Source organism: Prionailurus bengalensis, chromosome B1 (genome assembly GCF_016509475.1).
Source record: "Prionailurus bengalensis isolate Pbe53 chromosome B1, Fcat_Pben_1.1_paternal_pri, whole genome shotgun sequence".
In the NCBI taxonomy this organism is placed as follows: domain Eukaryota; kingdom Metazoa; phylum Chordata; class Mammalia; order Carnivora; family Felidae; genus Prionailurus; species Prionailurus bengalensis.
Window position 1 is genome coordinate 198,419,391 of NC_057344.1, and position 71,691 is coordinate 198,491,081.

General features: G+C 47.7%; 1 protein-coding gene across 1 annotated transcript; it reads left to right on the top strand.

Annotated features, from left to right (window-relative positions):
- Nucleotides 1–28,361: 28,361 nt before the first annotated feature.
- HS3ST1 (heparan sulfate-glucosamine 3-sulfotransferase 1) lies at nt 28,362–58,297 on the top strand. Its single transcript, XM_043572963.1, has 2 exons — nt 28,362–28,811; nt 56,448–58,297. The coding sequence occupies exon 2, from the start codon at nt 56,545–56,547 to the stop codon at nt 57,496–57,498; it is 954 nt and encodes a 317-aa protein (XP_043428898.1). The 5' UTR covers nt 28,362–28,811; nt 56,448–56,544; the 3' UTR covers nt 57,499–58,297.
- Nucleotides 58,298–71,691: the final 13,394 nt, after the last annotated feature.

The window sequence follows — 71,691 nt, forward strand, 5'->3', positions numbered from 1 at the left end:
CAAGCCACCAGGAGAAACGCTCCACATGGCCACACTCCGCACGGGCAGGGGTGGACGGAGAAGCCTAGACAGTTGGCCCCAAGGAGCCAGTGACAGTGTCCAGAAGTTCCCCATTGACATGAGAAAGGGATGGAACATCTCCGAGAGCCCGGATGGTGCCGCAGGTGCTGGGGGTCATTCCCTGAAAGAGTCTGCAGTGTGAGAGGATGCTTGTCCCGCAGTGGAAAAGCCAGGGTCTGGAACTCCAATCGTGAGGTTCACATTGCTGACCCCCGGGCCGTCCTCAGATCCATCCAGTGCTTGGATCTATGAGCCCCTCCTCCTGTGCCCTGACACCATCTTGGTGAAAAATAGGGGTCTGGGGACAATAATCGGAAAGACTGTTTCACACTGAAAACATGACACTAAGGAAATGTATTCTTCCAAAAAGATCACTTCAACTATTGGATAGGACTTTGTTTTCCAGATTGGACTAAATTTAGACTCTCCTTCGCGACCCAGTGGACTAGAAAGACTAAATAAGAAATAGAAATAGCAAAGTAATTTTTTTTTGCATATTTTCGTGTACTATGAATACGTGTGACCCCACAGCAGATAAAAATAAGTAGTTGAGCTGATATCCAACTAGAAGCTTCCCAAATTTGAGTGGAGCACGAAAGCAAATTGTTTTTCTAAACAAAAGGAGAAAATCAAGTCAACATCAGATACAAAAAGAGACTATCCTTTTGCAAGAGGACCACCTTCTCGAAGTACCTTGGGGAGGTTTAATCTTGCCCTTTGCGCCCATCTATTCCTTTTCTTTGTCTTTGCGGCTGATGCCTCCGGTGGTAGGTTTACTTCTGAAGGGGTTTCAGTGTATATGGAAAATCAAATATATTACTTGCATTTTCTTTAATGTTCAAAGGTAATTACACTTATAAATATATTAAGTGAAATTTCTCTAAACATTTAAACTTACCCAACTAATAGGTCAAAATGTAAACTGTACTAATCCCCTTACACACTTATTTTTTAAATTTTTTATTAAAAAAAGTTTTTTAACATTTATTTCTGAGAGAGAGAGAGAGAGACAGAAAGACAGACAGACAGAGCATGAGCTGGGGAAGGGCCGAGAGAGAGGGAGAGAAAGAATCTGAAGCAGGCTCCAGGTTCTGAGCTGTCAGCACAGAGCCCGACGCAGGGCTTGAACCCACGAACCGCGAGATCATGACCTGAGCCGAAGTCTGACACAACCGACTGAGCCACCCAGGCGCCCCTGCTCTTACACATTTAAAAGTTAATTACAAACCTTAGTCAAATTCCTGTCTCAATAAAACTCTAAGCCTAATGTGTCACGCTCCCTTAAGTGCTTCAAATACCATAAAATAGGCATGATATTCACAAAAATTATCATAACCCCTGTAAAATGTATTCATATTTATATTCTTCCTTTGAGGAAATTAGTGATTCTATAGATTTGGCTAATTCCTTCCTTATTTATGTACTTTAATATATATTTAATGCATCTTTCCAAGCTAACAGTTGCCTACCACACGAAAAGATTACACCAGACCTGCTGAGACTGCTGAGTTATCCCCAAATTGATGATGGATCAGGGATACAGTTCAGACTTCCAAAGTGACTCCAACCCAAGCAGCTGTTTCTTTGCCTGGGTTCCTTCCAGAATGGTGATTGACTTCTTGTGTCAATAAGAATGTCTCCAGATGTGTCCTTTCCTCCAATCTGATGTGTCTGTACTCTTCCCTCATGACATCTGACATACGGGATGTGTTAGAGGCTGAATTGGATCCTTCTCCAAATTCATAAGTGCAAGTTCTAACCCCCAACTACCTCACCACATAACTGTATTCGGAGATAGGATCTTTAAAGAGACAATGAAGTTAAAGCGAGGTCATTAAGGTGGACCCTAATCCAAATGACTGGTGTTCTTATAAGAGGAGGAAACTGATCTCGATGGGGCTCAGGGCAGGCTGCCCCAAAATATCTCAGAGTGGCATGTTGACTATTTTGAATCAAAGTCACTTGAGAAATAACCAGTGCAAGAAGGACACTATCGCTCTCCACTCCGTCCTCATAAAAGCAAGAAATAAATCTGCCATGAAAAAGGTACCTTCCCTGCACCAGGAGGTAGAGAGACATCCTTATCACTGCAAACAGGGAATTCAGGACCCAGATGCTGTGTAAATAAACTCAGCTTAGTCTCTTCACTAATGAGTACTAATTAGTACCCAAGCCCAAGTGTCTTTGTCTTATCAGTTCTACAAATTTATTGTTTCTTTGCCTAAAAGTTATAAAAACTGCCTGCTTTGGTCACTTCCTTGAGTCTTCTATTTCTATGACCTCTGGTAAGTATGAATTAAATATGTTTTTAATCCTGTTAATCTGTCTCATCAATTCAATTATTACACCAGCCAAAAAAAGAACCAAAAAAGGTGAGGGAAAATTTTCCTCTCCCTGTTGGTCTCCGAGGAGTCTTGGTTCTCTTTAGCTCACGAACTACCTAGGACTGGGGCACCTGGGTGGCTCAGTCGGTTGAGCAATCAACTTCAGCTCAGGTCATGATCTCGCGGTTTAGGAGTTCGGGGCCCGCATCAGGCTCGCTGCTGGCAGCCTATCAGTGCGTAGCCCACTTCAGATCCTCTGTCCCCTTCTCTCTGCCCCTCCACTTCTCGTGCTCTCTCAAAAAGAAATAAACATTTAGGAAAAAAAAAAAAGAAGATGAAGAAGACGAGGAAGAAGGAGAAGAAGAACTACCTAGGACTGCAGAATGAGATGCAGCTTCTCAGTGTCCTTGCTAGTTCTGTCCACATGAGTTCCCGGGCACAGGAAGCCACCACTGCTGGACCACTCTGGGGACAGAAGGGAAATAAACGATTTCTAGTCTGGGTCGCAAAGTTCGCAATTATACCTCTAATTTAGCTTTAGGATTAATAAGATCATTTATTTCTAGTTCAATATGCCTAACTTAGGTTTTAACCCGCCACCCCAACTGAAATTGTCTCTCTTTTTATTTTTATTTTCTTGTTATGTTTCAGGGACCACCATTTGTAATCACTCCATTGACTTTAAAGAATTCAAAGCCCCTAGTGAATTTCCTCTATCCATCCTTTCTGAACTGTCAGTAGAGATACAAAGTAATTCAGCCTTTTATACAGATGTTATGAACACCATTGACACAGTATTCTGTATTGGGTCCCATAGAGTGGTATTTCACCCAAGTCTATGGCTTAATTTTTCTTTTTTTTTTTTATTTATTTTTTTATTTATTTTTTATTTTTAAAAAAAAAATTTTTTTTTCAACGTTTATTTATTTTTGGGACAGAGAGAGACAGAGCATGAACAGGGGAGGGGCAGAGAGAGAGGGAGACACAGAATCGGAAACAGGCTCCAGGCTCTGAGCCATCAGCCCAGAGCCCGACGCGGGGCTCGAACTCACGGACCGCGAGATCGTGACCTGGCTGAAGTCGGATGCTTAACCGACTGCGCCACCCAGGCGCCCCATTTTTCTTTTTTTTTATTAAAAAATGTTTAATGTTTATTCATTTTTGATGGGGGGAGGGGCAAAGAGAGAAGGAGACACAGAGCAGACTCCAGGCTCTGAGCGGTCAGCACAGAGCCCGACGTGGGGCTCAAACCCACAAGCCATGAGATCATGACCTGAGCCGAAGTCAGATGCTTAACCGACTGAGCCATCCAGGTGCCCCTGGCCTAATTTTCTAAGGATGCAATTTACAGGCTGAATGAACTTCATCCACTCTCTTCCCTCTCTGAACCTCACTTAACTCATCTATAATGTATTTTTTTAACGAGAAAAAAAAAAGAAAGAAAGAAAAGAGAAGAAAAGGCCAGATATCAAGTTCTGTGATTTGAGCATGAATTAAGTCTGGAATCAAATCTGCTTCATTAACGAAAGATCTTGACAGAGCGAACGTGGAGCTGAGACACCCCCAGTCCTCTAAAACCAAACACGAATGTCACTCAGCCATTCTTTCCCCATCTGAACCTGAAGATTAAAAGGCTTAAACCGTGTGAAGGCGCTTTATAAACTTAAACCATGTGTAAATTGTCTGCATTTTTATTACGAATTACCAATCATTGAGTTATTTCAGGCATTAAGGTGTTAAGGTGCTCACCTAAGTATCAGCAGCAGGGTCCTCACAAAGTCTGCGTATCCTGGATTTCCAATTCAGCGCTCTATCCGCCACCCGATTATGCGGCATTTCAAATAGGAAAATGAATTCCATGGATGAACAGCAATCATTCACCCATGGGCCAGGCTCTCATCTCTCCCTGCACACCTGTCAGCAAGACACCCAACCAGAAAGGCCCCACTCACCTGAGATAAAGGCCAGTCCACTAAGGACTGTGACGGCAGGTGCTCTGCCTTTAAGTCGTGCAGCACAGAGCTGCATTAAGGTTGGAAGGCACGCAGACTTTCCTGGCCTATTTTATTCATGCCAGTTCCCAGGGATGACACTCCAGACTCTGCATCAGAGGCACACCTTTGTTTCCATTCCAGTGTCGCCAAAGAAAGAAAGCTCGTGATACGGCGGTTTAATTAGGGCATGCAAATCACTATGCTCCTGTGTCCTCCGGTGCGTTCCAGGTCTTGCCTTATTTACAAGAGGAAAACACAGCTCAGCAAGGGGGGAGCATGAAAACAAACAAAGCAAGCAGCCTGCATTCCACGGCGGTGTGGTGGAGGGCGGTGAGGGACGAAGGGCCCCGGCCTTGCTGCGACAGGTGCCCTCACATGACATCATTCAACCTGTTTGGCTTGTGAGATGTCCCCTCGGCCTGGCTGAAAAGCAAAGAGCATGCACTGTGAACAATGCATGCCTTTAAATCTATTTTTAATGAGCACACGTTAAAGTATACTCTTCCACATAGAGTTTCATGAGCCCTGACATAGGCCAGTATAGACACCACCGCCATCAGGATACACAACAGCTCCGTTAACGCACAGCGTCCGCTTTGTATGCAAACCCTTTGTATCCCAATACTCCGCCTACCCTGTAACCCTGATGACCACCGTCAATTCTTTCTCCCTATAGCTTCACCTTTTACTCAATGTCATATAAATGGAAATCTGGCTTTGTCCATTTGCATACTATAATAATGTATTTTATATTCGACCCTGTTGTTAAGTGTACCGGAAAGTTGTTCTTGTTTGTGGCCCCGGGACATTCTATTGTATGGATAGAGCAGTGTGTGCATACACGGTCATCAGTTGAAGGACATTTGGGTCGTTTCCAGGCGTTGGTGATAACCAGTGAAACGTCTATAAACGTCTCCACGCTTGTTTCTGTGCGACCTAGGTTTTTACATCCTTGGGTGAATACTTGGGGGTAGAGTTGCTGCATCGCAGGATGAGTGTGTGTTTAACCTTGTAAGAAATTGCCCAACTGTTTTCCAAAGTGACTGTGCCATTTTGCATCCCCATCTGCAATGGAGCCGAGTGCTAGTCTACAACCTTACCAACGCTTCGTACTGTCAGGTCTGATTATCGTTGTTGTTGTTTGCTACAGCAATGCTGGTGAGTGCATAGGGGCATCTTTTACCAGTTTTAATCTGCAGTCTCCTTATGACTAATGATGTTGTGCATCTTTTCACGCGCTGACTTACCATCATATATTTCCTTCAGTGAAATGGATGTTCAAACCTTTTGCCCAATTGTAAATGAGTTGTTCCCTTATTCCCAAGTTCCATAGATAATTTCTAAGCTTACCTTTTTTATTGACTAATCTTTTTGTTAAGGAAAAGCTGAAGGGCCAGGAATATTATACCCAGAGTTGAAATCAGTGATGGCAAAAGAAAGCTAGATTTTAAGAAGCCCGCATATTTAGAGTGCTGGAACAACGCTTCTGAATGTGTAGTGTGCACGTGAATCACCTGGGGATCTTGTCAAACACGAAGATTCGGACTCAGTGGGTCAGGAGTGGAGCCTGAGAATCAGGTGACACTGAGGCCGCCGATCCTGGCATCACATTTTAACTAACAAGCCTCTAACTGATCTTGGTTCAAATCCCTTTTTATACCCCCCAAAGACCAACACTCATCACTTAATTAAATCTTCCTTTACTTTTGTGATGAGGGAGTAAAAGGCAGGCTGGGGGCCATGTACAAGCCTCCCAGGTGGGATGTGTGTGATATTCCTCAGGCTCTTCTGGATATTCAAGAACAAAGGAAAGGAAAGAAAAAAAAATTGACTGATAGAGATCACCTTAGTGCAGGATAAGAGTCTCCTTCCGTTTAAGGATATCTTAGTAAACTACAAGAAAAGGGCAATCTTATCAATAGCTTAAGCTCCAGAAACTTCTAGACTCCATTTCCTGGGGCCTTCATATCCTGCCCTCCTGTTCTGTAGGGAACAGAGGCAAGAAGGAAATGGCAGGTAAAATCAAGCTTCCTCATAACCTGCAGCCCTTTGACAAAGACTTGAGGCAAATACAGAGTGTATCGCTTCTCCAGGAACCCCCTACCATCCAAATGTCATGCCTTACTAGAGGGAAAACAACCTCAGTTTGACAATCGCAAGGTCCCTGGTGACTTCTGAGTCCACTCTATCATATGAAAGTCCTTCTGGAGGCCTCTCTTTTGCTTCCACCTCCCCCAACTCCATAGTAGATAACCAGTCGCTCTTGATAACCCCAATGCAGCTCTTTCTGCCCAGGAGTCCCGTCCCCAGTGCTTCAATAAAATCACCTTTTTTTGCACCAAAGATGTCTTTAAAAACCCTGTCTTGACCATTAGCTCCGAACCCCCACCACTCCAAAACCTCATCATTTGGAAGAAAAAGGAACATGCAATTAATAAACCCAGGAAGATAATTACATCTTTAGATGTACTGCTAGAACTTGAATAGGTAGGTCACAGACTTCCTATACCAAAACTCTGTCCAAAATCATGATATTGTGTTGGATGATTTTGCTATTAAATAATAGAGGGATTTTCTCATTGAAGTCACTCCAACAAAGAAATAGCGATATATGTTCCTTATTAGGATCAATTATTTTTTCACCCCCCAAATACTTTGATGTCGTCACTGGTTAAAGTCAAAAGTTCCTGTATTTTTCTCCCCGTGATGTGGAAGTGAGTGAGCTGTGTCCAACCTAAGACCTGATTTTATTGCCCAAGTCGGTATGAGGCCTGGAATTTGTCTCATTTTCTAATTTTGAAAGAATCGGAATCCTACTAGGCCAAAGAAGAAAATCAGTGAGAATTTGGGGAAATGCAAACACTTTTTGTGAGAGGGATTACCTCTACTTTAGTGGAGAACCAAGATGAGCCATTAAAATTCAGTAAGAAAATATTAAAACTTCTATTTCGCTGATTTTTAAATTAAAAACATAGGAAGATCACATTTCACTAATGTCGAGGGTATCGATTGACACATGGCTCTTCATCCTGTCTCTCTGACATAATGTGAAAGATAGGGAATTCCATTTTGGAAACGGGTTTTAAATATCTGCGGGATATTTTAATGGAGATGTTAACTAAAAGGAATGGCAGTCACAAAAGAAGGAGGGCTGGACCCATAAACCAGCAAGGTGCCATAACAGAGAGGGAGTGGATAGGACTGCTTCAGTAACAAAAGGTGGCCTTCGTGGGAGGGAATTTAATATTTAGAGTTTCATGGGGCGCCTGGGTGGCGCAGTCGGTTAAGCGTCCGACTTCAGCCAGGTCACGATCTCACGGTCCGTGAGTTCGAGCCCCGCGTCAGGCTCTGGGCTGATGGCTCAGAGCCTGGAGCCTGTTTCCGATTCTGTGTCTCCCTCTCTCTCTGACCCTCCCCCGTTCAAGCTCTGTCTCTCTCTGTCCCAAAAATAAATAAACGTTGAAAAAAAAAATATTTAGAGTTTCAGTAGAGGAGAAAGAACAATGGAGGGAAACTGAGGCAGAGGCAAAGGAGTCAAGAATGGCAAGGGAAAGCAATCACATTCCCTGGAGAAAATAGTATTTCAGAAAAGAGTAGGCAGAGGGTCAAGAAAGACTGATCAACCACTTGAGTTATTGCTGGAGGGCAGACAGACAGAACATGCCTGTTGGATTTGGTTATATGTTCTGATGCCATTGGTGACTTCAGCAAGACGGGATCTATCTCTAAAGATCCCACATGCAAAATGCAGGCACATTTATTACTGTTGTTAACAAAAGTTTGTTTTATTTGGGTGTAAGTTGATAGACACACGCTCCAAGTATAATGTTTGGGAATTAAAGAAAGACAAAAGGTGACAAAAATGTGTTTTAAATTGATTACCAATAACCCTATCATCTAAAGGTAATTTCTACCCTAATGTTGTGTGTCCAACTCCTATGTCTTCTTACTTGGCAGGGTTTTCTTTTTTAGTCTCTTCCATATAATTGTGATTATATTTTATGCACTGATTTTTCACTTGCTTTTTAATAAACACATTTTAAATGCTTTGTAAGCATAGCGTGCCAGAAAGCATACCATATAGATATTCATCCCATTTAGCTTGTTTCCAATTTGAAGGCTGTTATAAATAAGGCTGAATGAGCATTTTTCTGTAGAAACCTTCCCCCCAATTATTTCGGATTGTTTTCTCACAGAGGAATAGCCATCAGGTAATTTCTAAATTATATGTTATGAGTACCTTCAAATTCTGAGGAAGGACCTATCTTATTTTTATTTTTTATTTTTATTATTTTTTTTTTTTAGAGAAAGAGCACAAGTGGGAAAGGGGCAGAGGGAGAAGGAGAGAGAATCTTAAATATGCTCCACACACGGGGCTCAATCTCGCGACCTTGCGATCATGACCTGAGCCGAAATCAAGAGTCAAATGCTTAACCAGCTGAGCCACCCAGGCTGCCCAGAATGTCCTACTTTAAATGAACACTGGTGTGCTGTGGGTGAAGAGAAGGATCCCAAGTTGACCCCCAAACAAGATAAACTTTTGGCAGTTTTAATTCAGCAACTTCCATGAACAAAACTTCTAATTTCCTTGTTTATGATTTGGAATATTACTTTTCCATCTCTTCCTCCAAAGGTCTAGAACTTCCCTAACAGCTGAGCAATAGAACATCGCTTCCAGTGTAAGGAAAAGGGTGAGAGAGAAAGAGAAAAATGGGAAGGGAAAGGAGGAGAGAAGAGAGAAGAGAAGAGAAGAGAAGAGAAGAGAAGAGAAGAGAAGAGAAGAGAAGGCAAGACAAAAGGCAAGAGGAGAGAAGAGAAGGCCATTTGCTGCCATTAATTTCAAGAAAGTCTTTGAGTGTTGTGTCACTTAACTTTTTCTCCATATATTTGCATTGTCAAAAGCTGGACCATTGGCATAGTGGACACATTATCAATTATAGCTTCTCTGATAACCGACCACCCCTGCCTGCTCTCTGCAGGCTCCCATTTGGAAAACCTCTATGTGCTAGAGTCCTGGGGAGTAGCTCTGGCCCTTCACTAGAAAAGGAAAAGCAACCACAGCTTTTCTAGTCCTGGCTTGGGTCAACAGGAGGCCGGCAGGTGGACTGGGCTTAGCAAGTTGACATTTAATGCTAAGGTTTGGATCTTGAGAGAGCAATGCAATCGTATGGGAGCACAGATCATTGTCATTGCCGTGGTGGTCTGAGCAGGCCAGCCCATGCCTGTGTTTGATCTCTGCTGCAGTCCTCGAAGGTCAGCTCTTCCTGGTGATTACCCATCGCCCCGTCTTGTCCTCCCACCTGTCGTTGTTCAGTGATCCCTTGAAAACCCTTCAATAATCCCTCACCGATGTTGGTACGAGTCAGTCTTCATTGCTTGTAAGGAAGTCTCTGTTTGAGCCCAATATCGCCAGACCACATGTAGGATTTTGGACTCTGTCTTTACGACAATAGGAAATCACAAAGTGCCTGGGTGGCTCAGTCAGGTAAGTGTCAACTTCCGCTCAGGTCATGATCTCAAGCTTTGTGAGTTCGAGCCCTGTGTCAGGCTCTGTGCTGACGACTCAGAGCCTGGAACCTACTTCGGATTCTGTGTCTCCCTCTCTCTCTGCCCCTCACCCCCCCCCCATTCTCTGTCTCTCTCTCTCTCTCTCAAAAATAAATAAGCATGAAAACAAATTCTTTTAAAAAGAACAATAGGAAATCGCTAATCGGGAAGAATTCTTTCAGCACAGGACTAATTATCTGGGTACAGGGGAGGAGGATAGAGTCTTAGGGAATGAAAAGAGCATTAGGTAGGAAGCGGGGCCGTGGAATGAAAAGGCATCTCCAGGTGAATGCTCCAGGTCCATGAGGAGCAGAAAGCGGGTTGCTCTCCGAGAGCATGGACGCTCTCACTTCTGCATCATACAGAGGCCCTGGACCCCAGGGAAGGAACATCAGGGGACCACATGCATCTCGACGCAGTTACAAGGACGGATGAGGAGGCCAGGGAATCCATTCTCTGCAGCTCCTGTGTAGACTCACACAGCTGTGGCTTGTCCACTTCATGGGGCCAAAGGTAATGAGTAATTTGATAATAATGTGTCCTTCTGCAGCTCTCAAGTCCTCAATGCCCGTGTCTGACATGCTACATAGAAAGAAGCCACCCCAGCACAGAGCCACTCTCCCACCTTCCAGAAGACTTTCCGAAGCTTCGCTGATAAGATTCAGCTGCGGGATGTCCGGATGGCTCAGTCAGTTAAGCGTCCAACCTGGGCTCGGGTCATGATCTCATGGTTCGTGAGTTCAAGCCCCGTGTCGGGCTCTGACAGCTCGGAGTCTCGAGGCTGCTTCAGAGTCCGTGTCCCCCTCTCTCTTGGTTCCTCCACCCCTCACACTCTGTCTCTCTCTCTATTTCTCTCTCTCTCTCTCTCTGTCTCCCTCAAAAACAAATAAACATATATATTTTTTTAATTTTAAAAGATTCAGCTGCAACTCCAGTTAAAAAGTTAGCCCCGCATCAGGCTCTGCACTGACAGCGTAGATCCTGCTTGGGATTCTCTCTCTCTCCCTCTCTCTCTGCCCCTAATCTGCTCATGCACACGTGCACTCTCTCTCTCCATAAATAAACTTGAAAAGACAATTAACTTTCCAGGCTCATCTTTCAGAAGTTCTGATTGAGGGGGACAGGGCGGCGGCGGGAACCTGAGAATGATTTTTAACAAGTTCTGTCACGTGATCCTGTCATCACAGAAGTTTGAGAAACATCCCTGTGAATGAAGTCTTTTGCCTGATGTAGGTAGGGAATAGACATCTAGCAGGGATTTTCCTGGTCATCTGTAGTTTCATCCACCAAAGGGGTGGTTTGAAGGCCCAGAGTGGGTGTTATTGATTTTGCACCTGCCAGTGTCTCCTGGAGGATTTGTGAAGATGCACATTGCCGGTTCCACCCCCAGAGTTTCTTTTCCTTGTTTTTTTAATGTTTGTTTATCTTTGATAGAGAGAGAGTGAAACAGAGACAAAGACAGAGAGAGGGAGCAGGGGAGGGGCAGAGAGAGGAGGTCAGGGGATCCGAAGCAGGCTCCAGGCTCTGTGCCAACAGCAGAGAGCCCGATGGGGGGCTCGAACTCACCAACCGTGAGATCGTGACCTGAGTCGAAGTTGGACACTTAACCGACTGAGCCATCCAGATGCTCCCAGAGTTTCTTATTCAAAAGGTCTTGGCTGGGATCTGAGACTTTGTACTTCTGAAGAATTCTCAGGGGCTTCTGAGGCTGCTGGTCCTGGACCGCATTTTGAGAACCACTGACATAGAAGGAACACAATGTCCCCAGGTACTCCACATGTCACCAATTCCCCCAAAGCAAACCCCCCTTCCAATCAACGACCCCTCAGAACAGCATAGGGGTTCCTCTGTACGGAATTACAAACCCTGAGGCCCGAGACCACCTCCCCCACAACATATCAGAAAATCAAATCTGGAATTCTCAATGTGGTCCTCAAGGAGACCCAGAGATGCAGTCCCAGTCCTAACCCTTTTTGGAGTAAAAGCAAAGTGGGAGATGGAAAGGGAGGTGGTTACCTGTATAGAAGTGATGCTTCTAGAATTCATCTAGATGCTTCTAGAATCCCAGCCTTGGGACATCCATGGCACAGTTGCAGCAAGGAAACAGAGGCAAAACCCCCGGGCCTTGCGACACATCCCTGCATGTCAGGGAAAGGACGGCCGAGACACAGGGAAGGTCGTGCTGGACATGATTCCAGGGTCAGGGCTGCAGTGTGTAGACAGAGCCAGGCTGGAGCTTCTAGTGCCACTCTGCCACGTGTCATTCGCTGGTGGGACACAGAGCGTCATGCACCGAGTTAGGACCACAGGACCCAAAGGATGGACCTTCAGGAGGGCTTTGGGTAAATGCCGGCCAATGCGATGTTCTGAGTATTTTTCATGAAATAATTCTCTTAATACACTAACCCAACAAGGAGAAACAATGAACCTCACCTTCTACAGATTACAAAGCAGGGGCACAGAAAAGGCAAGTATCCTGGTGGAAGTCACAAGGTGAGCACTCAATGGGGTCGCATTTCAAATCTAGGTCGTTTGACTTCTGAGACCACAGGCTTAAACATACCTCTGTTTCTCCCGAACAGAATACTTATTTCTTCATCGTCAGCAAACTTCAAGTCATTATTTTAGCCACTGGGGTGTGGGGGGGAGGTGAAGAGGAAGGTGACATAAAATAAATAGATACTGAGGCGCTTGGGTGGCTCATAGATTGGGCGTCTGACTTTGGCTCAGGTCATGATCTCACAGTTTGTGAGTTCCAGCCCCACATCAGCCTCTGTGCTGACAGCTCGGAGCCTGGAGCCTGCTTCAGATTCTGTGTCTCCCTCTCTCTCTGCCCTTCCCCTGCTTATGCTTGGTCTCCCTCTCTCTCAAAAATAAATAAACAGAAAAAAAAAAAACTAAGTACATACTTCCCTTGCCTTGAGAAAGAGTCAAATCTGGTAGGATGGACAGACCCACGCACAGCTAAGTCTGAGACCAGACAGATTAAAAGTGTAGGCATCTACGTTCCACCGATATTCCATTATGCGCCATGGGGCCGCAGGGAGAGAGCTGTGAGGGTGGATGGTAAATCTAGAGACCCGGTGATCCTTTCATCTAGGTCCTAAGTGGATTGTAAGCAAAAAATAATAATAACAACAACAACAATAATAATAATATTAATAATAAAGTAAAAACCAATCCCTCCCATGTTGACGCCTGAAAGAGGGTATCTTGGAGGAAGAAACAGCTGATTCTGAGGTGCTGACCTCATTTTGCAGATTCTCCTTTGCTTTGCATCCCTCTCTGGTTCCCGCTGTCACCATCCTGCTGGCTTCAGAGGGCAGTAATCTTTTTCAAACACTCTGGCCCAGACCAAAAAAGACCTTTCTATTAACTCCCCACTGTACGGCCGAGGCCAGGCTGGAATTAATAATAATGAAAATCAATAAGCCCTTCACTAAATGCTCAGGCACAGAAACAAGAAAATAAACTGTCCTGTAATATCAAAACCCTGTCTAAGAGGGCTGCTCTGTCCACACAGAAACCCTGGGGGAAGGACATCATGCCTGTGACGCCTGCCCTTCTTAGACCCTGGTTTCCTTGGCTTCCCAAATGCTATTTTCATCCCTGTCTGTTGTCTGGACTCCTCAAAGTCTAGACAAGGAGGTGGAGAATGATCTTCCCTGGATCTGGTGCCCGCCCTCTTAGGTCCAGCCTTCTATGTTCTAACTCATCTTTTCTCCAAGTAATTGGAAGTAATTGACTCTCTCCTTTGGGCTTTTCTTTACGGCCTTTCAAAGAACACCATGGCTACCTTGTCTGAAATCAAGCTCGGATGCTGCCGTTAATTAACTGCATGACTCTGGCCCGGGTACCTAATCTTCCTGGGTGCCTATTTTTCTGTTAGTAAACCTAGGGGTGTGAATCAGTGGTTAGCTCAGTCCGATTTCTGATATCCGTGGGCCTGACACAGAGCCCGATGCAGGGCTCGTCATATATGTTTTGCCTCAGCAGTAATACATTAAGGAAAATGGCCTGAACCTGAAAAGTCAAGTCTATGAGGAGCGCCCATGTTCCTAAACTCAAAGATCCATTGCTTTCAAAAAACTCGACTGAGTTGAGTAGGACCCGGGCTCCTGGATTCTCTAGACCTGCATAGATAGTATGAAAGGTACATTAGGACTAAGGGAATCCAGGGGCCCTTTCAGCCTCTGGCAAGATCAGCCCCACGTAAAAATAGTGTGGCCAGTACAAAGAAAGGTTGAGTCATCAGCTTCTCCCTCAGGTCCCAGGGTCCAGTCTGTGAGCCATCAGAAATGACAAGCACGATTGGACAAGCGCTTTCCCAGGATCTACAAACCATTGCCCTGGGTCATTTGCCAAAGGGCCGTTAGCTCATGAAGGGAAGTGATAAAATTTGAATATAATGATGATGTTGATGATGATGATAAGGCTCAGGCTCAAAGAGGAAAAAGCCCCAGTGGAAAAACCAAACGGCTTGATGTGACCTTATCGACATCACCATCGTCATATCTATTCTGTACTGAGGGCCACACTCTTGGCTAGAGGCTTGTCACCAATAAGAGGCCTAGACCATGGCATGCTTCTACTTTGGCAGAAGGTCTGGGAGATCCAGATCTGGAAGATACAATGGAACCGAGATGGAAATGGCTCCCAAGATTCAAGTCAGGATCAAGACTGGAACCGCTGCTCCAATAGTGAGTTAAAGTTAGGAGATCAGGAAGGCAGGAAGCAAATAGTCAAACCTGGGTATAGGACCAAAGGACGCGAAAGGTAGAAGAGGGGAGCTGGGGCCATTGAATGAGATGGATGAGCCGAAGGTCATTCTGGGAAAATACTATTAAAAAACTAATCTCTATTTCTGAGTTTGGATGTTAGGTGGCTTTTTATATCCCAGTGGAATAGGACACGGGAATCATGAAAGTCTCTATAAGTCTATCCAACTCACCAAAAAGAGATAATGGGCATGTGTTTTCTGATGCATGGGCTCCCAACTGATTTTGGTTTCTACTACCTAATTGCATGATATACTAGTTACATGTTCCTGAGTTACAACTACAAAAAACTTAAACCACACACATTTATTATATCTCAGTTTCTGTGGATCGGGAATCCAGTCTCAGCTTTTCTTGGTTCTCTGCTTCAGAGTCTTATCTGAAAGCTGTAATCAGGGTATTGGCCAGGGTTGCAGCCTCACCCCAAGGCTCAACTGGAGACAAATCCTCTTCTAGGCCCACGCGATCGTTGGAGGCATACTGTTTCTTGCAGGCTATAAGAGAGAGAGGCTCAGTTTCTCACCATCAGTTAGAAGCTTCCTTGCCATGTCTTTCCCCACAGGACAGTTCACAATCAGCATGGCTTCTTCATAGCCAGCAAGGGTCTCCTAGCAAGACAACGTTATCTTCTCATGTAATGGAATTGTGTGGATGCAATCACATATATTCCATCAGTTTTGCCGTATTCTGCTGGCTTGAAGCAAGTTAGAGGACACATCACCCTCAGGCAGAAGGAATTATGCAAAGGCATGCGTACAAGGAAGTGGAGATTATGGGAGCCATCTTGGCATCTGTCTCGCATAAATAAGCTGCTGGTTTGTGCTGGATCTCAATGCTACTCTACTGTTCTCCTTGAAAAACTAAACAAAGACACCATAGTGTATGCTGTGGTAGTCAAGGACAGGCTCCTGAACCAGACAGCAGGGCTCACTAGGCATGCCAGAGGTGATGCCCCAACGTGGTTTCTCCTTCCTGTCGGCCAGTAGCTGAATTTCTATCCCTAGGAATAAAGCCTTCCATTCCCCAAACAGACAGGAACCATGGACCAAATGAAATGAGGCAGAGAACCGAACAAAGAAAGGTGTTAGGATATATACTGGGGTCCCCAAAACGTACTGCACAAGTTGAGGCCAAGTTTGGCAATAAAGACGTGTGAATAAATCTTCAGGGATTTGGTCGACTCAGTGTGAGTCAGCAGTGTGATGCGGCTGCCAAGAACAGCAAGGGCTGTGTTAGACTCAGTGTAATTAGTCCAGATGAAGGATTAGTCCAGAGGAGATGACCCTTCCTCACTTTGCGCTCCTGTAGCCACACACGGAGTCTGGTGCTAATTCCAGATCCCACATTTTAGGAGGGACCTGGGTAAACTAGTGTCCCTGCAAAGGAGAGTCCACAGAACGTTAAGGAGGTTGAAACCACCGAAGATAACAGGGCTGAGGACTGGGGACATTTCATCTGCAAAGGCCACCCCTGAAGGGGATAGGAGCGTTGTTTCAAAAGACATGACAAGGTATTAGGGGGTTTTCTATGAGCCCAAGGGATAGAACCAACGTCCATGGTGGGCATCCTGGAGGATCAGACGTCTGTTCGGAATTAGAAACATCACCCAATAGGGCACAGCTGATACAGCATTGGACGGATGCTTATCATTGGAGGTCTCCATTGGGTCATCCAGTTATTCCACAGTCACTTATTACTTCCTACTGACTGCCAAGGACCAAACTATGCAGATGCCCCACAAAGAAAATTCATTCCCTGTCTTCAAGGACTATACCTTGAAGACCAGTAAACAATAATTTCAGTGAAGTAATTTCAATGCAAGACTGAAAGTAACCAACAACCCCCGAGTCTCAGACATTTATTTCTTGGTCATGTCATACGTAGGAGACCACAGCTCACTTCCCGTGGCTCCATGTGCCTTCTCATTCGGGGACTTGGGACAGAAGAACAAAAGTGCTAGTGCAAACTTGCGATGGCCTTGGAAGCTCCCCCACTCAAGCGAGACTCATCGGGGCGCATTGCACCGGCGGCAGCATGTCATTGCTAAGTCTTGCCACAAGGGGCGCTGTGAGTCACAGCAACAGGCAGGTGTGTATCAGGTCCTAGAAGAAAAGGGGAGCGAATAATCAGTAAAAACAGCCTAGTCTCTTGCAGTGTCCCCTGAGTCACCCTGTGGGCGTTGCGAGGACAAGATGTTGTGGAAGACGCAACTCTTTAGAAGGGGGCTTCAAGGAGGAGGGGGATCACTGTTGGCCGCGTGGGACCAACCCCTCCGTCTTTCTAAAATCTCTCCTATGCTCATACTTCTATATGGCAAAATCCACCGTAGTGTGAATGTTCATAAATTACTCAGCTCTGGTCTGAGTGAGATGGCTTTCTTGCCCGGGGAGAGAAGTGAAAAAATAAACAAACTTTCCACTCGGGGAGCAACATCTACAGAAATTTAAATGAGCTAAATGAAATTTAACAGTTGAGAAATTACAACGATGGAGAACTAGGTTAATCCAGGGACGAAAGGGAGTGAATCGAGAAAAAAAAATATATAAGAAGCTGAATTTAATTAAGGGACCTAGAAGAGAGATATTAGTAGCCATTCTCCACGAGGAATAATAATAAATGAAAGATTGCATGTCTTTTGGGGTTGTAAAGGCCTAAATTATGGTCCTCCTCCCACTCGCCTCCTGAAAAGAAGAATTTATTTAATCTATCTGTGAAAATTTCACAGATGGAGGGAGCAAAGCGGGCCGGTTACCGCGTGTGTATTTGTTTGTGTGTAAGAAATCCCTGCCACCTTGGCCACTGGAAGCAAACAATTCCCAGTGGGGTGGAAGAGAAAAATTGTCCCTTTTTTCCGAAGTGTGGTTGGCGAACCGAGGGAAGGTGGATGAGGCGGGGTCTGGGCACTTGGCCTAAAATACTTCAGTGCTCACATTGCACATCCTTTAATTTTTAAGACATTGTATTTCTGTGTTCGGAGACGTTTTGGTTTTTTTTTTTTTTAAACCTCTGGTGCAAAATCATTCCATTAAAACTTTGGGAATTAACATGTCAAATACCAACTGCAACGTGCAGGGGCTGTGAGATGCTTCTTCGGTAATTTTCAGTTTGAGAACTACCTTGTTCTCCTCAGAGGAAACGTACAATTTTAATGTTTTGGGGTTTGTTTGTTTTTTTTTTTTTTTTTAAGTGTGGTGATGGTAATGTAATGACAGCAGAATCTCCCTCTAAAGCTACTCTTGGGGCCCTGGGTGGGCACAGCGAAGGGTGAAGGTGGTGAGTTCCAGTCTTTCGGGACACACGAGACAAAGACGATAAATAAAAGTGTCCACCTTGGAAAGAGGCAGATCTGAAACAAAACAAAAGCATTTAGCTGGGGTCTCAGAATTGCAATTTGGGGAGCAGGGATTTGGGTAGCAACCCAGTTTGTGTCCCGCCAGGGAACAAAAGTCAAGGGTTTTTAAAGGCAAAGAGGAACCCTCGTATACATGGTTGACAAAGAATTTTGATTGATGTTGGTGGCAGAAAACTAATCTTGGCTCCATGTAATTGGCCGTTAAGGCTCTCACTCACTAAGTAAAAGGCTATTATTGTGGCAACTCGCAGGGTTTTGTGAACAGTTCTTGGAATTGCATTTAGGCCCAGTTCAAAAGTTCATGGTTCTACCCAGTGAGAACATGTATAAGGTCCACACTCTGAATGACTTCCCGGCTCCATTTTAAGCCCCTGACATACATAGCTCTATTTTATTTCAACTTTCACAGAAGGAGGAAGGCCTCTTTGGAGTTCTGTGTTCACAACCTTCTAGTAGGGAGCTTGGCTAATAACAACAGTAAACATTGATTCACTTGTCGTGTGCCACTTATGGCTCTAAAAACTTTCATATGTCTTAACTCATATAATCCTTATAACGCTATCATGGGAGGTAGGTATGATTATCCTTCCCATTTTATAGATAAGAAAACTGAGGTCCAATAACTTGCCCCAAATATATAAAGCTCTTTTGTAAGTCGATAACATAAAGACAAACATCCCAACAGAAAAATGGGCAAAACGCATGAACGGGCGCTTCATAAAAGGGGATATCCAAGCAGTCATTAAACACAGGAAAATGTGATCGACCTCATTTACCCTCAGAAAAATCCAGATTAAAACCAGAATGACACATTGCTACATACTCGTTTGAGTGCCTAAAATTAAATAGACTGATGGTACAAGGTCCTGGAGAAGAAGCAGAAGGATGGAAACTCACTTACTCCTTCCTGGTGGAGAAGGAGCCCACTCAGCCTCTTTGGAAAACAGTTTGACCTTCACCACTCAAGTCGGACATTTGCAAGCCCTGTGATACAGCAATTCTTTGCCCAAGTGGAGCAAATGTAAATATTTGCCCCTGTGTGCCAAAACACACGCACCAGAGTGTTCACAGAAGCATGATCTGGGAAAGTCCTAAATTCAAAACAGTCCAAATACCATCAATAGTAGGGTGACTACGAACATTCAGTATACACATACAACATAATACTATTCAGCGGTAACAATGAACTTCAGCTCCATGAAATGGCATGGGTGAATCTCATAAACAACACTGACCAAAGGACTGAAGCACAGAGGAACGTTGGGTGATTGCATTTAAATAAAGTTCCAAAGACTGCAAAATTAATCTCTAGTTTTAAAAGTCAAGAGAGTGGTGGCCTTGGGGAAGGACAGAGGGAGAGATGATGAGGGAGAGGCACGGGGGTCTTTTGGAGTGACCTCAGTGTTCCTTGCCTTGACCTGAGTGGCAAAGGAAGACCCATCCATATGTTTTAAAGAACCACATCTTTACTTCTGGTTCAAGAATTGGCTTAAAGTGTCACTTGCCCGTCTTCATAATTCCATGCACAATCAGATGAGAAGGGTTTTTTTGTTTTGTTTTTTTTTTTCCTTTAACAGGTAAATACTAACGTATTACATTCTAATTGATTTTTTTAAAATCAAAGACCTTGCCCCTGCTTGCACCTGTTTCAAAGGAACTGGAAATCCCAATGTACGAGAAATGCTATGCTTAATGTAGTTAAGCATAGAAACTCTAAGTAGGACAAACAGGCCATTTCAACTTCATGTTTTATTTCTCATTATTTACTCAGTGTTAATGCAGGAATTGCCTTTGGGTGGCTGGTGGAATTCTTTCTTTCTTTTTGTTTTTTTTCCCTTCTTTTTAGTTTTCTGTGATTTTCCAAATTAGCTTTCATGAACAAGTACGACTTTTCATAAAATAAATACAAAAGTGTCCTTTAAAATGTAGCTTACGGGGCGCCTGGGTGGCGCAGTCGGTTGAGCGTCCGACTTCAGCCAGGTCACGATCTCGCGGTCCGTGAGTTCGAGCCCCGCGTCAGGCTCTGGGCTGATGGCTCAGAGCCTGGAGCCTGTTTCCGATTCTGTGTCTCCCTCTCTGTCTGCCCCTCCCCCGTTCATGCTCTGTCTCTCTCTGTCCCAAAAATAAATAAACGTTAAAAAAAAAATTTAAAAAAAAAAAAAATAAAAAAAATAAAATGTAGCTTACTTGGGGTACTTGGGTGGCTCAGTCGATTAAGCGTCTCACTCGTGACTTTGGCTCCTGTCGTGATATCATGATTGGTTCATGGGTTTGAGCCCTGTGTTGGGCACCACGCTGACAGTGCAGAACCTGCTTGGAATTCCCTGTCTCTCCCTCTCTCTCTCTCTGTCTCTCTCGCTTTCCTAAAATAAATAAACAAACAAACAAACTTAAAATCAATACAATATAGCTGACTTAACTCCTGGGTCCTGAGAGTTGGAGGTTTAAAGTGACACAGTCTTCTGTCATGTATCACTCTGTCCCTGCAGCTGCTTCTCTCGCCTCCCTTTTGCAGTAAATCCAGTAGAGAACGTTGCCATTTCAAACTCCTCTCTTGAAACCAACCTCATGATCCTGGAACTCCGGCCCAGATCCCACCTCTTTGTGGGGGTTTCCTTCCCTGATCAGCCAGTTGGAAGCAGACAGACCCTTAACGGTCGAGTTACAATGATTTTCTTCCTCTGAGTCCATCATACATTTTGATGGTTGGGATGCATTCCTAGGACCCAGCGGTGCCCGCCCCTTGACTGACGGATTGACTTACTAATCGATAAGTGCCTCGAAACTCAGTTCTGTATTTTGTACTTTCATGATTCTCTATTATAACATGTGATTCTAAAGGTCATGTGAAAGTTCTAGGGGGAAAAGAAATGTTATAAAAAACCACTTAAAGGTGATGTTCCCAAGACCTTAAGATGTAACACATTGCATTGCATTGACTTTAAGATTTTTTTTTCCTTTTACATTTTATATTTATGAAATTGGGATTATCTCGTGATTGATGGCATCTTCCTGTTATTGTTGGTTGTGCTGTGGTCATGACCTTGATGTCCCTGCCTGCTCGTTGATGGGCCGGCCTCCATGCTTCCAAACTGGCCTCCATGACCTCTGCCTCCTGGAGTCCATGCTTTCCCACGACCTTGACCCCTGGAGTGTGGGCTGGACCTACTGACCTGCATCGGCAAACAGAATGTGACACACGTGGCAGGATGTCGCTTCTGAGGTTAGGTGACAAGAAGATAATGCCCTCCGTTCCGAGGGCCTTCTGGTGCTCTCTCGCTTTTTCAGAATGAGGAGACCGACTGTCATGTTGCAAGCATCCTGATGGAGAGGTCACGTGGCCAGGAGCTGAGGGAGGTCTCTGGAATAGCCAGTGAGGGCTGGCCCTCAGTCCACCCCCGCCTACAAGGAACCGAGTCCCGCCGACAGCTGAGTAAGTGAGCAGTCCTCCCTCGGGGAGCCTCCACATGGACTCGAGCCCTGACAATACACCTCGACTAGAGCCTGAGCTACTCTGAGTGAGGGACAAGACCCTGCTGAGCCACGCCTGGATCCCTGATCCACAGACACCAAGAGATAATACGCGTGTGCTGTTTTAAGGCATTAACGTTGGGGGTAATTTGTAACGTAGCGATATATAATTAATACACCCACTACTTGTGTGACCTTCAGGAAGTTATTCACCATCCCTATATTCATGGGAAAAACAGGGATAGAAAGACTGCATTCAAATCGCTTAGCCCAAAGCTAATGAACAGACGCCATGAGTTTTATTTACCTCTACGTATCTCTTCCTCCATTACCCTGTTTGACTGATTTTCCTCCTTTCGTACCAGTTAGTCAATGCTACATTACTTTACAATACACCCTGTTACAAATATATTGAGATACACTCGCCACCAGACCTGGGCAGACTTACCCAGGGCAGAAGAGACAACCCCAGACCAGAGCAGGCCTCTCCCCCACAGGGAGGACCCCAGAACAGCAGCAGAGCCTCAGAGGTTGGGTGCTCCCTCCAAACAGCTTGCTCCCAAGACGAGGAAGGGCGGAGCCCATGAAGCATCTACCCTTATCCTTCCCAAGTTTGCCAGTAAATGGGTCCATCTGTCTCCCGAGGCAGGCAATGTTCCTGCCAAACAGAGCCGCTTCCAGAAAGAGGTGAATCCATAAAGGCAGGCCGAGTGTACCCAAGGCACCAGAGCTGGGAAGAGCATTCTTACATCTACCACGGGATAGCCCGACGCCTTTCTGATTTTCCACTGCACGAAGACCGTGTCCTGCTCCCTTCTCATGTCCTGTGCTGGCAGAGAGTCAGAGCTATAGAACTTGGTGGTGCTGGAATGATCGCCCGTGGACAGGAGAGCCGAGGTCTGAAGCACCACAAGGAATCGAGGGCCCCAAGGTGAGGAGCTGCAGCTCCACACCGGCTCTTATTTTTAAGGGCTGATCTTACGTGGGAGGAGAAAACCAATTACGCTGAGAACTGAGCTTAAAGCTTGGCGTTTTGTTTTGTCAATTAGTTTACTAAATGCAATTATAAGAATATCGTGAATATTGGATTTAAATACCTTATGGCTGGTTAAATTCCTAGAATGTAAGCACATTCGGAAGGCATGAAGAGGAACCCTGGTCTCTGCTCCTTCTTTGGGAGATAAAATATGAAATACACGGGAGTCCTGTTCCCAGTTTCATGAAGTGCACACATGCAGTGAAAAGAGGAAGGAGAGAATTATACCATGAGACGGAGAGAGAGCATAGAAGGACTTGACTGTGAACCAGTTCTAAATCTAGCATTGCTACTTGTGTGACCCTTGGGAAGTTATATAACATCCCTATATTCATACGAAAAGCAGGGATAGAAAGAATGCGCTCAAATCGCTTAGCCCAAAGCTAATGAACAAATGCCGTGAGTTTTATTCACCTCTACGTAGCTCTTCCTCAATTATCCTGTTTGATGGATTTTCCTCATTTCGTACAAGTTAGCCACTTTTACGTTAACGTGTTGTTACAAATATATGGAGATATGCTGCCTTGATCATTGAAAATGTGAAGGGCTGTTTTGTTTTGTTTACTTAAGAGTTATGTTGTCTGAGCTTCAAAGCACGCAGTGAAATACTTACCACTACCATCAAGGAGAAAAAAATATATTATATGTTATACATATGTGTGTGTATATATATATATATATACACATACATATATATGGCTAGGTCTTGTATTATATATTATACATATGTATATATATACATATATATGGCTAGGTCTTGTGAGTCCGTGGTCAACCTTTTCGTAAGAACAGTGTGCCAAAAATCTGGGGGAAGGGAACTCTAGATCTTTCAAGCAACGCTTATCTTTGCCTCTGTTTTAAATCTGGAATCGAAACAAGGCTTAGGGAAGAGAAGGCAACAGGGTCATTTTCAGGGACAATAGGGGCCACACTGGAGAGCGTCAGAGGGTGTTCCCAGAGGACAGAGCTGCTAGAAATACGAGCTGCTTCAAGCGGACTCCGTTAGGATGTGAGAGGATGATGGTCACAGTCCAAACTCTCCTTGGAGCTTTCCGGTGTTCAGAGCACCAGGAGCTCATGAGAATGATCCGACCGAATTGTTATTTTTCTGCTCACGCGTGTCTGTGCGCACCTTCAGGTAAGGGATTCGATTTTATTCTTCTCCACAAACATCCCTACCCCAGGGCTGCGATATGGGACGTACCCAGTACTCAGTAGTTGTTTCAACTCAACCGATGATCGGCTGGAGAGAAAGGGAAAGAGCTTTATTTATTTTTTTTTTTTCCAAGAGTTGAACTCTGCAGTATCCTCAAACAAGGCCTTTAAAAGGGAAAACCAGCAAAGACCCGCTCCTCAAAGCATTGGTCAGCTTTGGTCCCAGCAAACCTAAAATCCAAGGGAGCGCCACAATTTCCCGCTGCCCCGAAGGCATCCCAGCGCTCAGCAGGGTCTGATAATCTGAACAAGGGGACCCCTTCAGGCCTGCAATATTGTAATTTCTGCAGCACTGATGTGCGTGATTTGGGGCAAAGTTGGACACAGGATCAGAAATAAACGCAATCTGTTGTCTGGAGTTGTTTATCCAACGGGAGTCATAGGAGCCCCAGGTACCTTCAGGGCCTCTCAAAAATGTTGTGTTTTTAAAATTTATTTTTAATGTTTATTTATTTTTGAGCCAGAGGAGACACAGCGTGATCCGGGGAGGGGCAGAGAGAGAGAGGGAGACAAAGAATCCGAAGCAGGTTCCAGGCTCCGAGCCGTCAGCTTCGGTGTCGTCAGCTGCAGAATGAGACGGTCTTGATAGGTGATCTGTAAGCTGTCAATATCGTAAGATACAAGAGGCTTTGTTGAGCACCTAGTATGTGTGCAACACCATGCCAGGTGCTCAGCAAGAAGTAGATAGTCAAGACCCCACCTCTGTCCTAAGGGAGCAGAAAATCTTATCTCCAGGAGACACGGCACTGACCCCCGACTTCACCGAAACTCACTGGCATCAGTTAAGTTGTAAACTATGTTCTGCAGAAGCGAAGGAAGATAAATCACGTTCTGCAGAAGACAAAGGGAGGAAAATGGAGACAAAAGCAAACGCGCCACGGGTTCAACCAACAATCAGTAATAACACCGGCTGGGATTTTTTTTTCAAGGCTTTGGGGCCAGGTACCGTGCAACACGAATGACAGGACGTGCACATTTTGTCCTTGTACCAACCGTTTCAAAAACTGTGATTTCCTCCTATGGCAAAAGCAGAGGGACACGGATTTACAGCCATGACATGAGTGCGAGTCATTAGGGTCCCGGAGGTAGAGGTGATTTCTCTGAGGCAGCTACCCTTCCAGTAAGGACTAGACTCCTCGCCCAGTGCTCTCTGTAATTAAATGGTTTGGTTATGTTTGCTTTTGTGAATTCTGTTTGTTTTCATGTGTCATGGAAAAGGGCGGTTAGGAGAAGGGGAGAAGAGGAGAGAGAAAAAGAGAGAGCTTGCTTCTCCTGAGGACGTTCAGGATCCATAGTCCCTCCACCTGCCTGGGCTCAATGTGATTTTATCTAGAACTCCAGCCTGTGGGGCTACGTACCCTGTATAGTCTTTCCTCCCATAATGACAGCTTGAATCTTTCAGGTTAATAGCATGAATATTAAGGAGTCCAATGGGATTCTTTATAAGCAGAGGAAATTGGGATCAGGTTAAAAATCCAATTTTAATAAACTTTCCAAGTCCTGATTTAGATGGTGCACTAATGGCTCTTACTGCTGAATCACCCGAAAAATCAGATGTATTTTTAAAAGGTCCTTGTTGTATGGGAAGCTTGGTGGATACCGTCTAATCGTACCTTGTGCGTTCTTGCCTTTATAGAAAAGATCGTGTGTAAAACTGATGAGAACAGATAGGCAAATGCACCATCCAGAAAGCTGGGCAGAGGGGAGGGCACTGGGTGTGAAAGATGATTTTCGCTCATTTGACCGAAACAAAGAGAACATGATTACACTGTGTGAAAATGGTATCCTCAAATAACTCCGCTAATTTGATTGTGCTCAGGTCTAGGATTGTTTCCATTTCTTTTGATTTGCTAATTAGCTGGCGCAGTTGGCTCTAGAGAGAGAAAATGAGGGTCATATCCAGAAAACAATTCCTCCCAACTCACCCCACCCATCATGTACCTCCCCCAACCACAGTGTCCAACTCCCAACTTGACGTGCGTCCCTACAAACAATCGACGCGTCCATGATTAACGGATTATTTTATGCTTTTCTGAAAGCCAGACTTTTATCCCCTTATGACACCAAATTTATTCTTCGCATGTGTGGTTACAGGGTTGAATTACAACTTTGACCTTTGTGGGACCTAGACTTCTAAATTAATTAACGAACAATTAAAAGTTAAATTTCATGGGGCGCCTGGGTGGCTGAGTCGGTTAAGCATCCCACTCTTGATTTCGGCTCAGGTCATGATCTCTGGGTTGGGGAGATTGTGCTCAGACTCAGGATCCAGGTGGACAGCATGGAACCTGCTTGGGATTCTCTCTCTCTCCCTCTCTCTCTGCCACTCCCTGGCTCAGGCAAGGTTCTGGCGACCGAACACAGAGTTCCCTGTGGTTCCCATAATAGTTCCCACAACTCAAAGCATTTCTAGTCTAGTGGGGAAGACAAATCTCTACGCAGATATTTTCAATACAATATTTGTGTTCTTAAAGCTGAGCTGAGTCCTGGTGATACATAAATGCCTGAATAGGAAACCTAACTCATGCCCAGAAGAGGTCAGACGAGGCTGTTTAAGAGAAATGACAAATGTCTTGGCAGAGACCTAAAGCTAACAAAGAACAAAAAGGCCAATAACACTTTCTTATTTATCTAAACATAAGAACGTAGATCATTTTTAATTCACATTGACTGATTTTTTGTTTAAATGAGAGAAGCTGAAAATTCAGTCCTCAAATTTTTTTTTTAATGTTGTATTTATTTACGAGAGAGAGACAGAGTGCAAGTGGGGGAGGGAGAGAGAGAGAGGGAGACACAGAATCGGAAGCGGGCTCCAGGCTCCGAGCTGTCAGCCCAGAGCCCGACGCGGGACTCGAGCCCACTTACCACGAGATCATGACCTGAGCCGAAGTCAGAGACACTTAATCCTCAGTCCTCAAATTCTTGTCACTTGCCAGATCTACTTGGAGTTGCTTCCTCCAAGAAGTGAAGCTTCTAGAAGAGACTCGGGGCTGGGGCCTAAGGTTCTTGTTCCTTTTCAGGACTTGTAGTGGGGAACTAAGGGGATCAGTGAACCTGCCCTCTGGCTCCCAGGGTGCTAAATGGAATGACTGGCAGCCTCCCTGGGCATCTTGCAAATGAGAGGCGAGATTCCCAACTACGCATGCAAGCAATTTGAACTCTCAAGGAAAAAAAGTAATCGTACCAACACAGAACATCAAAGCTGCCCCCTGTTTTGAAAGAACCCCTGATCTGCACTTGGCTTTAGCTGCTGGTAGGAGCTAAAGGATGTTGGCAAGGGGTTATCTCAGATGACCATTTGACCTGTACCACCTCATATACTATTTCACACGGCTTCATAGAATGGGGGGTGGGGGGGGGGGCAGAAGCAGTTCTTTTAAAGCTAATGTAAATTTAAATGCTGAGGCTTTTCAAAGTAGGGCTTTAAAATGACTTAAAAATTCATCTATACATGCATATATTACCCAAAATACCTATATCAGCATTAGTCTGGCTCAGAGAAATAGCCAGGGTCACAAAAACCCCTAAAAGCTTGTTTTCCAAAACAAGTCTCGGGTCTTGGCTCCCAGATGCTACTGGCTGTATCAGATAGAAAATGCTGGTGGTCATCGCCTGGCTTTCTAAGGGGGCAAATAGGTAACCTTCCTTGAGTAAAGGGGTCTATTTCCCCCTAGCAACCGTCCCTTCAATGGGCAAGTATTTCTAAACTAAGTAAAATTAAGGAAAGATTGTTTTTTCAAACTTGAATGACAAAGTCGAATTCTTCCACATATTTATCTTCCAATATTTACGAGACGGAAGATGTGCTGAAATCTCACTGAGAATTAATTACCTGGAGGTGCATTTGGCGTGTTTCTTTGCGCCTCCCTTCCTGCTTACCAGCACGTTTGTCTGCCGACCTGTCTCTGAGGGCAGCTTACTTTGGCTCAGGTAAGCGGGGCAGGGAGGCGATCCAGCCTCCGCAAGGGGACCCCAGCCCCACACCCCTCGAAACCGTAACTCCGAAGTTGAACTACTGAGATGCTGGTGGAATTCTCACCCCAAACCTCCAGCTACTGGATCTGGGGAGGGGACAGAGAATCCCTGCTTGATTTCCGAGCAGACTTTTGCAACCCTGGGGTGCCAGCAAAAGCAGAGGTGAATTCGCCGCGCTCTCCCGGGAAATCCGCATCCACTCCCGGACGCGCAACCGAGCCGGCTCCGGACGCGGATTCCCGCGCCGGCTGGGGCTCCCGGGTCGCTGGCGTCCCGGCCGGGAGGCGGTGCGAGCTCCCGGGGAGGGCCCCCTCCGCCTCCAGGGCGGCGCAAGCGGGGCCTAAGGTGGGTCACCTGCCAGGGAGGAAACTGGGGGTGCAGACGCACGTGGGAGGGGCGCCGACCCCGGGGCCGTGCCGAGCTGGAGGGTGCAGGAAAAGGGGGGAGGGAGGCTGGAGTTGGGACCTAGCCTTTCCCAGCGGGGGAGAGGGCGTGGACGGGACGTCCCAGGTTTGCGGCGCAGGCAGCGTCACCCAATCCACAGCCGACCCCACCCTCCGGGCCGCGCGGGTCCCCTCCCTCTGGACTGAAACCCGAGGAGCCGCCACGCCGCGGGGCCTGATGCACTTGTCCGCTGCCGGTCGGCAGGAGGCGAGAACCCGGCGCGGCCGCTCGGAGCGGGCCCGACTCGGGGCAGCACCGGAGCGGGCCGGGCAGCAGTGGGCGCTCGCGATCCTCCTCTGCCCAACGCGCTCTCCCTCAGGGCCCGGCCTCCTCCGTCCCCTCCTCCTGCTCCTGCTCCTCCTCCCGCTCCTCCCCTCCGCGGGACTGATCGCCGAGCCTCCCGCCTGCAAAGTCCCCGGCGCGCCGGCAGCTACCAGCCGCCGTGTCTGCTGGATCTCCGTGGGTGCCTGCGCCCCAGCCTCGTCCGCCTGCCCCGAGGCGCCCCCCTCCCTCCCGGCTCGCTCCGCCGGCCGCCGGTGCTCCGCGGCGCTGCCCATGGCCCAGCCCGAGAGCCGACTTCGGGCGCCGGACCGGCTGGACCGCGGCGCAGCTCAGGTGAGTGCCGCGCGCCTGTGGCGGGGGCCTCCCAGGCTGGGGAGTGGCAAGACTTGGGGCCGTCGGGGTGCCCTCACCGGCGTCCCGGATTAAGGGCGAGCGCAGAGCCCAAGGTGAGTCGAGGCTGGAGCAAGTGGAGTGGATTTGGGGGAACAGGGAAGGAGAGATCCGGGGTTTTCTCATCCTTCTCACCTCCTGCCTTGCCCTCTCAGCTCTGCAAATCCCGAGGGACTTTTTTTTTTTTTTTTCCTTATGGGCAGGTTTTCGGGTTTTTGACTTTGTGGATTGGATCCTCCCCCAGCAGAGCCAGGGGGCTAGTTCCTGCCCAGCTCATCTCCCTGGGACGGCTCGGGGCGGCCGGAGCGCAGCGCGCAGCAAAGCCCGGGTACCACTCTGGCCGGGAACTGGGGCAGGGATACAGTCAGCAAAAGTCAGTCGGTGGAGAGAGCACCCCGGGTGGGGAAACCTAGGTCTGCCTTGCCTTTGCATTTGGATGGAGTGGAGGAGACACGGGACATCTCCCAAGGGGCGGGGATGTTCCGGCGGAGAGAGATTAAGGCGATGGACCATAGGTAATCTCTTTCCCGAATGCCAGTTCTACACCGTCCTGCTTTTTCATAGTACTTTTCACCGATTTTTTTTTCCTGCTTCGGTTTCTATTTCGAGAACCACCTTGGGTGGTGGTGGCAGATGAGAGTGGGGGGAGGCGGGGCGCCCACCCGCGATGGGAGCGCACAAGACCCCCTCTCGGAACCGGGGGCACAACTAGGCGAGCCTGACATCTCCAGGTGCGCTCTCTGAGCCAGCCGGCGGACTGCGCGCTGCTCCCCCTTCTGGCCCCAGCCTGTCCCGGGAGCCGGAGGGCCGGCTTCCAGAGCCGGGCATAGGATGGAGAAGCGGGCGGGAGCTGGAGCGGGGTTGCAAGGCTCGGGGTGGGGGGTGCGCTTGGCTGCGCGGTTGTTTGCCGGCGCTGTGCGTCTTCCATTTCACCCCCTTCGCTGGCGGGCGTCCCCGCTTCTTCGTGCGCCCAGGCCCCTCTCTCGGGAGCTGGGTTGCATCTCTCCTCCGCCCTCCACTGTGCAGGACAAGACGTAGCCTTGCCTCGCTTCGCCTTGCCTTGCGCGCGTCTCGCTCCTCCCCCAGCGTTATCCGCCGGCTATTTTTAGCCACTACTTGCAGGAAGGTGCTTTTGGGGGGATTCTGGGGAGGCGACTCCAAATCCATTCTCTTCGCACTGCGCGCCCAGAAGCGGTACCCTGCTGGTAGGGAGCAGCCGCGAGGAACAGCCAAGTGAGGATGGAGAGTATCCGCTCCTCCTTCCGCAGCCAGAGCTCTCGGAACCCGGGCACCACCGGCTCGGCTGCGCCGCCCGCCGCCCGCCACGGGAGCCGGTCCCGGGAGGAGTCCCTGCGTCCGGGCGCCGTCGTTTGGCTGGCTTTCGTGGCTGCAGCCCGGGCGCACGCAGGATCCTTTGGGTCCTAACTCTTGCGTTCTCGCTTTGCAGCCACATCTCACCCAATTTCGTTGAAAGGCAATTACCAACTTCCACTCAAGGGTTAATTCCAGGAATTCCGTCTTAAAAAGGGGTGGGGGAGGAAGGGACATAACCTAACTTCTGTCTCCCTGTGTTTAGAAAGCCCATCCTTTGGCGTTTGGAAATACTCTTGTTTTCAGCAAGATTGGGTGCAACTAGAAAAGCCTGACCTCGTGAAATTCCGGGAGATGGACGCTTCAACTGCAAATCCTCGCGTTATTCTTTGCATTTCCAGGGCTTACATTCTTTTACTTCCATAAGATTGCAGAAGTAACATGTTCAAATGGACCATTGTGTTACATAAGGTTTTCCCCAGAGCTAGAAGAGAAGGATCAGCTTCTCAAGGAGCCTTTCTGGGCTCCAGTGGGTCCCTCTAACTCCCAGCCCCTGTTGATGGGGATCTGGGATTCACAACTTCGTGACTAAGCATTCCTAAGTCCTCGCAGTTAATTAGGACAGCAGCATCGAGTGAGGATTGGCCCAAGCTGCCTGGTGTATGGTGCACTGTAGCTTTAAAATGAGAGGCTTGGTGTTTTGTTTTGTTTTGTTTTGTTTTGTTTTGTTTGCTTGGGAAGCGGATGAGAAAGTGGTACCTTGAACTTGCAAATGGGATTGGGAAAATCCCAGGGCTCGAAGCTCTGTTGTTGGTACCCCTAGTATGAAGCCACAAGTCCTCCAGTCCAAAGCAGTGCTTTGCACTGTGTAGATGCTTAGGAACCCTTTGCTTGGACTCCCCAATACAGTTGAGGCTTGTGCTTTCGTTGTCAAAAGAAGAAAGTTCCTTACTGGAAAAGCCCCGAGAGAGCTCTTTGAAGGGAAAAGCAATGTGGAAGCTTTTCTTACCTTGAATTACCATCTGATAGTGACCGGAAGGGGCTGGAAGTACGGACAGGCTGATGTAGAATTGCTTGATCCGTGCACACTGCCTTTCCCCTGCCAGGGCATCTACCCAGGGTAACACACACCCACCTTAAGTACTGAGTCGTGAGTCGTGTTCTCTCTGTTGAGCCTAGAGACTGGAGAGAAGAACACTACAACGTATTGATATCCTGTAGGTGAGCCTGTCCCAGGGTCAGGGCTCAGACAGCAGGCTCCGGGGCATGTCTCTAAGTCAGGATCCCTGTTCTGAGAGACAGTCTTGGAGGGGTGAAGACAAAGCTGGAGAGTTGTAATGCTCTAGCTGCTATGTAGCAAATGCAGTAACTTTTCAGTGGGCGTTGGAATAGACCAAGTTGTCCTCTGTGATTTTGGTGTATCTTCTTTGGACTCCACCAATGAACCAGTGCTTCCTACTGAAGCTGCCCTTTTCTAAGTGGGGAGAGCCATGAGTGTGCTAGTGGGATTTGCAGGCCGCCTCTTGCCCCAGGCCCTAAGCAAATTAGCTTTCCCTCGGAGCCTTGAATTCTTCCTCTGAAAAATAAGAGGCTGAAAGATTTTTTATGAGAAAGTGAGAAAACGTGTGTGCAGAGCATTTGGCAATTGTGAAACAAGGGTGAAAAATGTTCAGGGCTACTCACCATGTATTTCCTGCAAATTTCATTTGGTCTGTTTTAATGTTAATTACAGATTGCTAATGTCTGTGTCAATTACATATGCTAAAGGTTAAATGGGGGAGAGGATTTCATATAATGGGCTGGTATCTCCTTGTGATCACCTCAAATTTGTCAGCACCAGGCCTCCCTGCTCCTCAGAACCGTTAGTTTCTTGTTTTCAGGGTCAGAGTTAAATTTTTTAGAGTATTTTTTAAGAGTTAACTTAATGGATTTTGTATCTTAACCTATGTATGTATGTATGTATATTTCGAGGATGGGAGCTGAAATTGATTAATCAGAAAAGGAGAAGAGTTGTAGATGAGTGCATCAGTTGGGGCAGAGTAAAATACATGATCAATTTCAGGACCGGAGCTGGGTCTCCCTTGTCTAAATCTGTCATCAGCATAAAGCACTGGGTCTCTGTTGCATTGTGGGTGTTCCAGATTTGTCCCCGGGACCTAGCTAAGTGCCTGGTCACTTAATAAATGGCTCCACAAGTAGTTTTGAATGAACGATTGGACGGAATCTCCACAGCAACCCTGTGTTGTGCACAGACAGATGGCATGATTTCTATTTTAGAGATTTGGAATGTGTAGATCAGAAGAAAAGTTAACTGGTTTTCTTGAAGGTACAGAAGATTCCAGATTGGAGTTCGGGTCTGTCTGTTCTCATCCTGTGCCGCTGCACTGATCGTATTGCCCCATCCCTCCCATCACCACCTAAGATCCTCCTACCCCACAGTGGACTTTTGCATTTTGGAAGGTGCCCCTGGAGGGACTTTTCAGTGGGAGGTGGGGCACTCTTTCTCCTTGTCCATCTCTCTGGGCCCTGAACGGAGGCTCAATTGGAGGATCCCACCTGGGACCTGGCATCTTGAGGGACTTGCTAAGGGACGTCAGGACAGCTAAGTGTTCATTTACCACCGTGAGTCATGAATCAAGTGGCGTCAGCAGCAGCGGGAGATTTCAGGATTTCCCAGAGGTGCTGTTCCCATGGCATGACCCTGACATGTTCCCTGGCACCCAGGTTTCCTTCCTTCTCTTTTTCCAAGCCTGGCTTTTTAGCGTCTCAGCTTCTCATCAATTCCTGGAGGTAACCCTTAGTCTTCAAGGAAGCTCCTTTTTCTGAGTTAGCCGCAATCGTAACCGGCTCTTGTGCAGCCTCTCCCGATCCGTCTTCAGGCCTGCCTCCGGCATGAAGCTTTCTCAGCTTCCTCTCCCCACAGGGAATTAAGCTCATAGCTTTTTCAGGCCGTTAGAATAATATTTACTGGGCCATAGTTTGTCAATGGTTATGTGGTACCACCAGAGTTCTAGAAAAATGAATACATTATTCTTCCGAGGAATAGCTTGAACATAATGGAAATGGATCCCAGTTGGCATCTTTTCTTTACTTTTTTTTTTTTTTTTTCCTCCATGTTGCCTGCTTTTTGGTAGCTTTCCAGCAGGGGTCGTACATTCAAATGCCTTCCGAGGCCAGGCCAGTACCAGCCTGAGTGAAACAGGCCTTAGCCGGTGCCTGGGTGCCTGGTTGAGAAGTGTGGGGTTTGGGCACTGGAGCTCAGCCCCAACATCGGGGTGGCCAGGACCTCTGGCCCTGTCCAGCCACATCTGATTTTTTTTTTTTTCCAAGAGCTGTAAGCTCACCATTTTGCAAGGAATCTACTGAGTTTTAAGTACCCGCAGTTGAGTCGATTTTTTAAAAAAATAATACCATGTGGGCCAAACAGAACACTTCTGTAAGTAGACTTTATATCTGTCGCACAGGCCTCCAGTGTATGGCCTCTGGTTTCTGGGCAGAGAGAAGAAATCGGTTGGATTATGAGACTATGTACAATCAGTTACCCAGAATGTTGAAGCAAAGGTGTTATCGGGCGTGCTGTGTAGACAGCATTCCAGTGAGTTACCCTTCATGTTCATGGAGCGTTTGCTTGGCGGTTCCTGTTCCCTGTCCTAAGAGGCAGTTACAACGATCACATTTAGACCTTTAACACACGTGTACTGACTTCCAGCCGTGGACCGAGGATTGCACTACTCACTGGTGGCATAGGAGGGAATAACACAGGTGGAAATCCTTGACCTTGTACTTACCTTCCAGGGGACAGGACAGATTAAAGCAAGATGGATGATAATCTGTCCTCCTTTGGATAGTGATATGCTAAGGAGAAATCAGGAGAAGGCCATATGAAAAGCCAGAGTGCTAGGCTAATACCTTAGGCCAGTAGCCAGGGATCTCAAAGTTCAGTCTCTGACTCAGTGTAATCAAAGTGAAATGTCATAATCTGACATAAAAGATTGTTGGTGTGGGAGTTTAGACCCTTGATCGTATTCTCGGAGTTGCTGTTGTAGGTAAACCCCTGATAACAGACTGTACTCTTTAAATAATAATAATGTTTATTTTTGAGAGAGAGAGAGAGAGAGAGAGAGCAGGGGAGGGGCAGATAGAGATTGGGAGACACAGAATCCGAAGCAGGCTCCAGGGTCTGAGCTGTCAGCACAGAGCCTGACTTGGGGCCGGAACTTAAGATCGTGTCCTGAGCAGAAGTCAGACGCTTAACCAACTGAGCCACCCAGGCGCCCCAGACTATACTGTTAATTTTAATGAAATCGACTATTGAGTCCATTTGTTGAGTGTCTGTCGGGTGCCAGACACTGGAGTAAGTGCTGGAATCCATTAATGAACAAAACCCATCAAGGACTAGTCCTCAAGGAAATTGGAGACCAGCGTGGAAGACATTAATAAATGATCACAGAAGAGTAGGTAACTAAAGTGAGCAAGCATTGTGGGACGTCCGCCTTAACTATTGACATTTGGCACTTGGAACTCTGGCATGCAGTACCTTTGTAATCAAGCATCTGATCTGTGCTAGGAACCCTTTCTGTCTCTGCTTCTCTGCCTGGTGGAAGCCAGGACCCCACCATCAGTGAAGATTTTTTGAACCTTTAATTTCTTTACCTGGCAATGACATTTTGTGTCCTTCTGAAAGTTCATTTTGTATCACAAAACTGAAGTATTTTAATTTTGTTTAATGTTTCTTTTTGAGCGAGAGAGCATGGGCAAGGGAGGGGCAGAGAGAGAAGGGAACAGAGGATGCAGAGAGAGAGAGCATGAGCCGGGAAGGGAGAGAGAGAAGGGAACAGAAGAAAAGAGGCAGGCTCTGCGCGCTGAACTGAGCCACTCAGGTGCCCGCAAAATGAGGTATTCTAAAAATTGTTTCTATGTGTGAAAGGTACTTGTGCCCGTTGAAACTCTGATACGTACTCTGCCAAATTTACCCTGGGCTTTGATGTTGACTGTAGTGTAGAAGATTAAAAAATAGATCTTACTCTTAAGGAACTTAGAGTAAGTATGGCAGTCAGATCAATTAGCATGTTTTTACACAGGAGGGTAAATGCATAGTGTTTGGGGCTTTGCCTGGGCCCTTGACACACCTCTCCTGGAGAATACCTCCCTCCAATCAGTGTGTTGATTTCTTTCATTGCAGTCCTTTTCTCTCATAGCATGATTTTGTAGCAACAATGTTTATCTGGAGTCATCGTGTTAACTTCTCAGGCTCTCTTGCTTTATTCTGTGACTCCCCATCAGAACATGTGCCCCAGGGGGGCAGACATCTGGCATGCAGGCATGTTTCTCCCACCAGCTCCTAGAACAGTGTTACTGGTTCCAAGTGGTTGCTCAGAAAAGAAACAAGAGGCAACATTTCTTTCCGGGGGAACTAGGGAAGGCTTCTTGGGGAAGAAATATTTAAGGAAAGAGAGAGAGGCATGGAGAGAAAAGCCAAAGAAGGATGATAAAACGGAGTCACCCTTTGTATAGACCCCCAAGCCCTCGTTGAGTCATTTGTCCAAGTTAGGGATTCTTAATGTGGTCAGCCCCAGGTGAATAACTAGCGGGTTAGCAGGAACCCTTTGCTGAACAGATCTGGGCTGTTCCAAAGCATTCTGGCATGCAAAGAATGAAAAAAAGATTTAAAAAGAATAAAAAAATGGGGGAAAAAAAAGAAAATCATGACACTGATAATTCCTTACTTCTATGTAGAGTGATAATACCCATATTCTCCTTTGTTTTTTGTTTTTTGGTTGTTGTTGTTTTTCCTGCACCCAGCCCTTCAAGGGAGCTGGAGAGCTCTTAGCATCTTCATTTTTTTTTTTTTATATTTAAGGAAACTGAGGTCTGGAATTGAGGCAACTTTTCTTAGATCCCCAGAACGAGGGAGGCAGATCCCAGATTTGCAGCCATGATTCCCCACCTGCAGTGAGCAGATGGCCCAAGGTGGAGACTCCTTAAATCCCTGGAGGACCGAGGAGCCCGCATTTTCTTTAAAGGAAGAAATATATTTAGATTTAAAACATTCGCATCTCCTTTTATTTGTCAAGAACTTCCATTTCAGCACTTTCCGAGATGCATTTTGTGTCTTGTTGAATTTCCCCTAGAATTCCTGCCGATTAGGTACACGCGCAGTAAGCTGTTTCATGTAAATGTCTCCACTCCTTAGTTTAGGAGAGTCAATCAGAGTCCTGTATCAGCAGTTAAATACAGCGGGAGAAAGGTGATTGCGGATGCAGCTGAAATGAAAAGCATGCTTGCCTTGCTGTGCTCAGAAAAATAAATACTTGAGTGGCGAGGAGTGAGCACGGACTGGGCGTCTCCTTCGGAAAACTTGCTGGCACTTTATTTAAATTATGTCTTAGACCAGGTATTTTTTTCCCCAGCATCCAGGATCGGAAGGAGGGAGAAGGTGACAGTGACAGATTTCTGGGATTAGATTTTGGAGTTACTGTTGTGGTGGAGAGCCCGTGGCCTTTGAAGTCACATCTGTTTGAATGGCTGATGTCCCCCTCACCGACCGTCATCCTGAGAAATACAGTTTTCTGGGCCTCTGTTTTGTTAACGTTCTAATGAGAATTACAGGAGATTGCCATTAGAAAATGCCTAGCAGAATCTCCAGAAAACCTATATTCTTCTTGTGTAGAGTTGCCAGATTTTACAAGTAAAAATATAGGACCTCCAGTTAAATTTCAGTTTGAACAACCTGTCATGTTTTGGTACAGGTGTATCCCAGATACTAAGTATTAAAAAATTATCCATTGTTTTATGAAATACAAATTTGACTGGGAGAACTGTATTTTATTAAACGTTCCTATTCTCGTGGGGACTGTTCTGAGAGATTATTTTGGTGAAAGTCCTAGAATCCTAAGAAGTTAGAGAGGGGAGAACAGTAATATTGAAGGTGATGTAATCTTGACCTTGGACCGGGGTGTGGTCCAAGGAGAAAAGGAGGGGTTGTTTTCTCTGGTGAGCTAAGCAGCGGATCAATCCAAGGCAAGCTTGTTTGTTTGCTCACAGAAGCAAAAGAATTGTGGCTCTAACCAGATCTCTCAGGGCATTTAATAAGTGAGACAGATTCTCTCCCAAGTGGTGACAGCGTGCACCAGATTATTCCCAACAACTTCTGGAAGACGGGGTTTCAACCCCGTGAGGCCACCAGGATACAGTCAAATATTGCACCGAGCACATTCCCGCAGGGCTGGGGTTGCAAAGACAAGGCCCAGACAAGGGCTCCGCTGAGGCCACTGAAGGAAACTTTGGGCTTTGAAAACCCGCACTTGCCACTGCTCCCCCTTCCGCCGAATCCAAAGCTAATAAAACTGTTACAGGGTCTTCCAGACTCGCTCCTCCCAGCAGATGACCTCAGGTGATAAATTGAGTCAGAAAGCTCCCTGAAGACTGCTGGACTAGGTTGCTCTTGAGGATGGCAGTGAAAATGCTGTGTTTCCATTTTAGGTAATAACCTGGTGGGGAGCGAAATTAACAAGGCTTCCGTTGCACATGGACTTTCCAAAGCGGTTTTATGGTTTCCTCAGTAGTGAGATACTGCCCATGGCCAGGTCATTCGTTTCTGTTTCATAGAACATTACTAAGTCTTCATTTAACCTGAGCTGCTCACTAGCAGTGTTTATTTACCTGCAGCGCGCGCCAGAAAATAGGCGAAACAGCACAACAGTTAGCGCCCAGGCTTACCCAGCCAGGGATCTAGTTAGAATCCACTTTGCTGCTTCTCAGCCACAAAGCAACGGGTGCTTCTTCGCCGCAGAACAGCGGGAGAGGCCAGTTCCTTCTCATTGCTAAGCCTCCGTCTCCGCATCTGCAAAATGGGCATAATTACAATTGCAGCACAGGATCGCTTAGTGCACATTAAACCAAACAAGCAAGGCAAGCATCCCACAGTGCCTGACTCACAGTTAACGTTACCAAAAAAGATACCATTATTAAGGCGACAGAAGGAAGCGATACAGGCTGTATCTAGAATGTCAGGGACCAGGACTGATCTCATGCGTCGTTTTCAGGGGAGACTGTCTGAGTCTTTTGCTCTTTGTTTCTCGAGTGTTCATTTATAGAATTTAAACCAACCTTATTATTTCATTTTCCGGGCCAAGGGATTAGAAGCAGCAATGCAGAGAAGGTAAGGAAGGAGATGTGAGGGCAGGAACCGAGTAGAGGAGGGGGACCTGGGCAAGAGGGAGAGGGAGAGAAAGGAACTAAATAGAGAAGCAGCCTGGACGGAGAAACCATTAAAAGCAGACAGCAGAGTTTGAAGAACGTAGAAGGCCGTGACCTGTTGTAATGGGGCAGTCTTCAGAAGCCTCGGACTAAATCCCAGTGCTGTCATTTCAGTCAATGCCACTTCTACTCCTTTCCCCGAAGCTTCTCAGGACCCCAACTGAATGTCCATGGCCTTGAGGGAAAGACACACAGCTGTAATGGTGGTCCTGGAAAGAACGGAGAATGGGATATAAAAGGTGAAGCTGGGGCCTCTCTCCAGTTCAGTGACAGCACAAAATCACAGGTACAGACTGAAGACCGGGGCACCCAGTGCTGTCTGGTGGAGGGACCGGCCACGGTGCCCCTCGTCGTCTTCCTCTGGCTGCAAGGGAGTTTTTTGCTCTTGAGTTGGCTTTAAATCTCCTTTCATTAAATATCAGCCCTTAGTAAAGAGGGTTTCAGGGGGCATCTCTTCTGCCTGATTATTCCCTATGAAATGGTTACACCTCCCTGGTCTCTAAGCCCCGTCTACACACATCATAGGAACCCACCATTTCCATGGGGGATGGACCCATCCTCCTCAGTCTTTCTCAAGGGGAGAGCATCCTTGGGGCCAGGCCAGTCTAGAGTTCATAGTGACTCTGGGCACAAAAGGATACCCTTTGCCCCAGAAAGGAGTATATTATTTGACTTGGGGGAAATGATTTTGTTTTTCCAAACCTTATATATAGTCGCCTTACCTGTTCACTGGGTTTATGCTTCTCATGGACTTTTGAGGTGAGAGTCACGTTACATGATGCATGTAAAACACCTATTTGAGAGCCTGGTACAGACCAAATGTCTATAATGCAGTACTGAGTGGCCCCGGTTAGCTTTTCTTGCTGGTAAGGCTGATTTTGTTTGAAAAGCAGATCAGGTATGTCCGTAAGGATAGTATTTCACCTTCCAGTCTGCCTCCTCCTTCCGGCTGACCCCCCCCCCCCCCAGCTGGTGAGAGGGCCATGATGCTTTCCCCGGGGTGGCCTCTCTCAGTGTTCTGCTCTTACGAAAAGAACAAGGTGGGGGGATTCTCTTCTTTTCATTGGAGAAGGAAATCTTTCTCAAAAGCCTGTGCAGGATTCCCCTATAGGTACCATTAGCCAAAAACTTGGTCACATGCCATGGGCCAGAATCACAGAAGAGGAAATGGAGGCACACAGACATTTGAAACAGTGGGAGGGGACAGTTAATCAACTACGTAGTCCTGAATTGGTCCCTGTTGCCTTTGAGCAACTATTACGCTCATGTTTGTACATCGTAGTCCGGGAATTGATCCTGTTCCGCGTCCTGTCTCTTTTATTGCTGTCTTCAGCTGAAACACACATCTTGTATTCTTCTGGTTTCACTTTTATTTGCCTCCCCAGCTCCGTCACTGTTACAGCTATTTGCAATCTGCAGTATTTCTCTATGTTAAGCTCTCCCCCTGACCCAAGCAGACTTCGCAAAAACATAATCGGGTCCCTGCCCTGTCCCCCGATGCAGAACATCCCAAGGAGCCCCATTATTTACAGTATCAGCGTTTAAGTGCAGGACTCTGAAACACAGGGAGAGGTCCGTGCCCGGCCGCCTCGCTTCACGGCGGCATCCCCTTGGGCAAGGTAGTCTCTCCAGAAGTCACATATTGTTCATGATTTTTAATTATGCGTGTTTATACACTTATTTACTTAATGTTTCATCTGTTTCAGTAGGTGAAACTGTAGGAGGACGGAGGTGTTGTCTAGAGCCCCCAAACCGGGAACCAGCCTGAACCAGTGCCTGGCAGGCAGGTGGCACCTAAGAACTAATGCAGGACCCCAGTACCCTCTGTTTCAGGGTTGTCGGGATTAAATGTGGTGATTCGTACAGGATGTTTCACGTGCATAGTGGGTGATCAGAGGCTAGCTTTCCTTTGACCGTTTTGTTTTTTTTATATAGTAAAAGGAATGAAATTCAAGTCCCCACAGCATGGCGTCCACGTTCCCGTCTTTCAAGCCTCACTCTCGCTGTTTGCTGTTCCGTCCAATGCCTCGTATTCAGACCATAGCACCACCACCCCGCGTTCCCCCAGATAAATCAGGAATGTGGACAAGAATTCTGCCCTGTGCAGTCTTGTGCCTGGCTGCCCTCTCCCCATCCTCCCCAGTTATGGGCCGTGTCACGGGCTTGTCCTGGATGCCCTCGCCGTCCGCTGCCCCCCCTGCGTGATGAATAAATGTGCATGTGGTAGCCCCATGGACACACACGAGGGTCGCACTTTTCCTATTGGAAGGTGGGCGTGGCCGTGTGACTTGCTGTGCACAAGGACAGTGCGGCCAAGTGACGCGTGTCACATCTGGCCCAGAGCTTTGAGAACCGCCCATGCATTGTGCATTTTCTCTTCCCCTCTCGCTTGTGATGTGCACTGCTTGAGACAGCAGGTGTTCTGTCGTTCTAGGTTTCTGGGAGACTTTCGTGAACCGAGACCTGCCACCAGCCCACTTGGGACGAGCAGCCAAGGGAGGAGGGGCTGCCTGGGGAGGGGGTGTTCATCTCCCTTACCCTAGCGTGGCCCTGCCTTTGCAGTTGTCCTGGAGTGTGCCTTCCCACACAGGTGACATTAGTGTCATCACTTGCTGGTTTGGCCGCATCCCTCAGGAAACAGCTTCCCTGGAGAGCGGGGCAAACCCCCGCTTCTAGAGCTGTGCACCCCCCGCGCCTGGTCCAGGAGATCGATGCAGGACTGCTGAAGAACGTGGGGACCTGCATGGTGAGAAGGGGTGTGGGAGGGTTTCCGGTGGAGTTGAGAAGTGAAAGTGTCATTATTATAAACATATATTTTTTTTAAGCTCACTTATTTTTGAGAGAGAGCATGAGCGGGAGAGGGGCAGAGAGAAAGGCGGCCAGAGGATCGGAAGCGGGCTCTGCGATGACAGCACAGAGCCCCACGCGGGACTCCAGCTCACGAACCGTGAAATCATGACCTGAGCTACAGTCGGACGCTTAAGCGACAGAGCCACCCAGGTGCCCCGAAAGTGCCATTATTATAAATAGAGATATTTCTGTTTCTTGGAGAGGAGGCTGATGTTTGCATTCAGATGTCTCGAGCTTAGATGGGCAGCTCTCCTTTGTCCCAAGAAGATGTTCCCCGGGTAGAGTCACCTCCACCCAGTGGCCTGTCCTTTGTAGAGCTCCGGTAACAGCTGTGTGCACACGAGCCTCCCCAGCCTCGCCCAGCCTTGGTCTGGGGACCTCTTTACCCTTTCAGTCTTGAGGGGTGGGGCCTGCCTTGCTGGCTGCTGATCCCCAGTGACCCCTTCTCCGCGGCTGATCCCCAGCGACCCCTTCTCCGCGGCTGATCCCCAGCTACTCCTTCTCTGCGGCTGATCCCCAGCTACTCCTTCTCCGTTGCTGATCCCCAGCTACCCCTCCTTCACCGTCAATTTCAGCAAAAGTGGCAGAAGGGCTGTGGGTTGGCAGGGAGCCATTCGTGAGGATCCTGGTGACACAGGCCACCGGGCCCCGCTGATTTCCACGACCCCATGTGTTGAGAATTGGCTTCACCTGCTGCCTTTTCTTACTTGAATGGTGCTTTATGGTCCTTCGCTAAAGATGGCACAAAGGCTAATTATCTCATAATGGCTGTCCTTTAAAAACATTAGATTAAGAGCCACTTTATGCTTTTAATTCTGCTTTTTTTCTTGTCATCTGTATCTCTCTGCCTGGCTATCAACACAGCAGAATTTCCTGTTTGCACCCAAGAGTGCTTTTTTCTTATTGCCAACTTTGGGAAGGGTGCGGTTCTCTCATTACTTGTGACAGTTATGTAAGCAGACCCGTTGTTATAAAACCTAAATTGTTTTGATTATTGTTCCTTCGTGCTTCTCTTCAGGCCGATGTCATCAAGCACCGTTGACTGAGCAAATATTATTGTGTAGGAAGGATCCACCTGTCCTGTACAGGTGGGCCAGGGTTGCTGTTGTTGTTGTTGTTGTCCCCTGCGATACCTCATTTAATTCTTCAAAAAAAAATTTTTTTTTGTTGTTAATGTTTATTGGTTTTCGAGAGAGTGAGAGAGACAGAGTGCAAGCAGGGGAGGGGCAGAGAGAGAAGGAGACACAGAATCGGAAGTGGGCTCCAGGCTCCGGGCTGTCAGCACAGAGTCCGACTCGGGGCTGGAACCACGAGATCATGACCTGATCCAGAGTCGGACCCTTAACCGCCTGAGCCATCCGGGCGCCCCTCTCATTTAATTCTTGTAGCCACTCAAGATGATAAGAAAAGATTTCTGTCTTTGGGTGGGGAAACTGAGGCCCAGAGAGGAAAGAGACTTTTCCATGGGCAAATACCTAAGGCAGGGTCTAAATCCTGTTAGATCTGAACTCCCTTGCTTTGATCTTCCCTTTGATCTTCCCTCACCCTTGCATTCATTTCCCTATTTCCTTGTTACTGCTTTACAGTACCTCAGTTAAAACAGTACAGTAACCTCAGTTAAAAGCATTGAACTTGAGGGTGTCTGGGTGGCTCAGTCGGTTAAGCATCTGACTCTTGAGTCTGGCTCGGGTCTTGGTCCCAGAGTGGTGAGATCAAGCGATCAAGACCTGTCTCACACTCCGTACTCAGCATGAAACCTGCTTGAGATTCTCTCTCCCTCTCCCTCTGCCCCTCCCCTGTTTGCACTCTCTCTCCCTCTCAACAAAAGAAAAAAGAAAAAAAAAAAGCATTGAACTTGGTTTTTGTCCTCACCAGACCTCGGAATATTTCTCAGGGGTGTTTTCCATGAAGCATGTCCCAAACTACCCTCTTCTTGGATGGTTTTTAAGTTGCTAAAATAGTGTCCCTCCCATAGCCTCCTACATCTCATCGGGCTGGAAGTGCTTGTCTCCCTGTCTTGCCCCCTACACAGTGAGCCCCCTTGGGGCCGAGAGGACACATCTTCCCGTGTCCCTGGGCAATGCCGGCGAGAGGACCAGCACGCAGGAGGCCTGGCATCTGTGTCCTGAGTGGACGACCTAGGCTCCTGGGTTGTGTCTGAGGGAAGAAGGAAGATAGTAATGGTGAGAGGCAATCCTCTTGGAATCCGGTTTAGTGACTCAACATTATTCAATGTCTTAGTCTTTATGACTCTCAGCATTTGAAGACAAATGATGGAAAGCCAAACCAGAAATCTCAGCACGATCTTCAAGCCTCATTTAATTTGAACTATTGTTCCTTGTCAAACCTATTCCTTCTCCGGGGTACATTGGATGCTAATGAGCCTGCTGGTTTAAGTTGGGTGCCAGTCTGGAGTCCAAAGCCCGGTCTGCATGTTCAGACCAGTTGGTGGGGGAAGTGAAGGTGGCTGTCAAAGTCGAAAGGCAGCGTGGGGTCCGTCAGTTTTGTTGTTTCGATGCCTGTCGAGACTCCTGTCACGGAAGCATCCTATGGGCTAGCGGGTTGCAGGGCCTCAAGGTGTGGGTTGCCTTCATTAATGCGTTAATGGCCTTGAAGGCATGTGAGAGTAGCAGGAAGTCTTGAAAATTCAGTTCCTCGTTGGAGCTGTCACACAGGTGCGCACACACACGAACACACAAGCTACACTTCATGTAGTAACGTGCCCTTTTGTCCTCATGGCAATCTGCAGAGTGGGCGCTCTCACCACCCCAACATTTCAGGGGAGGACATGAGGCACACACAGCCACATCACTCGCTGTTGGTCACCCAGTGGGAGTCAGGAATGAGCCAGGACTCAAACCCGCTCTCTGAACCACCAGCCTCCCCCGTCGCGATGATCTCTGAGTGTCCTCCCCTTGTTGATGCCCGCTTGTTTCAAATACTTTAAGACCTAACAAGTAAATACTGTGTTAAGAGTATAAAATAGAAATCATTTTGGCATCAGCGTTCAGAGAGAATCATCAGGGTGGTGATAGATTTAACTTAACGTGTAGTAGGATGTTTCATCTGAAGGTACTGAAACAAGAGATAACAAGAGATCACAGAGACGGTTGGGTCAAGGGCAGGGTCTAGGTGTTCTGGCTACATTCAGGGGCACTCCGGGAGAGAGAAAATAAGACAGGAACTCCCAGTTCAAGTAAACTCCTTATACAGAACGTAATGCTTCCGTCAGAGGCAGATGAAATACTGGCTCGTTTCGTAGAACCCAAAGCTTCAGAGTAGAGGATTAGTCAACTTGAATAGTGTTTTTCAAGTTGTTTCAAGCGAGGGGTAGAAGGAAATCACGGTCACGTGTGGGAATGTGTGTGGTGGGGGAAAACACTACAAGCTGTTGCTTTAGTCGGTGCCATCACGTGAAGAGCAACACTTTAATTCAGGACAGGAGGAAAGACGGCCGGTATAAAATCCAAACCAGCCACGGCCTCCCGGCTTTAATGGTCCACATGCCTGCTTCCCCTCAGCTCCTCTCAGGCAGGACCGGCTTCCTCATTGACCCGCTGGTGAGTTTCACGGTGCCTGTCAATGCCAAGTGCTCACTTCAATGTCTGGTTTTAAACGATCGTGTGAAACCAAGAACAGGCCTGTTCAAAAGGAAAGACGGACTCTTGGGCCAAATGTGCGCGGTGGTTTCCAAGATTTTCCGTTAACCCACCCCCACTTGGAGCGTGTGAATGGTGCTGCTGGGATTCAGGCTCAGGACCTGATGCTGCCTTCCATTGCCAAGGCTCTTTTCCCCCTCCCCGTCTTTCTAAATCCCTGAGCCTGCCGCCTCTCCGGACCCCACGCCTGCCGGCTGGGGCAGCCTTACCACCGTGTCCCACAGGCTGCACCTCCGAAGCAGCCCCAGTGCAGAAACGGACCCCAGGTCTCCTCCCAGATGGTGCCTGGACATTGGCTGCCTTTTCCGAGGGCTCCTACCGGGCCGTCCCTGCCCTCGTTCCAGCTCAGCGTTGCCTCTGGGCTGTCGTGTAACTGTGGCTGCATCTACGCTCACACTGAATGTGGTGATCACTTCCCTTCCATGCTTGTCTTCTCTGCAGGGTGCTTTGAGGACAGCGGCTAGATTCTTTCTATATCCCCAGTAACTCAGGACAATTTTAGAAACACTGTGGGTGCCTTGCCCAAGTGATCACCTCTGGGCAGAGTCTGGACCTCAGGCATCAGTCTCCGCAGCCTCGCCCATCAGCCTCCCCACCTCCCGACCTTCACCACACTTGACAACTAATATCTGTTTGTGACGTTCATGAAAATGAGGAGCCTTCACGGAAATATTCACAGTTGAATCTTGGAAACCTCCAAGATCAGGTCACACGGGTCCTTCCTCTCCAGCATCCGGGGATTTGGCAGCTGCTGCCTCTTTAAGACAGATCACATCCACGGGTGCTGGCTGCGGTCCCCACTGTCCAGCCAGCTTTGTCCCTTGATGTCACCTGTTACCCCAGGAAATACACAGCGGTCCCAGGAAGCCCACTTGTCTTTGCTTTTACCGGTAAAGGCTGTGTGTCGGTGGGCTTGGGCAGCTGTAACTAAGTACCATACACGACCCGCTAAAACACCAACAAACGTTTCCACAGTTCTGGCATCTGCCAAGTTCAAGACCAGGATGTCCCCAGGCTCAGCCCCTGCGGAGAGCTCTCTTCCTGGCTTGCAGGCTGTGTCCTCACTTGGCAGAGAGATCGCTCCGGTCTCCCTTCTTACCCCGTCACTATCCCCATCTTGGGTCCTTTTCCTTATGACCTCATCGAAACCTCATTCTCTCCCAGAATCCCCACCTCCAAATGCCATCCCATCGTGGCTGAAGGCTTCAACGTGGGGATTTTGAGGGGAGACAGAGACGCCGTCCGTACAAGCTGGCTCAAGAAATGAGATAAATCCTCCCTCCGCCTTGCTCATCTAGGGGAAGGATGTCCTTTGCTGTGCTCGTGTGTATTTCAGCAGCAAATTATTCTAACGTTCGCTGCCCCAGCACGAGACAAGCCTCGATTTCCATGGCTCTGGGATCCAGTGGGGTAGGAGTCGGGAGACCTGGATTTCCAATTCAGTTTAGCCCCCTGCGTGCTTGACCTTGGGGTCCGCATGCTCCCCCTACCCTACCGACCCCTTCTGCCGGGATAAGGGTGAGACAGGATGATGGCAGATGGCCCTTTGGCTGCGGATGCCCTGTGTGTCTTTTCTGGGGACATGTTAGGGATTCATGGCTGTCCCCACCTATGGGGCCCAGCCATGCCCGCCCCCCCCCCCAATCAGCTGGCCCCTGTCGGGAGGTTGGGTCCCCCCTGGCCTGATGCTGCGCACACCCAGGTACGCCGAGGAGGCCTGTCTCCCATCTTCTGTCTGCTAGCACGGCCCCTTTTCCACTCAGCTGCACCGAGTAATAAGAGAGGCCCCGTCCGCCCTCCTGTCACAGAGCTCTGCCGAGCACTGCCTGTGCCAGTGTGTTTCTGCCTCTAATGAAGGATTTATTTAGGTCACTGCTGCCTTCTGTGCACAGCCACGCAGATTAAACATGTTGAGTGTCTCTTTCTCCCTCTTCCCTCCCCGGGGCCTCACCGCTGCACTCACCTGGCTGTTCGGGATCCACCAAGGGGGGCATTTGCACCGCACACCCCTTCAGTCACAGAGAGCTGGAGCCTTCCTACCTGCCATTGTCCTTTCTTCCTTGAGCCCCTGCCTTGTTGAGTCACCGCAGTACTTTGGATCATGAACAAATGTGTTTGACTAATTATCATCTCCAGATCCCATTTATACCACACAGCCGCCTTTTTTTTTTTTTTTTTTTTTTTTAGGGACCAGAATAGCTACCATGATTTGAGGGCTTGCCATGGGCCAGGCAATATGGGAACATCCTCGGCATCCACGTAGGGTGTTTGATTTAATCCTTGCAATCAGTATATGGAGCCAGTGCCTTCTATCTGAGGCTCCCAGGCTTCAGGGCTGTCTTGGGGGTTTGGAATCACAGAGCAGAGATGTGAGCCGGGGTTTTTGGCTCTGAATCCTCTGTTAATTCCAGCGTGGCCCCTCCACCCTGCTCTACAGATAATTCTACCTCTGTGGCCGGACCGATCCCTCTCTAGTTCGTCTGCCACAGTTGTTAAAATCCCGGTATTAAAAACAAACTGCCCCAACAATAGTAAGAAACAAACACCAGAGGAAAATTGCCCCCCCCCCCACCCAAAGCCAGCGTAATCGGGATCTGAACCTGAATGGGCATGAGCATTTGGAGCTCACAGAGTCCTTGCCATTCTAAAGGGCTGAGGGTGGGCAGGCCGGTTTCCCTGGGAGCTGGTTAGAAACACAGACTCTTGGGCCTGTCTTCAGACCCCTTCCATTCGAGTCTGCATTTCGAACTAGATCTCCAGGGGACCGGTGGGCACGTCTGCCTTTGGAAAGCCCTGTGCTAGGCAATTGCAGTGGGGCACCCAGGGCTCCTGGGAAGGATGCTCTACTCACCCCACACCGGCTGCTCCTCACAAAGGTCCTTCCACCCTGATATCTCGTCTCATTTGGAGAAGAACGTTGTGTGGGTTGGCTTCAGACTTCCTATGGGACAGGTTGCATTTGTCAGCCTCATGATACCGTGGAGTTCTCAGAGGCCTAGAAACAACACTATCATTGAAATCTTCTGGCCCCAAACCCCTTCCCCACCACGTTGCCCTCCCTGGCTTGCCCAGATAGCTTCTTCCTTGACTCCTGCAGAATTTTGTGCATTATCCTGGTAGCCTTTTGTAAATATGGAAACTCCCAGCGCTGCTGTGGATGCTAGGAGGCGTAGAAAGGCCGGAGGAGGCAGTGTTCGAAAAGTCCTCTTGTGTTTTGGGGGGGGAGAATGGGGCCAGTGACCCTTCCTTTCCCCAAACAGTAAATGTGACCCACGGAAACTTATTTACATTATGTGGACTGACCTTGGGTCTTTTCTGCTTTGAACCCTTTCCACCCCACGTGAGGTAGGCTTCTCAGCAATTACCATAAGTAAATCCGAACAAAAGTGAGTGTCAACATTTGTTGAAGAGTGTCATGTGCAGGCAATTTCAAGAAAATAAATATTTATGTAAGTCTTGAGATATCACTGTCCTTTCATAGACTGACAGGCGCAAGCCGAATCTCCTTCCTCTTTCTTGCTTTCCAAGATGATCTGCCAAGGATGGAAATTCGACTCCATCGCGACGTGCCCTTAAGAAGTTGCTTAAAGGTGAAAGTGAAGACGTTGTTGACTCCGAAAGATGAACGAAAAACCTTCACTGTTGATTGCCCGGAACTTTGGTTGAATGCGGAAATGACAGTTCTGTTGTTCAAACTGTCTTACTGAGGTTTCAGTACATTCCAGAAGATTATTTTTTTTAATTTTTGATGTTTTTATTTATTTTTGAGACAGAGAGACACACAGAGCATGAGCAGGGGATGGGCAGAGAGAGAGGGAGACACAGAATGGGAAGCAGGCTCCAGGCTCCGAGCTGTCAGCACAGAGCCCGACGCGGGGCTCGAACTCACAGACTGTGAGATCATGACCCGAGCTGAAGTCGGACGCTTAACCGACTGAGCCACCCAGGCGCCCCAACATTCCAGAAGATTAAATCACTCAGCACTCTCGGATGCTTGTTCTTGTCTGGTAGTAGCATAGATCCCATCCTGTCTACTCTTCTTATGCTCTTGTGTGAGCTCTCCCCTCTGCCCTGAATGCACTCCCCGCTGCCCACGGGGAGACCTCCCAAGTCAAAGGAAAAGAAGCACAACCGGCTTTAGAGACGGCCCACGGAGTGTTAGTTCCCACACCCCCGGCGTCTGTGACCTTGAGAAGGTCTTCTAACCTGAATAGCGTGTTTCCATACGTGTCCTAGGGAGAAAGGCAGGCCACTCGCATTTGTTGAACGCCTCCCCCGTGCTGTATATTTGGCCCGGGTGGTTTGATTTCATCATATGGAAGTAGATGGCACCCAGTTTGCAGAATGGCATTTTGAGCCCCAGACAGGTAAGGACACTGGAGTTCAGAGAGCTGTAGGCAAACCAGCCCGGATCCGCCCCATTGCAACAGCGCCTTTGCTTTCCCACTACCGCACGTTACCTTTTCGTCGCTTCAGAGAAGTCACATAAAATTAGCATAACCACTGCTCAGTTTTGCTGCGAGTATCGGAAGAGATGATTTATACACTGGTGCTCACCACCTGGCACCCAGTGGGCACCAAGTAAGAAATGTCTTCCTTTCCAACCCTTTTGCTACATCCCTGAAAACACTTGTGGTTGACTGTTTCGAGAATCCCTGTTATCCTAGAGAAGCTTCTGGTCTGTGCCAGCTGCACGACTAGTTTCTGTTGAGGGGCTGGGAAGATACAGGGCAGACAGAGGGCTTACGGGCAGCACTATTTCCGACGCGTTAAACTTCCCTCTCGTGGAATATTCTCGTTATTCCACTTTATCCAGAGATACGTTGCAGTGGTGGGAGTCGGGGAATATACTGTAGTTAATTACATTTGAAATCTAGGTCATGATGTGAATTATGTAATAAGAAGACTTAAGGAGAAAATTAAAATATTTCGAAGGGTTATTTCGCTGCATCCCTCCCCTTTTTTAATTAAAATATTTTCTTGATTCTCAGGTGATCTCGTCCGGTCACCATGAGAAATCTTGAGTCCCCCTTTCAATACCTGGCTCCTGCCTGACTCTCTCAGGTTGAAAACCTCACTACCGTTCGACACAGTCTTTTTCACGGACCAACTGTTCAGTCTGTCTTCCCAGTGAATTAAAAGCCTTTCTCAGTACCTTGGGCCATTCGCTTAACCTTGCACTGCCGTCGATATGTTCATTTAGCAAATAAGGTCTGTAGCACCTACCGTGCACAGAAATCGTGCCAGGCCCTGGGGGGATGGCAGCAGAGAGAAAGCATCAGGACACCGATGGGGGGCTCTGAAATTGGTATTCTTGGGTGGAGGGGCAGACCAGACCATAAACAAGCATATCCGGGTTGGGCTAGTACATGAGGAATACGAAACAGGGTGATGGGAGAGAATATGGTACCAAGAGAGCAGGCGGGCCCGTGTTGCAGGGAAAGCCGGTGTTTGAAATAAAAGCTAATTGGCAGGAAAGAGCCAGCCCCAGAAAGCCTTGGGACCCAGCGTCCTGGAAAGAGGGAGCGGCAAATGCCAGCGCCCAGAGCTGGCGGGAGCTCAGAGTGTTCACAGGAACCGAAAGGTCAGCGAGGTGGGAGTGTGGCCTGAAGGAGCAGATTGAGCCCAGAGGGACAGACCGGCAGCTCCCATCCTGGGGGAATCCCCAGGCCTGGAAAGGAATTTGGATTTAATTTCAGGTACCAGGAGACCTCCCTCTGAGAAATCCCGTGGGCTCTCCCTGTGCCTCCCGTCCCTGGCAGGTGGTCAGCACCTTCACGGGGGGCCCAAGGAAGCTTCGTGTTGCTGATGGGAAGGACTCGTCTTTTGAATTGCCGTAGCTCACGGCTTGATCGATCACTGTGTCCTTGATAAAGGGGAGTGAACAGAGAGGGGGCTGGATCTCTCTTTGGGAACTTCTAACCCATCTACAAAAGGAAAGAGAGGGTTTGTTTTGTTCATCCTTCCATGAAATCCTGTCCCTCATCAAAGGGTCGTTGCCTGGCACGAATGTTCAACAGGACCAGGGAAGCATTCCGTCAGGGCCAAGAACTACTCATGCCCTCGCTCTGGGCATCGCCGGGGAGTGACAGGGACAGCGACATCCCTGGCTTTGCCTGCTCGCACTGAGTTTGGATCCTCATTCAGCCTCGACCGTTCTGGACAAACCACCGAACTTCTCTGATCCTCTTTCTTGTAGTGAGATCAGTTCTGGTGAAGATTTGCAGTGAACATCGCGGGGGCCCAGTGTGGGGCGATGCCAGCCCAGGGTCTGTTCAGTAGCAGGTACTGCAAACGGGAGCTGCCGTCATTGCTTTTGTCAAGGCAGGTGGCCTGGGTTCCAGGTGCCGTGGAGCATTCTTGTCCCTGCCCATGCCAGCTCAGGGCTCCACATTTCTAGAAGGTTCCATTTGCTCAACATTCGTTAGTTCGCTTCTGGAGGGAGGACGATCAGTTCATCTCTGTGCTGCCTAAATGTTCCAACTTGCCCTCCTCCTACTTCGTGAGTGGGGCATTTTGGGGGGGGGGATCTGACTTTCAGAGAGCACTTTCTTCGCTTAAATTGCAGCCCTACTCAGCGCTGTGAACCTCTCAGCGGCCACCTCGGCTGCTACCAGTCACGTGTGGCCTTGCGACGTGCTGTAGGAGTAAATAAACAGACACACACTAGACTGAAGACTTCATACAAAAGAGGTGGAAAGTATCCCCTTAATATTATATAGGAATTATGTGTTGAAGTGATAGCGTTTTGGAGAACATAAAAATATTTGTTTTTGAATGTGGCTCCTGAAAGTTTAAAATTTTAGTGTGGCTCCTGGGTCATTTGAACACTTACAATAAAAGCTCTAATAATACATGCTTTGTCCTAGGGCAAGATGGGACTGTCAGGGATGTCTAAATAAATGGTCCCTGCCACCTTTAGGAGGGGTGACTGTTACCTTCATGAGCGCTGCTTGATTGCCTATAAATAATGGAATTTTTCTGGAAATGTAGTTAAACCTGTGTGTTCTACGTTTATTTCTATGATCTATATCCTGCACAGCTACTAGGGGGAGGTGCTGTTTGGCATTACGGAGGGGAGAAGGTATTGGTAAAAACGGAAAGTTAATCTCGTAACTTCACTAAAATATCAGATAGGTAGCATACGTTCAATAAATTTAGATATTTGTTTGATAAATGAACGAGGGCATACATGGCTCACGTTCATATTTCTAATGGACGGGGCTTGTTAATACAGATCACCTCATTTCAGTCTCAAGGAAATCATTTCAGGTGGGTACAGTTATAACCATTTTACATATGGGGAAACTGAGGCTAAGACAGGTTAAGTCACTTTGTTTTTGTTTTTGTTTTTTTAATTTTTTTTTTAACGTTTATTTATTTTCGAGACAGAGAGACACAGCATGAACAGGGGAGGGGCAGAGAGAGAGGGAGACACAGAATCGGAAGCAAGCTCCAGGCTCTGAGCCATCAGCCCAGAGCCCGACGCGGGGCTCGAACTCGCAGACTGCGAGATCGTGACCTGAGCTGAAGTCGGACACTTAACTGACTGAGCCACCCAGGCGCCCCTAAGACAGGTTAAGTCACTTTGAATAAATCCAACCTAGAGACAGGGTTCCTGACCCTACAGTGTGGCTGATTCCTTTCGACTCCTCTACTGAAGGGAACAAATGAGTTTGACCTCATGCTGTCCTGTTCCTACCCTGTGTGTCAGCTGATTCTGGAGGAGGTGGCCTGGGACTTTGTCACTGTTGACTAGATTTTTGAGGGCCTTTCCTCTTTAGGATGCCCAAAACTTTACCATTATTACCTGTTAAGGCCACATGCTAGGGAGACAGCAACAATAGCAGAAAGAGAACAGGACTGGAATGCTGGAACCATGAGGTCTAGGCCTGATTTTCTCTGTGACCTTAGACAAGCCATCTTGGGCCTCCTCACTGTGGCCCTCGTGTGCTCTGATGTGCACAGTCCCGTTGTCAGGATCAGTGTGGCTCTGATGTCCTCGCTTACAGGTTCACCTGACCTGGAAGGTCTTCTCTTTTCCAAGAGTGTTATTTAAAGGCCCAGAAATTCTGGCTGTGCCACTGAGTTCAAATTACCAAACTACTACACAAGAAAGTTGTCTCACAGTGGCCACTGTGTGTGTGTAATATATTATATATGTATTTAGATGTCATATATGTGTGTGTGTGTGTATCTACACACTTAGCTAAAGTTCCATACATATACATGCTATACATATGTATATAGCTCATACATATACATGCTTTTCTCCTTCTATATATATAGCATACGTGTATGAGCCTTAGCTAATTTTTTTTCATATATACCTCAAATATTTTTGGAATGTACAAGACTTTAGACATAAGTAAATACATTTTTAGAAAGTATTAAAGTAGAAGTGAGGAGTTTTTAGACTACTAACTACCCAGGTTATATATATATATATATATATATATATATATACACACACACACACACACACACACACACACACATATATTTAGCTTCTCCCCTGCTGTTGGTAATTCCCCCTTTAGGAAAAAAAAAAAAAACTCAGATGTGCACTGTACTAAGCAGGATGCCTCATAATAGCGAAAGAAAAGCGTGAATACTTAGAAAATCTGAATTTCAGATCTGGCCCCTGATTCTGTCCCTTAGGTGTGGAAGGATTGGGGTGTGTGGTTGCTTCCTGAGACCGAATCCAGAGGTATGGGATGGGGTCAGCAGCACTCATCACTAGGAGTGGAACGATCTAGTGTGGAGTAGTTACTCTCTCCTGCGTTTCACCTACCTCACCCCCTGCACATGGGCTCACACGGGCTCACACGCATGTGAGCGCGTGCATATATGTACAAACATATACAAGTATGCATATGTGTGAGCATACACGTATACCCCAGGCACGTAAAAGGCAAGCACAGCGGGATCCATCCATATATGGGTCAGTCCCACATTGAGAAGGAAATGAAATTTGACTGAAACGTACTAAAGCATTTACTGAGTAAGCAAAATTTCCATTCGCTTGATATCATTCAATCAGTAGAACATTCTGCACCAACATCTTGCCTGGTCATCTCTCCTTAAACGTTTTTTTTGTCTCTCGCTTTTTCCCCCCTAAATAATTAGGTCAACTGATCTTGAAGGTCCCCTCTCAAGTGTTCTGTGATTCTCTAAACATTTCCAGTTTTTAATGTTTGTTTATTTTTGAGAGAGAGAGAGGCAGACAGAGCCATGAGAGGGCAAGAGAGAGAGGGAGACACAGAATCTGAAACAGGCTTCTGGCTCTGAGCTGTTACACAGAGCCTGATGCGGGGCTCGAACTCACAGACCGTGAGATCTTGACCTGAGCCGAAGTCAGACGCTAACCGACTGAGCCACCAGGCGCCCCTAAACGTTTCCAGTTTTTAATTGCTTTTTTAAGTTAATATATTTTAATATACAGTTTTCAAAGCAGTTAATAGAGTTGATCTCTGAGGCAGGGAATTCGATAGGTTTGATTATAAAAATAGAAGACCATAGAAATTCTTCATTTATCCATTCTGGACACAGTGTTAAACTTTTAAAGTGGATTTTAAACCTGGCATAAAGAAGATGATGGACCCTTTCGGTGGAGAACACTTTAACTGGCTCTATAATCCCCATAGTCCCCAAGGCAGGCCTGTCACTAACCCTTCCTTAACTGTGTTCAGACAAGAGCTTCCAATGCCCTCTTTCTGGAAGATGGTCAGACACCTCTTGATGATTGTTGTTTATCAGCTCCCTGAAACATGGACATGAGTCCTCTTGTTTTGGGGAACCCCTTGCCATTTCGCGCAGCAGTGGCTGTGTACTTGTGGGACTTCAGTGCCTCAGTGTCATAAATCTCAGGTGAAGAGAAGGCAGGCAGTTTGTGCAAAGAGGGCCCTGCGTTCAGAGTTTTGAATGGGGGCTATGAATTTTGCAGCGGACTAAATTCTTGTGTCCTTGGCTAAGACTCCTCTCGGTACCTGCCGTTCCTTCCCACCTTGTAACTGTCGGGTCAAGGTGCCAATCAACTGAGCAGACCGTAAAACCACTAGATGAGCAGAACGGCCTTGCACACAGGAAGGAGCTTTGCTCTTTCCAGCCGGCCTACCTGTCTGTCCCTCTGGGCTCGCTTCAAACACTTCCTCTCCCGGGAAGCCGTCCCCAGTCGTTTCAGGCAAAATGAGCGGACCCGTGTCCACACGCTGCCTTGTGCAAACTATAATCGGAGCACATCCAGCACTGACGCCTGCAGCCAGGTCATGCCAATGAGCCTCCGCCAAATTTATGCTGCGGTACCAACCACCCCACAAGTCCGTGGCTTACGGCCACGGTGATGCATTGTCACTCGAGCCAGGACGGCTGTGCTGTGCACGGTGCAGTGGTGTGGGGGCTCTGCTACACGTGTCTCCCATCATCCTCTGGGGCCCAGCGGCTGGCCGGGGCGCATTCTTCTCGTGGTCATGGCCGAAGTAGCAAGAGGGCAAGTGCCAACACGCAAAGCTTCTCAAGGCCTAGGCTGGCCGCCGGCACGTTGTCATTTCCACTCACGGGCCGTTGGCCAAACCCAAATCAAATCGTCGGGGAGCACACCCCACCCCACACGGTAAGGCTGGATGCAGAGAGAGGAGGCATAAAAGAATCGGGACTAGTCGGGGCCCCCGGGTGGCTCAGTCGGTTGAGCGTCCGGCTCAGGTCACGATGTTGGAGTTTGGGAGTTCGAGCTCTGTACCAGGCTTCTGCTGTCGGCACAGAGCCTGGTTGGGATTCTCTCCCTCTCGTTCTGCCCTTTCCCTGCTCGCTCTCTCTCTTTCTCAAAAATAAACCTTAAAAAAAAAAAAAAACAGATCTAATCATTCAGTCTTCCATACAGGTTCACCTGCCCTATTAGATCAGGAGCCCCTGCGGGGTGGCAAGGGTCAGGAACAGCGTCTGCTTTTATATCACCAGCTCCACTGCCTGGGGCTGGCAGGTAGGAGGTATTTCACTGATGTTTGCTGAGGTCCAAAAGACCTTTCCGGCCCTTTCCTTTACAGCAGAGGCTGGGCAAGCTCTGACCGCAGGGCCAAATCTGTCCCCGTGTCTGTGCAGAGAGCTGAGCATACAGATTGTAGAAAACAGTTGTTGAGAAACTCAAAAGCGATGCATGAAAATGATAACGACATTCAGATTCCAGCCTCGGTGAATGAAGTTTCATTGGGGCACAACCACACCCATTCCTCTGCAAATTGTCTGTGGCCTCTGGAGCCAAACGGGCATACCTGGGGCCGTCGTCCAGCCTGTCTCCCGCAAAACCGAAAACCTTTCCCATCCGGCCCCTTAGACAGGAAGTGTTTGCCACCGGCCCTGCCTTACGGGGTAAAGAAACGGGGGGGGGGGGCCCGGGGGGGGGCCCCCAGGGAGGTGACCGCCTTGCCCGGGATCCCACGGCATTGGCAGCTCCACGAAGGCCTGTGTGCGTTTGGGGTTAACATCTCCCCCCTTTGTTTCCTAGTAACTGGCGGCCCGCGACACCCATGTGTCACTGATCGGGAGGCTCTCCCCGCGGCAGCGCTTCATGACCCAGCGGCGCCCGGCCCAGTGAAGCCACCATGGTGTCCAGCACAGCGGCGCTGCTCCTGGGCGCCGTGCTCCTGGTGGCCCAGCTGCAGCCCGTGCCTTCCCGCCCCGCCGCCGCCGCGCCCGGGGCCGAGCCGGGCCAGCCGGAGCTGTCGCGCAGAGCGGCCACCGTCCAGGGCGACGGCCGGGACGGCGCGCCCCCCAACGGCTCGGCGCAGCAGCTGCCGCAGACCATCATCATCGGCGTGCGCAAGGGCGGCACGCGCGCGCTGCTGGAGATGCTCAGCCTGCACCCCGACGTGGCGGCCGCCGAGAACGAGGTCCACTTCTTCGACTGGGAGGAGCACTACAGCCAAGGCCTGGGCTGGTACCGGGGCCAGATGCCCTTCTCGTCCCCGCAGCAGCTCACGGTGGAGAAGACCCCCGCGTACTTCACGTCGCCCAAAGTGCCTGAGCGCGTCCACAGCATGAACCCGGGCATCCGGCTGCTGCTCATCCTGCGCGACCCGTCCGAGCGCGTGCTGTCCGACTACACCCAAGTGTTCTACAACCACGTGCAGAAGCGCAAGCCCTACCCGTCCATCGAGGAGTTCCTGGTGCGCGACGGCCGGCTCAACGTGGGCTACAAGGCGCTCAACCGCAGCCTCTACCACGTGCACCTGCACAACTGGCTGCGCTTCTTCCCGCTGCGCCGCATCCACATCGTCGACGGCGACCGCCTCATCAGGGACCCCTTCCCCGAGATCCAGAAGGTCGAGCGGTTCCTGAAGCTGTCGCCGCAGATCAACGCCTCGAACTTCTACTTTAACAAAACCAAGGGCTTTTACTGCCTGCGGGACAGCGGCCGGGACCGCTGCTTGCACGAGTCCAAAGGCCGGGCGCACCCCCGAGTGGACCCCAGACTCCTCAGTAAACTGCACGAATACTTTCACGAGCCAAATAAGAAATTCTTCGAGCTTGTCGGCCGGACATTTGACTGGCACTGATTAGCAATAAAGTGAGGCTCGGAACCTTTCCCGTTGTAAGTTCTGGTGTACGTCTGGGGGAGAGAGAGAAAAAGAAGAATTTTAAAAGGGCATTTAAGCTATAATTTATTTGTAAAGTCCATAAATTACTTCTGTACAGTATTAGATTCACAATTGCCATATATACTAGTTATATTTTTCTACTTGGTAAATTGAGGGCATTTTGTATTGTTTTTCATGGTTGTTAACATTGTGTAATATGTCTCTATATGAAGGAACTAAACTATTTCACTGCAAAAAAAAAAAGCAACAAAAAAAAAACCACAGAAATCTGGAGACCCTGTCTTTTTTGAATATGATTAACTTGCCCCGACTCAAAATAGCTGTCTGTGTTATATTCGTTGCAAGATCTATATATTCCTTTGTTACTTTAAAAAGAAATGTTTTTCATGGCAATTATGCTTCTCTCTTGCCCTCTCTTTTCTTCATTGTTCTTTTTAATTTTTAATGTCTCGCTGTGGCCATCAGATTTATTTTTTACTTGCATTGTGAGATCTGTCTTCACTGAGATAGCCCCTGTTATTTTCTGGAGGTTTCGGGTTTGCCCATTCTTGACAGCAGGTTCTGGAGTGTGGATTTTTTTTTTTTTTAACCCCCGTAGACTCCGCGTGGACAAAGCAATATTAAGACTGGAAAAGTCGTTAATACCCGCAAGAGGCTCCCCGTTACACATCTCTGCCTCAAAGAGTGCTTGCATCCGTTTCTGAGCTCAGCAGTGGGCAAAACGACACAATAAAGGGGATTAAACCGTTGGCCTTCAGCATGGTCTTGGGGCTGTGTGCTTGGCCCCATGTGCCAAGGGGTCTCCGGAAACTCAGAAAAGAGAAGTTGCAAAGTGTGCGTGTTCCCATCTTGTAGGTGCTGTGACAAAGCCGCCTAATGGTGTAGACGTTTGCTTAGGTTGAAAGCTTCGTCTATTTCCTGAATGATCAATATCCATTTATAGATGCCTATTCCGTACGCACAGAGACAGAAATACGTGTGTGTTTTAAAACTCAACTCAGAGTGTGTAATCCTTAAATGGAAGGGAGATTTAAACCCCGAGGGTCACGACTGCAAAAGGAAACGCCCAATGCGGGTGGCGATGTGTAAGGAAGAAGTCCTTGTACCTGTCCCTACAGGAGAGAGGCCTGATTTCACTTTCACTTCTGCTTCTGAACAGCTGGCCTGTTGGATGTGATCACACAAGCTCCCCCCACCCCCCAGTCCCGGTTTTCTCATGCGCTCTTTATTCGGTCAGCCTTTTACAGGATTAAATACGTGGGTTGTTTTTTCTTACTAGGAAAAGAAAACATAATCATTATGTAAAACAAAAACTACAAAGAAGCAAAATACACCCGTTTCCTGACAAAGTTTATATTTAAGGCAGCAGAGTGAAATGGACGTTCTATATCAGCGCTCCTTGAAAGTTCTCCCCCAAACAGCCCCAGGAAGTAGGAATTATTATGGCGAGGAGTTCAAGGCGGAAGAAATAGGCCCAGGGAAGACAAGGAACTTGCCAAGGTCACGTTGACTCCAAGCCAAGGCGTGGAGTCCACTGAGAGCCAAAGCACAGATTTCGGGCGTTTTGGTTTTTTCCTACTCTAGGCTTTCTGAACTGCAAAGGAAAGGCCCAGGCTCAGAGACAGCTCTTCCTGACTTGACCTGACACATTCCTTCCCTGGTGCCAAACGTCTTCCACCTCAAGAGGTGTGCCTGAGCCAAAGGAAAGGGACAAGAGATAGCCTGCACTTTTCTCAGCCGCGTTATCAGGAAAGTGAGTCACCTTATTAGCTGTGGCAGCTGCAGCCTGGCCCGACCTTAGCATGGCCCTTGCCCCACCCCTGGCCCTGCAGGGACAGTGGAGAGACCGCCTTCCTCTTCAGAACCCATTAAGATTGCCATTAAACAACCAACTCCCAGAGGGGGTGGCCAAAATATTCATAGCCGACTTCACTTTGACAGGGTACTTTGCAAGGAGAGAGGGCTTCCTTCTGTAACACATTGCTGGATCTTGCTGTTTTCACACCTATTAAAAACTGAAGAGTACAGAGGCTGAGCATCCAACTTCAGCTTAGGTCATGATCTTGTGGTTCGTGAGTTAGAGCCCCACATCAGGCTCTGTGTGGATGGCCTGGAGTCGGCTTCAGATTCTGTGTCTCCCTCTCTGCCCCTCCCCGGCTTATTCTCTCTCTCTCTCTCTCTCTCTCAGACATAAAGACTTTTTTTTTATTTTATTTTAAATAAAGAACTAAAGAGTAGAGATATCCAGAGAGGTTGTGAGTTTTCAAGATTGCCCAGGAATTCGATGTGGAGACTCCAGTGTGAGTTTTGTTTTGTTTTTTTCTTGCAAAATAGCTATGGAAGCCTGTACCCTAATGGGGATGGTATGCTTGAAGCCATGCAGTGTTGGGGCCAGAGGTGACGGGTAGAAGGGAGGGACTGAGTGTTGGTGACATGATCTAGGGGCTCAGGCCAGCACAGTTCCTGGTAGGGGGTGGATATGCAGGTACAAATTCAGTAATTGTTGATTTGGGTGCGGGGTCTTGACTGAGCATGGAGGTCTACCATGGGCAAGGGGCCAGGGGTCCTGGTTGTTTGGAAAGTACAAGGAGGAAGGAACCATCACTCCAGTAGCCTGGGCCCTTCCATCTCACCTGAGCCTTCCCAGAGTCAGAGGAGGCCCCACCCTGGACCTGGGCCCGCCTTCCTAGGGGCACAAATGCAATGCTCCAGGAGCCAGATGAGCCCCTGATCCCGGGAAGCCTCTAGGTGGGGCCGTCCAGAGGCAGTTGGGAACAGCTGAGCAAGGCCCCAGCCATTGTATTTGGAAAATTCGCGGCACTTGAGTCAGGACAGCCCCCGCCCCCTCCCTTCCTCCAGGAATCAGCACCAGAATCCTGTGGACAGTATTTAGCTACCAGATCACAGCCTAAAAATGTGCTAAACTAGCAAAAATGGTGATGTGCCTCTGAATACAGGGTGGCTTGCCCTTTGAATCCTGGGAAACTAGTACTCACCTAAAGGGAGATGTCGCAGAGTCCATAGCCCCGGGTGACTGCCGTATAGAGGCGTGGGATCCAACATCACCACCAAGAATTCAGGTGTTCGCTAAAATTCGATTTTTCTTTTGAGACCTACTGTGTGCTTCGCATGGGATTAAGCCTCAGGAGCGTAACAGACAGTGCAACAGGAACTAATTGTCATTAACTGTTGTGGGTTTAAATAAAAAGCATGGAGGGCCTAGGAAGGAAGAAGGACACCTAGCTGTGTGGGGACTGGCCAATGCAGTATGTTCCGCCTTTTTTCCTAACATTCGGGAACATCCCTGGGAGGAGTCAGCAGGCCCCGTTATGGAGAGAAAGAAACAGGTGTAAGAAACGGACCTGCCCTCGTTCGCTCTCTCTGGGGGTATCGTGGTCCCGGAGATGGGAAGCGTGGTGTTGACGGTCCTCAACAGAAGGCGAGAGACAGATGGCAGAGGCGTGTCTCCAAATGCCACTACTCGGGAGGAGGAAGAGAAAAAGGAGCATCCCCAAAGGGCATAATCACTTAACTCCTGGGCCACAGGACCCTGGTCTTTGCGAGGAAAAGCTTTTGTGAAGGATTGTTATGGAGCCGGAGCATGGAAGGCAATGGACGTAACCAAAGCAAGGCATTTTGGACAAGGGCAGCTTGAGGAATCCAGGCAGCGGTGATGGGGAAGGGAAAAGAGGAAGGGGAGGTGAGCAACAGACTTTAAACACATTGACAGCTCACTATGCATCACGCACTTACGGCCTCGACATCTGCTTTCCGAGCGGCAGAAGCTTTCTCTGCAGCCACCCGTGTAGCTCAGTCTCCTGCACGGGTGTATCTGTCCCAGAAAAATAACTCTCATTTATTGCACACCCACTCTGTGCTTGGTATTTTCTTTATTTTTAAAATTTTTTAAAGATGTTTCTTTTTGAGACAATGCAAGAGACAGAGTGCAAGCAGCGGAGGGGCAGAGAGAGAGAGGGAGACACAGAATCCGAAGCAGGCTCCAGGCTCCAAGCTGTCAGCCCAGAGCCCGACGCGGGGCTCAAACTCACAAACCGTGAGATCATGACCTGAGCCGAAGTCGGACGCTCAACCGACTGAGCCACTCAGGCGCCCCTGTGCTTGGTATTTTAAATGCGTTGCTTCTAATCCACAGAACAGTTCCAAGAAGTAGGAAATACCATTGTGCTATTTTTACAGAGGAGGAAAACTCAAATTCAGACCTTGAAGGTCTTGCCCAGGATGTCAGAGCCTGAAACTGATTGTTACAACTGGAACTTAGTCTCCGATGACCTCGCTGTACTACTCTGTGGCCCGTGAAATCTTGGGCGAAGGGAGGAAGAAGGAAGGCACAAACATCCGTCTATTACGCAGAGCAGAACATGTAAGAGAAATCACGGGCCCTCAGGATGTGACGATGCACAGAAAGGGTGATACCGGGAGGTCCTCAAACAAAAGAGTGGCTGGCTGGGGCCCCTGGGTGGCTCTGTCGGTTAAGCGTCTGACTCGATTTCGGCTCAGGTCAGGATTCCATGGTTCGTGAGTTCGCGCATCAGGCTCCCCGTCTCTCTCTGCTGCACCCCAGCTCCCTTGCTCTGGTGCTCTCTCTCTCAAAATAAATAAAATTAAAAAAAATAAAAAAGAGTGGCTGGGGAGTTGATACAAGGGGCCCATGCTAAAGCAGGCTCCTTCCCGCTAACACAGAGCAACCCCAGCAGAGCTCTCCAAATGGCAAACAAGGAGTGAGAACCACAGGTACAAACGCTCACCGGAACTTTGAGTTGCTTGGCTGAAATATTTAGATGTAGGAAATGGCCTTGGTCCTTCCATTCGTGCTCATATCGAGATCTTCACTCCTTTTTCTCCAAGTCCCCGTTAGGTCACCCGAGAGAAAAAGCATTTAGAGCCAGGAGCGCTGTGCCCGTGGGTGTCCCGACCTCACCGAGTATCGGACATGTGATGTGACCTTGGGTTCAAATTCTCAGAACCTCAACTTCCTTCTCGATATAAGTGGGCTGATATTTCCTTGATTCTGTTTTGGGGTGGGGGGGGGAGTATTCAATGGGCTAAAGTAGGTAAAAACTATAAACTCTGTGGGAATGTGGCTCAGTGGTGAAAAGCATTTAGGATTTTAGGAGAGACACCAAAATGGGTTTTGAGCCGGTCCACAGACACCCACTGCGGCTGTCTGAGCCCGACACGCTTCTGGCTGTGGGACTGTTTCCACTGCTGCTCGTACCCCATTCAGATCCCACTAGGGGGGGGAAGTATCCCCACCTCCACCTACCAAAAGGATTGGATGCTCAGGGCTCACCCTGTACCACTTTCTGGAGGCTTCCCCTGTGTTGAAGGAGCTGCCTTACCTGGAGGTGCCTGGGGAGTTGAGCTCAGCCAGCTTCCCTGCCTTCTTGGTGGTTGCTTATGACTAATGACTGATGGATGTGGGGAGGGGGTGGGGTTGGGGGATGGCAGCCCAGCCTCCTACCTTCGGGGCAGGACAACCCGTGTGGTACAACGCAAGTTCCAGAACTCCTTGTGGTATCAGGCCCAGGCCAGGCTTCTTCTGACTCCACACTTTGTTTTCTTAAATATTTATTTATTGGGAGAGTGCAAGCAGAGGAGGGCAGAGAGAGGGAGACAGAGGATCCGAAGCAGGCTCTGTGCCGACAGCAGTGAGCCAGATGCAGGGCTCGAACTCATGAACCATGAGATCATGACCTGAGCCGAAGTTGGACACTCAACCAACTGAGCCACCCAGATGCCCCCCGAAACCACACTTTTGCTGAAGCTTCTTTCCCTCCCTTGTCCTGTGCCCTTCATTGCCTTACCCATTTCTTCCATAATCCTCTTCTCAACAGGTGACTCGCCCAAGGATCCAGGAGTCCCCATCCTAAGGCTTTGCTTCTACGGCACCCGACCTAAGACAGTCAGTTTGCAGAAATGTTTTATTCTCTCTGTACTTCGTGTGCATAATATGACCAACCCACAGGCTTATTATAGTTCTTCCAATTAAACAACAGACAAGAGGGAATGAGTCCATTTTCTTGGCTGATACATAAAAATGCTGAATTTAATAGTAGATATAACTGTTACCAAGTGATAGTCTCTTATTTTTTTTTGGCTTCTCCGACTATGAAAATCGTGTTAATGCATCAATATCAAACTTAAGCAGCACCTTCCTGAAAACCTCCTTGTTCTCACAAATCTGAAGGCATCTCTCCATCTTACTTATAGGGCATCGCATTTCTCTTGTTTGTCAAATATTTCATTGGGAGCTGGCACATGAATGTCTCTTCCTCTTGACTGTGACACCCTCCTGCCAAGCACAGTGCCTGGCGCAGGGTAGATAGGAAGGACTTGTTTGTGGATTGAATTGTAACTCGACTCCAGGAGTCAGTTGGATGGGAAAACCCCCTCCACCACGTCCCAGATTTGGGGTCTGACTTGCCTCCCCGGAACACCATTTCACAAGATACCATCTTATTTAACCCTTACAAACCTCTGGGCAAATAATCCAAGCTCCGTGCTTTTGCTGACCATCATATCCCCAGCAAATAAGACCCATGCTCGACACAGGAGTTACAGATAGGTACTCACTGAATGGCTCACTGTAGTGCCCAGGCTCTTTCCACTATGCCATACTTGTGTTGCACTAACGGAGAATCTAGTGTGCTCCAAGGCAACCCAGGACATCTCCAACCTGGCTCTTAAAATGCACGCTTCCTGTACCTAAACCTCTACTCCCTAGATTCTTCCCGTGGATGTGAACTCTACTACTGGGTGTCAGGAAGAACAAGCCTCATCCCACTTTCTCATGTCGGTACACTGGAAAGAACGCCAGCCTTGGATGCTGAAGACCTGAACTTACGGGTTTGGCTCAGCCTTTTCCAAAGCTGTGTGTGTGTGATGCTGGGTGATTTCCTTAACTTCTCTTCATGTGTGGTGCCTATCTGTAAAACAGGACAAGCGATGCCTGCTTTACAGAGATTCTTGGAGTATTACCTGGTTAGCGGACGATGTGCAAATAAAAGAGATCATAATTCTGTAAGCACTCTTCTGATATTAAAAAGCAACTCAACTCTCATGATCGGTGTCATCCACTGTAGAGGTTAACGCGATAATAGCTGAGTATTTACTCAAAAGCTAGGTAGGTATTATCTCATTTAATCTTCACATCGGCCTATGAGATGGGTACTACTATTAGCCTTTTATTGATGGGGAACCCAAGGCACAGAAATGTTGACGTCGCATGGCTAGTAAATGGTAGAGCCAGATTTGTCCCCTGGATAGGCCATCTTCAGGGCTACGATCCTTACCCTCCAGGCTGCATTCTCTTTCAATGCAAAATAGACTTTCTTCTCCAACTTATCTGCCTATGGAAACAGCTAGAACCCAAAAGGCAAAAACAGAGATCAGGAACTTAAGACAAATCTCAGCAATAAGACTATATTCACGAAAGGCAGAATTCACAAATGGCTCCCCAATGCTCCCAGCCCTTGCTGGACCCATCCTGTATAGTCCTCTCCCTTTGAAAGTCTGTAGGACTTGAGATAAGATGAGATATTTACTCTCTTAATTGGGTTACTTTAGATGGCAAAGATGGTGACATTGGACCATATATGGTATATGAGACTAACTCAGTGGACTGGAGAGAGAGTCTCCTACTGGCTTTGGAAATGTCACCTACCATGTTGTGAGAGGCCTAGGAGGGGGCAGCGTAGCAAGGGACGCTGATGGCCAGTCATCCTGAGAGGGCTCCACCCCACCGCCCATGCCCTCCACCCCTGCCAGCCAACATCCAGCAAGAAAACAAAGCCCGCAGCCCCACCTCTGTAAAGAACTGGGTTTTCCAACAGACTGTGAGCTTGGAGGAGGGCCCCAAGCTCCACATGACAAAGCAGCCTGGCTGAAGCATTGAGCGTTGCCTGTGAGACCGAAGCGACGTTAGGGCTTGTTCAAACTCTGCCCCATGGAAACCGAGGCGCTACATGTAGGTTGGTTTAAGCTGCTGAGTTTGTAGTCATCTGTTACGTGTGGATAACTAAGGCAAAGACAAGTCTATGTTCTTGCCATCCATCTTGGCTCACGCTCACTTTTTTATAATCTCTCTCGAAAACAAACACAATGCAGGGCTTTTTTTTGTCACCCAAGGGATACGTGTCTGTTGTATGACAACCAGATCCTTCAAGTGAGACTATTCCGGGAAAACCATTGCCAACATTTTGGTTTGCATGGTTCCAGATTTTTCCAGCTCATGAATGTGTTTGCATTTGTGCATATATATTAAAATGAAATTACATCTTTTTGATAACTTACCCAAAACTGGAGTTAAAAAAAGAAAAAAACAACAGTTGATATCTGTCGATACGGTTCAAAGGGATCTTAGAGGTTATTTAAGCCAATCTTCCTGTTTTATGGATGAAGAAGGTGAGGGTGTGGAGAGGTAGTCGCTGGTCACACTCACGTAGTTAATAGCAGAAACCAGATGAGAACTCAGAACGACTTCCTGGTGCCTTCCACACTGTATACTTGTTGTCCAATCACCCATCGAACTCCCCACCTACACAGTTTGCTCCCCAGGCAGACCATAGTGCCTCCCACAGTCATTTGCGTAACACGGATATCTAGTTGATAGTGATCCATGGAAGTTACCCACCTCACGTAGTCATGTTTCTGGTGCAGTGGGACAAGCAATCAAAGCTAAACAGACCAAGTGTTCCAGTTCCCGTGGCCATGTAAGAAACCACCCCAAAATGTAGTGGTTTAATGCCACCATCTGTTCTCTCCCCTATCTCTGTGGGTGGTCTGGGAACAGCTGTGCAGGTCCCGCTTGGACGCTCACCTGTGGTCAGGTGGTGGCTAGGACTGACACTGTCTGAAGGCTGGACTGGGTTGGATGTCCAAGGGATTTCTTTTGCTGCACGTTCGATGTCTCAGTTGGGGTAACTACATCCCCTGGGGCTGCCGAGGCATCATTTTCGCTCCGAGTGGCCAGCTTGGGCTTCCTTGCAGGGTGGCAGCCTTAGGGTCATGGGTGGGACTTCTGACACGGCAGCTGGCTGTCCCGAAGAGTGCGTGCTCCAGAAGACCAAAGCCCAAGTTGCAAGGGTTACGTTCCACACTATTACCACATCCCATTGTTTCAATAGGGCCAGCCCAGATTTGGTGTGGGAAAGGACTACAAAAGGAGCTAAATAATAAGGGGTGTGGTCCTCGGGGGTGGGTCCTCTTTGGAGGCCCATTATCATACTTGGTTGCTCCTTGACAATAAAATGGACAGAACACCCACCTAATGGATCTTTGGTCATACTTAAAAGGGAGATTAATATAGGTGTAAGCTTTCATGAACCTTAGAGTCCATTATACTAATGTAAGCTATCATTACTGTAAGTCCTTGGGCCTGCTATGTAATTTCAACTATTTTGACCTAAAGCATTTGACTATTTTCAGTTCAATCTTTTGATCGTGGGTGATGGTGATGAAGTGATTGTGCATGAATCATTTGTTCCAGAAGTAGGGTGCGGGCATGCACACTGAGCTTCTTTCTCTGTATTTTGATAAAGCCCAGCCAAACCATCCGAGAAAAAAAAAATATGCTTAGAGCAAACTGTGGACTGGGATCAACGTGGAAAACTTTGTCCTATGTAGGTCAGAACCCTGGCAAACCTACAAGACCTCTTAGATCATTTGTCCAGCGCGAGAGGATGCTGCTGGGACCTTGAACTCTGCATGTAAAAAGCTTTATACAGAATTTAAAAAAGAATGCATGGCAGACTCCATTTCCACTTGCCTTAATTTGGAAGTTCTATCTTTAGTAGCAATTTACATTTTCCACACAATTAAAGACTGTACCTAGGTCTGATTTGCACTTCAAGTATCCAATTCAGCTGTGATTTACATTTTTTCCCCCTCTATTTATCTGCTTATCTGCTTCCCAGTAAGAACACTGGGTTTCTAAATCTTGACATAATCACTTAAAATGTGGCTAACTCTGGGCAAATTTGGTTAACCGTCTCAGAGGGTCAGTTTGCTCACGTATTAAATGGGAATAAGATTTTGTTTCCTGAATTATTGTGCATCTCAAAAGCTGTGATCCCATCCAGGGACAGAGTAAGCATTCAGTACATGTACATTCATTGCTCCTTTTTTTCCCTCGAGTTTATTTATTTTGAGAGAGAGAGAGAAAAAACACGCATGCGCGCCCACGAGTGGGGGCTGGGCAGAGAGAGAGGGGAAGAGAGAATCCCAAGCAGGCCCCACATGTCAGCACAGAGCCTGACAGGGGGCTAGAACTCAAAACCTGCGAGATTATGACCTGAGTGGAAAAGAGTCAGAGGCTTAACCAACAGAGTCACCCAGGCGCCCCCAATGTTGTTTTCATATACCCTTTGTGGACCCATCCAAAGGGTCTGTGAATAAGAACCCACTGTTGGTAATAGAATAGAGCTTCAGCATTACCTTTCATCATGAGCCTCAAAACCAACACATCCAAAGTCAGCGAGTTTGTCTGTGCCTCTAAACATAAATGTGCATATAAATCCAAGCCATAGACAAACAAACACAATCTTTGAGACAGTTACCCAGATCATAAAGCTCTTTTTATTTTCCTGAAATATTCAAATAATGAAGAAGAAAATGGTCTCTTTGTTTCTTTGTTCTCTATACATGACAGATGCAGATTCAAGGGAATTTAAAAAATAAAATAGTTTGGAAATGTACCTGTTTTGGCAGAGAAGGCTCCTGTTTTCCAAGGATCCAAAATGACTAGTTTTCAATGAGCTTCCATTTCTCTCATTTTTACCAAAATTTCTCCTTTAAAATTTGGTTTTTCCCACTTCCCAATGTACAATGTCCTATTTATTTTTAGTATTAGTATTTTTTTTACCTTGCTGGGGAGGGGGGGTTATGGTAACTTTGGAAAAGAAACGTGAAGAGTTTTAAGGTTCAGGGGATAGTTTAGCCATGCCAATCTATTTATTAAACTCCAATCTTACAATCACCAAAAGGCAGAAGCAACTCAAGTGTTCATCAGAAGATGACTGGTCTCACCACACAGTGAAACACTATTCAGCCAGGAAAAGGAAGGAAGTTCTGACCCGTGCTACCACGTGGACAAACTTGGAAAACATTGTGCTAATTGGAATAAACCAGACCCAAAACGACACATACTGTATGGTTCCACTTACATGGAATATCTTGAATGGGCAAATTCATAGAAACAAGACGTAAAGTAGAGGTTCTCAGGAGCTGGAGAGAGAAGAAGGAGTGAAGAGTCATTGCTTGATAAGTGCCAAGTCCCTGCCAAGGTAATGACAAAGTTTTGGAAATAGACAGGGGCGACGGGTATATATTTTGAATGTAATTAATGATCTCCAATTGTACACTTAAAAAAGGTTAACATGTCAACTTTCATGCTGTATTTTTATCACACACACACACACATGCACGCACACACACACACACATACGTAAATACATACACCCAAATAAGAAGGCAAAAATGCACCCTTAGGCTCTATACTACCTGTATTTAATTGCAACCAGCCCAACCACATTCTTGGTTCATTTGCAATATATGCAGAAGGACTTCCAGGAAAGTGCTAACTCTGTGCCTAATCATTGACTGACAGTTGCACTTTCTAATTGCTACATTATTTATCAGTTTATAATGGGAAATAAACATGATACTTGACGTGAAGCAGACCTAATTACACCCACTTTCTGTGTTCCTAACTCGTGGCTGGCTTAGCTTCAAACCAAATAAATCATCCATCCTTATCATTTCGGCGACTGTACAGAGTTTTCACATTCTCTCCATCCTGCAAAGGACGTTATTGCCTCTCCAGATGAGGCTGTTCCCAATCTATGTGGGAAGTGGTCAGCGTCACAACTGCAGGGTATGTGCATCATCCGTCTGATCTTTCCAGGGTGAAAATGAACCCCTGGCCTTGTCAGTTCTGTTTGACAAAAATTTACCATCACGGGTTGAGCTTAGCTCACCACACTATTTGAAATAGACGCTAAAAAGATGAGGTCAGTAGTAAGCAAAAACAAATGATGTGCTTAATTAATGCCTGTTAAAAGGAACTGAAAAAAATAAAGTAACTGAAAGAACAAATTAATAGTGGGGGACACATTAACATACCAGGTTTTTGTTTGTTTGTTTTTGCTTTTTATCCATCATTCATATAGGTGCAGTGATTGAGTACCTACCATTATGTCTCATAAACCAACTTCTTAGATACTGAGTGCGAAAAAGCTGTAGAACTAGAAATGAGGCTGCTCTATGTTTAACTTCATAGAGAGTTGCTTGTGCAAATACACCCAGTCTTGTAAGGAGAGAATTTGACACCTTAGAGTTTATAGTTTGATTTCTATAACAGTTCAGTAGTTTAAAAGAAGTCCTGGGTGGGGGGGAGGGTGGGCGGGTGGGGGGGGCATTTCTCCTAAGAGATGCTTCTAGGTTTAAAGGGTGAGAGGGGTTTGGGGCTGATCAAGGGAAAATATTATTTACTGAGTGGAACTTGGACAGGATAGCACCGGAGGGGAGTCCACACAGCATAGGCAAGGGGGTCACCATCCAGAGGGGGAGGAGGGCAGGGGAGCCTTGAGGGAGAGGGGTATCTCAATGGGGCTTACAAATCTAGGGGATGTCACTCAGCCAATGGGGCTTACAAATCTAGGGGATGTCACTCAGCCAATGGGGCTTACAAATCTGGAGGATGTCGCTCAGCAGCATGGCCAGCAGTCTCTGAGTCAGAGAACTCTGGAGGGCGGGAGCTGCCTGGGGACTTGTAACTACAGGGCGGTCTCTTATCAAGGGCTAACAGTTGCTGGGTGAGGTTTTCCCTGAGAACACAAAGGAGGCAGTGTCCCCAGGGCTGAAAATCTGCTTGTTTGGCTGTTAAAAATAACTGGATATGTAAAAATTTGTGTTAGGGGCCAGTGGGCTTTTGAGCTCAGGGGTCTCAGCCTGCCATGAAGAAGTAAACAAACTAGGTGCCAATGCACACAGGCCAGCTTTGGGTCATTTTTTCTACTTTTTTTTTTATAACAATGAAGTCCCAGAATGCCTGCCTTGTATAGGAATGGGATCTTCTCCTACAAGTGGGCTTCTGTTAACCCGAAAGATCTAGCAGGGCACTTGTATTCATTTTCTATGGACACAAACAAATGACCATAAACTTAACTGATGGCATTAGACAATGCACGTTTACGATCTTACATTTCGTGATCTTGGAAGTCCAAAGTCAGAATCAGTGAGCTAAAGTCAAAGTGTGGGGAGGTTCCGGGGGAACTGTCTTTTTTTTCGCTTCTAGAGGCTGTTTTCATTCCTTGGCCAGTGGTCCCACATCACCTCAGTCTTCTTCAGACCTCTGTGTTCCTTTTAAAAGGGTCCTTGTGATTACATTGGGTGACCCTGGTAACCCAGGTAACCTCCCTGTCTCAAAATTCTTACCTTCAGCACATCAGCAAAGTCCCTTTGCCAGGTAAGGTGACATATTCACAGGGATTGGGGGGATCAAGGTGTGGACATCTTGGGACCGTTATGGGGCCTCCCACAGGGCTTGGGCCGATCTCTGATGGGCCCCAAGATGCAGACTCTTGATCTTTGAAGGGCCTCAGGTTTAGAACACAAGATAAAAGGAGGGTCACACCCAGCCACACCCGGGGACCTCTGGAAGGGAGTGCAGTTGTTTTGCGAGTGGAGGTGGCTGGGAGAGAATCCTTGGTTTAAGGAGTTCTTCTGCTTGGGGCTTCTTTCTGAGTCTCAGCCCATTTGAGAGATGGGAGCAGGTAAAGGTAAAGTCAGGCCAGTCTTCGCTCATTTTCTTCCTTTCCCAGGCCATCCTGGGAGATGTCCCATCTCCCCTTTTCAGTTTGTGTCTTTAAGTCTGCACCCTGAAACCCTACTGTATGTCCTTCTGGGCATTCTTCTGACACATTGCGTGAGGCTTCTGATATACATCAAAATGGGGACCAATGGCTCAGACAGTTCCTGCTCTGGAGGAGGCCATGGCCCAGAGGAGGAGACAGAAAGGAGAGGAAGACTGCAGTTGGATCTTCAAGCCCTGATAGAGTGGTGGACAGAGACAGAGGGTCCATAGGGGGCATGGTGGTCACCTGGATTGGGGAAGGTATCACAGGACAGGGG

What these genes read in the sequence shown, in the direction of transcription:
- HS3ST1 (XM_043572963.1), top strand. Translation starts at nt 56,545, where the DNA reads ATGGTGTCCAGCACAGCGGCGCTGCTCCTGGGCGCCGTGCTCCTGGTG.